This window comes from Diuraphis noxia, unplaced genomic scaffold (genome assembly GCF_037042655.1).
Source record: "Diuraphis noxia isolate RWA-SAM2 unplaced genomic scaffold, SU_Dnox_SAM2 contig0001, whole genome shotgun sequence".
Lineage (NCBI taxonomy): Eukaryota > Metazoa > Arthropoda > Insecta > Hemiptera > Aphididae > Diuraphis > Diuraphis noxia.
The window spans coordinates 7,029,021-7,085,293 of NW_028301711.1; the positions used below are offsets into that span (position 1 = coordinate 7,029,021).

Genomic DNA, 56,273 nt, shown 5'->3' on the forward strand with positions numbered 1-56,273 from the left:
CGCACCTTACCGCGGTCGGTGCGCGTGTTATGCACGTCACCGTGCTATACAACGTTAAGTTATACCGGGTGACCGGTAGCGCGGCGGGTTACCGCGGTTTGCAGGACACAAACCCCTCGGCTCGTTACGGCCAATTTTCGCGTACTTACATATACGCAATAATGTTAGCTGAACTTATGTGTGTGGATATTAATATATTACGCAAAGTTACGAGAGTTACCGGAGACGGCATTTTACTGTGACAAGTTGAATCAATTCGATTAAAGCTTTCAGTAAAAAAGATAAAAGTTAACAGAGAAAAAATTTAACTTGATGAATAAATTTTTTGTCGAGCCGTAATACTTTTAAAGTCATAATAAAGTGCCCTATAGTATTTTGATTTCCACAGACATTTACGATTTACATCAGTTTATTATTACTAAGGAATGATATATTACTATAGAAAATAAATGACCGAAATCGAAAAAGAGTCAACGAATCGGTATTGTTAGTTTGTTCCATTATGGAGCGAAACGAAAATTAATTTAATTGCACGATAATAATAGTTGACTACAATGTCAACAACAACCTAATCAGGTTACCACCATAAAAATTTTAAGTAAATAAATTTAAAAAAATATTAAACTAGTTATTTTAAATTAACACATATTATAGTTATACGCACGTACACCATACGGTTTTTAAAAAACAGCAATTTATATTTTGTATTATTGATGGGTTATTTAAAGGTAAATAGGTACTTGGTAGGTAATTATTTGATCCGGCGCAGTTAAAACGTTTTTAATTAAAAAAAAAAGTTTTGTAGTTGTCATGATGAAAACGGTTTTAAACCGTTTTGAAATCATTAGACCGTTATTGAACATTAAACTTTCGTACTAGCTGGTGGTGTAAGATTACAAACATTTTAAGTTGTTTGGAAACGATTTCAAATTGTGGTGATTATAATAATATAATAATAAATATTTTGTTGCTATATTTAATTGCACTGTTAAATTATAATATAATATATATATATATATATGCTTTTTCTAGGACATTAGCGATATCAAAATTCTCGTTTAAACTGTAAAATTAAGTATGCAGTCCGAAATTTTACAAATAATATGCAGAACTGGTTGAAACACTCTCCTTGGCCGTATATTTTATGTAACTAATATTGTACTTATGAATCAGATTTTTAAGAAATATGTCGTCATAATACGTACAAGTTTTATTTCATATTTGATATTATTAGAATGAAGATTGATGACTAAAATAGAGAGTGTGTGCCCTACAAGTTATATTTAAATACAAAAATAAAATGCCCCACCAAACCAATTCCTGGCTACGTGCCCGCACACACCATTTATGACACGCTACTGATTATACGAATTATAAAATGTCTACATCTATAGTTATCTAAATCATATTGAAGAACGTCGTAAATGGTTTAATTAGGAAACGGTCTGCAACGGTCGTTGGAATTTTTCGAATAGTGGTGGGTATAATTTTTTCGAAAAACTTCAAATCATATTCAGTAGAATACAACTCATATTCCATACTCTGTTATTATCTCAATTTTGCTTAATATTTATTATTACGATGAAATCTCTGTAGGTACCATGCAAAATAATTCCCCTCCCCCAAAGTCAAGGACTTTTGGAATTGTACACATACGGTGGCGTTAACGGGGGTTGTTTTAGGTATTGAAACCTTGTCAAAAAACATATACTTACATTTTATAAATTTTTCATATTTCTACAGATCATGTGCGTTATCGTATGGTTTATAGGTTCTATTGAAAATTTAATATTATTGGTATAATGATCGATGACAACACTCCCCTAATAAAAAAAAAATTAAACTTTCCGCTAAGCAATACCTGTTAACACGACTGTAGCACACATTAAGAGACGCCACTGATTATACTTTAAGGTTTATTACACACATATATTTTATTATATAGTTTGAAAATGTATGGAAAAACTACGGAAACGGAGTAATTAGGAGACGGAATCAGTCGTTGGAACTTTTCAGATAGTGTGACGAGAGGATTTATTTTTTTGTTGGTAAAAAAAACTTCGACTTATCGAATATCGTTACTTTTCTCCGTTTTCCAAAATATTATCTCGAAATGATTATGCGTGAAATTCCGATCACCCTGTGCACAATACCGAAATATCATGTTTTACGTATTATGTGCACGGACATTTTACCGCACGTCGTCGAATGCGCAAGTCTGCGCAATGCTCGCGCTGTGGCGTTTATGTATATGCATGTGCGAACCACCTGCCGCCGTCGTACACCCCGAAAAGGTTCACGAGCTGCCGCCGCCGTCAACGATTTATGGCAACAATAATAATAATATGCATCTGCATAGGCGGCGGCTGCGTAATACCGCGACACTGTATTACGCCGTTAGTCAATATTATATAATAACAGTAATAACAATATATTTTTGTTTTTTATTTACATTTTTATTGGATTGCACACAATCTGTAATAGTAGTTTTGAACAATAGGTAAGCATGTAATAATATGTGCTAAAAAAAAAAATACATTGGACGTCGCTTATATGACTCACTTTGGGACCAGCACAAAGTGAGTCTTATAACTGAATGAATCTAATATAGGAGAAGTGTAAAAAAAACACCAAATACTTACGAATTTTATTTTATTATATATTTAGCTTTTATTTTAATCACTCTAACCCTATATAGGTACATATTATTACATATTACCTACTTATTACAATAGTGTATAAGTATTACCTAGTGAACAAAAGAAAAAAATATGATTAAAAGTTGTACATGCACATATTATCAATAGTGTTTGAAAACTTTTTGAAATTTTAAATTGTGAAACATTTGATGAAATATTTCGTATAATTTTAATTTTTTTTTTAAAATAATTTTAATTTTTATGTGTAATTATTGTTATAACTTACCTCCACATTTTTATAATAGGTATTAGGGAAAACAATCACTAACTAGTCATTAGTGATGGTTTCCTTTGGTAAGATTATTGATAAATAATCATCTTTAATAATATATTTGTATTATAAAATTTTTAACTAGGTTTCACATTTTTGTGAAATATTTCATATTTCAATGGCTAATTATAAAGCATAATAATAATTAATAATCAACAAAAATATGTTATTTTTAAAACAAATTTATTTATAAATTTTAACCAAAAATGTTTATTTTTTACCATCTTTTTTTTATAAAATTTAATTTTTATAAATGAAATGTTGAGTCATTTAACCGAGTATTTTAAAATGTACTTATAATAAAATATTTCCGGACCGTTCCAGACGATTTTAAGTCTATTAAGGTTAGTTTCTTTAATAATTAAGAAAAAACTCATATTTATCCATACTCCCAACTGTAAGCTAATTATTTTTAGGAATTAAGTGTAAAAAAATAAATCATGAATTGAAATAATTTAAAAATCATTCATTAACATTTTATTTATTTGGATAATAAATTTAGAAACATAGGTACCTATCTATTGGGGAATCACATTATTCATGCTTGGTGCAATGAATAGTTTAACTACAGTGTCTAACCTAACTTTTATACGGAATTGAGAAATAAACATTTATAATTAAAGCAATGGACAAATAAGACTTATTTTTGGTGTCTTAGAGTTGAGTGTGGTTTCAATGATGACTAAAACTGAGATTAATAATATTGATTAGTAGGGCTCAGATCTTAAAGCATAATAAACAACAACAAAAGCACAAAACTGTTTTAAAGAAGCAAAAATGAAGCATATTTTTTTAAGCAAAATTAGCATGACCAAAAATTAACACGAATCAATTATAAAAAAAATAAAAAAAATAATTCACTACCATACTATATTCGGTAAGATATTAAGTAAAGAAACTGATTCTACGACAGAAAGTTTTTATTCATAGAAAATTAACGCTCTACATCCACTGTAGTACTGACTACAATAAACATATTATACAAATCCCACGGCTGGAATACTTGAATAAAGCAATAAAAAGCAAAAAAAAGCATTTACTGTAAAAAAATCTAAAAAAAAGCAAAAATAAATTGGTTTACTTGGAATCAGGATGAAGTGAATCGAATTTATGTATAAAAATCAGATTTCTATCTCATACATAAAAATAGAAATATTATTTGTCTTAAAATCTGAGCTCTATTGCTTAGGCATATTATAATAATGATATAAAAAATGAAAGCTATATAGTCTTAATTTTATTGAGATATGCTAAAATATAATATAATATAAGATAGTTATACGAGTTAGAGAAACATATTATGGGTAATATTTTATAAGTTGATTGAATAAAGTTACTGTTTATGTGAGCTAAATTATTTTTGCTACCCCACTTCTTTTAAATAAATCCACATCATTTTTAATACATTTTTAAATTAATTTTGGTCAAAAACAAAATCACTGGTTTATGAAATTGAAATTATGAGTGAAATATTATGACGTAGCCTTTTAACCGTCTCATTTCGTTTAAATTCATCACCAAAAAAATTAATTTCCTTTTTTATATATCTTAAAACTTTATCGTATGGACTATGATATGCATAAAACTTTAATAATTATCCAAAAAATCTCTGATTGATATCATGAAGTGAATTGCAGAAATAACAAACCGACATTTTAAAAGGACGATTCAAAAAAAAAAATCATAGCAATTTATATAAAAAGTAGCCCAATGATAACTATTACCTATGTATTACATGCAGAGAAAATTGAAAAACAGATATAATGGCTGAAATTAAAAAAAACATCAAATGACACGTGGCTTGAATTCGTTGACATGTACCCACTAGGCTACACATTTGTAACGGATATTTAACTTTAAAATTATACAATTTAAATCGTATAGAAATCTCAAATCAATAAACATTTCTAATCATCTATAACCAGATATAGTTAATAGGAAAAAAATATTTTTCATGATTTCATTGAAATATTTCAAGTGCAGAACGATAGATACAATTATATATACATATATATATACTATATATACTATATATACTATATATATAAATATATAATTGTTATACAGTTAAATATAATGGCGCCAACTCTTATTTTCCTCTCTCTACTTTCGCTCTCGCCCACCATTTTTTGTTATTGTTAAGATATTTAGTTGGTGGTATCCGAAACTTCCATGGTATTTACCTAATCATCATATATTATAAGTAAGAGCGAGCTTAAATTTTTCACATGGTGGAAAAAGCGAGATACAAATTCAATTTAATTAGACGTTTTTCATTGAATATTTTTCCAATTTTTTGTCGTTCAATTAATTATAACTAATAACTATTTTCTCAATAATTTTAATTTTTGTTTTTAAAATATTTTTGTTGTATATTCGAGGAAACTTTGACAGCTTTGAGCGATTTAACGTTAAAAAATACTTCATCAAATACCATAATATGTTATTATTATAGAATAAAAAGACAATTTTTCATAAATTTTTCCGAAAAATATTTAATATTTATTTTCTCTCGCCAAAGCTTATCCATTTAATATACAATATTATTATTTTTCTTGAACTCTTTATTAAATTATGTAGATTACGTATGTTATACTTTGGTACATAGTATGATGTCGGTACCCTTCAAACCATAAATATAATACTCTGATTTTATTTTTTTCATTAAGTTTTTACTTTTTGTATAATATTTTCCTTCTATCGAGGTCATTCAATATGATATCACATCGACTTGAAAGTTGAAAAATTTAAAAAAGTCATTAGTTTTAATAGGTATAGGAATTATTCAAATTGCAGTCGTGTATTTCGACTATAAGAACATTGACTGTGCCATACGCAGTCAGTTCTCTTATGACCTTTTTAATTTTTAAGGAAGTCAATTCTTTTTGTATACAATAATATATAAGCTACTTCGTAATGAAATAATATAAAACCGACGAGAATGTACAGAAGACGTTTACTTGTTTATTAAAATATACGAAACGGTTAGTCTTGTTACTATTGTTGTAGGCGTATAACCTATCATTTCTAACGACTTGTAACATAATAACTTAATAACGGACAACATAATTGTTCTTGATTTTGAAGCACACCTACAGGTTCCCACAAATGCAGAAGAAGAAAACAGCAATAGACTCTTACTAAATAAGGACATTTTGAAAGCTCTTGGTGTCATCGAGGATATTAGCTCCGCATTGTGCAGATGAAAAAGGAGTTTTTCAATATCACTCGGAAAATATTTTTATTAGAAAATATATTTTAGTAGAAGCACTTTGGATTTCATGCATCAAGAGAATTTTTTGTTGAAACGAATTATATAGATAAGATTTCAGGACGAACGGTATAACCACTAATATTCAATTGTTGGAATGGCGAATGGAATAATTAATGCTTTTGTGTTATACCTATGAGTGGAGATAAATGAAGAAAATTAAAAAAATTTTGGTATGACGCGTGAATGGGTCTAAGCATCCAGAGAATGCAAAATTTAAATGAGATATAGAGAAAAAATATTTTACACAGATTCGTTAGCTTCCTTTTGCTTGAATATATTATTAATCCAAATCAAGAGAAAATATTCAAGGTCATACTCTACGTTCACTCAGATATAAATATGAAATCATGGTGGAGCTGAATTTTTTTTATAATAAATACAATTATAATTTTAGCTCATACAAATTATAGGTTAGGTTAAAGAGATAAAAAATATTAAATTTGGTGACAATATAGTTACAATTTACTTTGTATTTTAAATTTATGGGATTTTAGACGTTTCAATTTTATATCATATATTTATATATTATTATAAAATAATATATACAATATACTTTTTCCCTAAGACCTTAGCCCCTTAACCCCCCTAGATATAGTAGATACATGCCTGATGGTTACACTTAAAATGTTTTAATAATATAGAGACACCTCCGCTGTGGATCTTAATAATTTATTCCGGTTTCGGATATCTGTTGATACCAGGAAAGTATACAGGTGGTTTTGGGGGTTCAACCCCCTCCCTCCACGGAAATAATTTAATTGGAAATTAAGAAAAATTATACACCGATTATAATAAAATATTTTATTACTAGCTTATAGCTGTACAATAATTTGTATTGCTATATTTTGTACCCCTTCCGGCCCCTCCCCCCCCCCAAATTGTATTCTGTGTACGTTTCAGGTTGCTACAGGATTTCTTCATGAGTATTGAAATATCAAAATTCAAAGATAGCTTAATCCACTTTGCCCCTCTTGTATTTTTCTTGCACTAATTATTCGGACATGCGAAATATAATTCCGGTTGCACGCTGGTATTTGGGATTATATGAATTTTTTTTCGGATTTTTAGGGTTGTTACGCGTTTCAATGTCAAGAGATTGACGCAGCTAAATTAGTTCCGATGAACATACAATTACTTCGATTAAAAATAATACCTATATTATAATAAAATATGTTTAATTCACGTCACTTGGTTGTAAGACTCGACAAACGACTGCTATTATAATTTATACATTTTATATTCATCACGCGATGACTTATACGTAAATCCTTTAAACAATGAAACTTTTAGATATCAAACACTTTCTCGGTCACCCGCTGAAACTACCGTCCGCTATTTGGAGGTGTCCGTTCAGATGGATTGAGGGGGGTGGGCTCAATTCGTTGTAATTATTATCAATATATACGTGTCGTGACGTATTATTATACCCACCCGGATAAGGGACGCAATATGAGTGGGACTTCGTGTGCACAATATTATTTTGTGGTGTCGATAAGATACGTACGCGCTTTTAAAACGGCAGTGCCTACGTATTATTATATACGTCTCGTTTGTTTATATTATTATTTTGCGGTTAAAAAGAAAAAGAAAATACGTTATCGAGGGGACAACTTGCAGCGGGTGTAGAGAATATAATATTATAGTACCTACGTAGTGCCCCTCTCAGCATCGGCTCCTGCGACTGCAGCTGTGGACCACGTGATCGCCGCCGTCGCACGACTCCCGAGACGCAGTTATAATAATAATTTCTGTGTCTGCGTACAATATGATAATTTTTTTAACGACAATATATTATATTATGCTGCCTATATAGCCGTAGTATTACCCCCGGAGCCGCTCGAGGATAAAACGCAAAGCAGGGATGGGGCATCCACCTGCGGCGGCGGTGGCATTGCTATAACTATATATGGTAAGTAATTTTTTTTCTAAGCAACCAATTGCAGCAAGCAGAAATAATAACGATATGCACGGTTATGATTTGAATATTAGCTATACCGTGGCTAACCCACCTTAAAATAACTGGTTCAATCTACTATGCAGGGTGATGATTCATCCTGTACACTATGCATCCGCTCTTTTTCCTGGCTGGCTGTTATACGATTTCGCTGGTTGCATCTTTTTACCTGCATAACAATCATCACTTTACCTATACTATATTATACTACTACTTATATTATATTTAAAAAATATAGAACATCAAAAAATAAATAATAATAACAATGATAATATATCTAAAATTAAAACACAACTTGGAAAAAAAATTTGTTTGTTATAATACGCTCAATATAATATCATCAGCAAAATATTTAACAAAAATTTAAAATTTAAATGATATTAAGTAAGAATAAAATAAAATTTGGGTGATTTCCTCGTTCAAATATATGTTTTAGTTCTAGTTTATATTACTATAAATTATTAGACCAATGATGTGTGTACAAAATATAGGTAACTATAGTTGATGGCTTAGATAAAACTACTGTGTATGTAGCTAAAGTAGATGATCTATAGTTTATGGTATCATATCGTTGTAATATTATACTTTGTTATTGAAGATTACGTATCATAAATATCGGATTTTATTATTTTTAGGTTGGAATGACTCAAAATATTTCACTTGTCACTTCATTAATTTAACTTAACAATAACTTCATGTCATATAACAACATAAAAAATAAATTTTTCGACGTATTATAAATAGGTTAATATAAATTATATAGATACCTAACTATTTTTGATATTGTACTTCAATATTTTTATTATTACTACAAATATTTTTATTGATTGATTTATTATTATTTACTATTCCAACGTTCAATTGGAAGTAATAACAGTCTCAAAATCGAACGACTCATTAAAAAACTAAATTAAAAACGCATATCGACCGTTTTAAAATTAATAAATTTACAAAATACAAATACCATCACGTGTATATACGATGCGGCTCGATTTCAAGTCGTCTTCTTATATTCTTCTTTATATTATTACCCTCAGCTTTCTACTTTATTGACGTAACGATAAAATATTATACTCTATAAGAGTCTTATAAGTTATAAGTGCCATTTTGACATCCCACCACTTGAACCTAAGTCTTGTACACAATGTTCTTACAGTTTTCCACTCATCCCAACATACTTGCCAATCTTTTCCTATTCCGTCCAATCGCCCACACCGCTTTGAGTGTCTGCAACGCGAGCTTTTCCCCTCCACCATCCCACACACAACGAGTAGTGTCCCCTGAAAGCCTACTCTCAAAGTTTCTCCAAAATCATCTCTTCTCGAATTTTGTAACACACACTGTAGTCGTTGAGTTTTTTGACCCTCGACATATACCGATGCCATTGGACATTGTTATGACTTGTCCACACATTATTATCGTCATAAAGCTCCTGCGTACCAAAATATATAACTGAGATATTGTGATGTGCTTAAATTTTTCGTTTTTGTTTGCGAAAGAAAACGGCAGTATATTATTAATGCTACAATTATTATAGTACGCTGCCGATGCATGGTCTCTGCAACTATGTTTTATAGGTTTAGTCACTGTTATTACATTTCGATTGTTTGAATATTCTCAAAAACTGAGAATATTTAGTAATTTTCAATTTTCTAAAAAATTTTACGCTAGAAGCTTAAGGGCAAAATGGTTAAGCATTAAACGTTGCATGTATAATATATTGTCCTCTCAAAAGTGCAATGCACGCATTAAAATCATATTATAATTAAGTCATAAGCAAATGCACTCATAACGCATAAACATCGTAACTCGTTTTGAGTTCTAAACCTAGATTAATATAATTTTTTGCTACCTACGTTCTTTTGAGAACACTCTCCTCTCTGATCACTGTGAGTATTTAAATAGGTGTATGCACATTATTATAACAGGTAACGTTATGATGATATTACATAGTGTTTGAAGTATGAAACATGTCTTGTGAAATATTTTACAAAAAACGTGAAACCTTGAATTTTTTTATTACAAACACCGATGATGATTGTTTTTCAATAACCAAACCAAAGAAACTATCAATATAATTGGTAGTTATGGACTGTTTTCCCTAATATTATACAATTTTTAAGGTAAGTTATTATGACAGCCATACTGAAATGTTTCATGAAATGTTTCAAGATTTTAAATTTCATGAAATTTTCAAACAGTATTGTAGCATAAAATATTATATTATGTACATATTACAACGAACGATGCAGCCTGGCAGCGGTGTTGTTAATTTTGGTGGTGGAATTTAACTTGGGGGAATCCTGCTGCAACCGCTACGGGTAGTTATGTCGTATGCTCGCGGAGGGGAACAAGCGCACACGCGCAGAACATGATATATAATATTATTATTATACATTATACATATAGGTACTGTACAATGAATATCAGCTTACATTTTATTGTAAATCGCACCCTAAACTCTCCTCATACCCGCCAATTTATATACATACACATATACACGTCATACACTCGGCTAATGCGTGCCGTATGCGTGTGTCGTACACCACACACACGTATATATAATATATGTATATACATAAAGTGTATACAAACAGCTGCTTCACCGAGCGTAAAAATGATCACCTTTCATTTTCATTCGCGTACCTACGTGATTTATTTCGTTCGGATACGTTTTTAAACTTGTGCCACATAGATAATATAATAATATCATGATACCGCATACACGCCATATCATTAAAACTCTTCCTAATAAGTGTATATCCACACAAGTGCAGCGATTGTAATATAGATACTACACTCAATAACGGGTGGGCATCAAAGTCCGGTGGGACATTTTTGTGGAAAAATTAAAATCTGACAACTCTACCTAAGCGTTTTTCTTGTGAAGTAATTTATTGTTGATATAACACACGCCGCATCAGTTCACACCCCGAATAAGTACCTAGGTATGTACCAATACTAAAATTAAAAATAGTAATAATACTACACAAATTTCTGTTGTTTTTTGTTAAAATAATCTAGACAGATAGACAAAAAATACTCTTTATTGGCGATCATCCAGAAAATTACTACTCAAAAGAGAAGGGATTGAACCCGCTGTTGGATATCGATTTTAAAAATCGGTTAAAACCGTTAAATGCCGAAATTGGTAATGACACTTGGAAAAAACAAAAACCGATATTCAAAATAAAAAAAAAAATCGGAAAAAATTAATATTGATATCTGAAACCTAAATCGAAATCAGAAAAAATATTTTCAGTTTCAAGTCCTGCAGTTAAGAGAATAAGTAGATTAACTTGAGTTTATTTAAATTGAGTTAAACGAGAGTTTTTCCATTTATAGGTATTAACTTTTATTACTGGTCAATTGTCTAATTTAAAATTTAACTTTAATTGAATTAATTATTTTCATTGAATTGCTCACCGTTGTATTAAATTATCACAGGGCCAGATATCAATTAACTGGAGATGACTGAAATGGTAATAGGATTCGAATGTCGTTGCGTATTTTGCATGTTTTTTTGTAACTTGTAAGATTTATCACTATAAATAAATTAGTTTCAACACCTACTAAATACTAAAAGCTTATAATGCATATTTTGTGGTATTTTAGCTTTAAAGGCATATTCTTAGTTTTACAACTTTTTAAAGCACATTCGATGATTAATGATATTATGATAAAATTTAAAAATACCTGATACATATATACATACATTTTGAGAGATCTCAGTTTTCACTTTAATATATTGTGTCTATATAGTATTTTTTAAATACCTATAGTTGGTTATGAAATAAACCAAATTAATATTTATTATTCGTTATTTACAAGTTATGACCAATCTCAATCTCCAATTATTTATAGTAGAGTAGTAGAGATGAGAAGAACTTTACTATAATATAGGCGTTTTTAAATCTATCTATTTGTTATTAATGTTATTTTAGAAATTATGATGTTTTAAAAATGTACAAAATATATAACAACTAGATACTTATTTATTTTATCATATTATATGCATATGAAATTAAAATTTTTTTTTTTATATGCATATTATATTATAATCCGTGTACTTATAAATCAAAAATCTAACGAGTATATTTACCTAGTTTCTGTGTTGTAAGTTGTTTAGCTTTATGTAGTACAAGGATAATAATCCACGATAAATGGACTACCTATATGAACTCGACTTATTGACTCTTCCTCTTCCATCCTCCCTTAACTCTGATGTTCGACATTATAATAAGATGTATTATAATGTAAAAGCGTTGGTTTTCTTGGTCGAACGAGTTCTCAAACGCAAAAAATAGTTGTAATTGTCTATTATATTCAACAGCGTCGCTAATGCTGTTATAAAACAAAATGTTAAACTTGCGGTTTTTCGTATCAATAGTCTCTCGCGGAAAGAGACTTGAACGGAATCTTAGCTTTAATCACTATTATACATATTATACAGTTAGGGGGAAAGCGGCTTAGTCCCTCCACCAGTTCTATCCATAGCCCTCCAGTTTTTCAATCATGTTTTAGTTTAAATATTAATTATCATGGTTTGTACTGATCATATCTGCTGCTGATTATTATATTTTAGATCCCTAAGAAAAATTTCCTAAGTTTCACCTAACCATCAATATGTCAAGACAGCAACAATAGTAAACAGGAAGGTTCCAAACGTTACGATGACGAGTTTTCTTAGCGAATTAATGCGATTAATATGTTGAATCAAACTTTGAATAAATCAAACTCGGGTGTTAATACTGTATTATGATAATTTTATCAAAATAACACAGGTAACACATATATTATTAAATACAATTTAATACAACAGGCTAAAAAATAAAATACAGTCACATCCAAGCGCATTCATTTCAAATGTCTCAATAATAAAACATTATAATAAGTAACTTAATCTGACTTTTAAGAAGACATTGATGATTTATTAAAAATTAACCAAATAATTAAATACCGTATGTTCCTTTTTGTTGATTTAAAAATTCAATTAATTGCATTATATAGATTAATAATAATTGTGGTTTTATCTGCCGATAATTAGATAATAACATTTTTAATTTATTTCACTGGATTTTTTGGTTTTCCTTTGATTTTTAGGCCTTGGCAGCAAAAGCTATTGGCTGACAATATCAACATTTTTTTTTTTTTTTTTACATAATTATAATTTTTACATGTATTTTAATTGTCTATAGTAAATTATCTATTTCTATTTCTTTTATAAAGCTTATCATTTGTTTAATTATTGACAAGTTCAAACCTAAGGATTGATATATATTTTTTAAATTTATAATTTATGTTACCATTTTAAAATCAAAAGTTGATAGTGGTTTCACCAATAAATATAAGTGTGTAAAAAAATAAAATATTATACGGTTTCAGAAAAACATAAACCTAAAAGTTTAAGAAAAAAAGTTAATACTTTTACCCATTTAAATGGATCACCCTGTATTTTGGTAATTTTAATCATATAAAATATCCAATGGTTGACACCATTCATCCTCAAACTTCAGTCCACGCTCCACGCCTGTAATCTTGTAGGGTAAGTGGGTGCATAATATCATGATATGAGGGGTGCAAGGAATAGCAGGCCGCGATCGTCGGAAAGCTGCGCATAAAATCACCGGGAAAATAATGATTTTATGGAAGCTCGTGGAGCGCGCACTTGCACACGTGTGGCGATGCGTATTCGAGCTTTGCGTGAAAACTGACTTTTTATGTGTTTTGTTGTTACTCGATATAATAGCGATAAAACCCTCAGTGGCGGATTAATCGGATCATCGAGTCGCTTAATGATATTATAATATAATGTGTTTAGAGCTAATACAATACGAATGCATAGAATATTATAATAATATGTGGTCACAATACAGAACGTGTTATTGTCATTTTTTTTTTTTAAGAAGGCCACTTAAATGTTTCATTTCGTTAGTGTAGTTATGATAACCTATGATAGATTACCTACTATAGGTAGATACTAAAATATTTTACAAAAATTGAAAACTTTCATTTTTTTAACATTGACCCAACTTCAATCGTATTTGACATCATATTTTGAGCAATTTGATGAAGTTTTTTGTATTATTTTAATAGACACCAATAATGTAATGTATTATATTACAATATGTAGTATATACATTATACATATTTTCAGTAGGTACAACGTTATCACTGCAGTCATCATCAATAACATAATATTTATATTATAAAACCAATATTAAAAATAAACATGTAGGTACTTAACTATACACAATATTAATACACATCATCAGATTAAACTTGAAACCAAGAATCACCCTCAATGTTCTAAATGTTAAAATCAAAAATACCCTAAAAAAAAAAAAAACATTTTCACTTCTCCAAAACATAGTGTTTGAAGTATGAGAAATATTTCATTAAGTTGTAAAATATTTCAATGGTTTGTGAAATATTGGATTTTATTAATTATTTCACTATTTGACCCTACTGCATTATCAATTTTATCTTCCCGCCAATTTAGGAGATAACTAGATTACAGTAATTATAATCTTTATTATTTCAAGTTCATTAGCAAAAAAATTACCTATGATCTTTATAATATATACTAATATAACTATAAGTACTGGTTTCCTAAAAATCAGGGCTTTAATGTTTCTTTTTAATATTTATTAATTATTATATTTAATATTTTTATTATGTTTTTGTTATATTTAATTATATAATAACATGTTGATTATTAGTAAGAAAACTATGATCTTTATAATATATACCTAAGTACTGGTTTCCTATACAAATAAATGTCATAAAGATTCATGATCAAGAGAACTCTGATCTGATTTTTAACATACATATAAGTATAGGTATAAGTATATAAGTAACCACGTTCATGGTACATTGGTACATATACAATATACGATACCTATCTATTCCTTATTTATTTTACATTTTTACATCAAATAATAAGTACAGTGAAAAAATACAACATATTATTATTATACATCGCAACTGAGAAAAAAATGTGTGTCAATGACTAATGAGGTATTTAATTTATTTAGATTAATTATTTAATATTTTACAAGACAAAACTACAAAAATAATGATAATTAAAATATTTCATGAAATATTTAATTTTTTAAATTTTATGACATTTTCAAACACTACCAAAAGCCAAAAGGGGAACGAACAGACAACAATAACAACAATAACAAAACTTTTATAAAAAAATACACGCATCACTGTTGAATCAATATATTATATAATATATATATATATATATATATATTTAAAATATAAAAATTCAAGAAGTTCTGAACCCTAGACTTATGAGTATTATTATTTTTATTTTATTGCTCATAATGGTAACGGCGGATGCGTTCCAGTTCGATAATGGTTAATCAATGTAAGTTGTACATGGACATAGGTATCTACTTATCAGGGTCTAAAATAAATGAAACTTCATACTATAGGTACACTATTTTATAATTTAATTTAATTTAATATTAGTTCTCCATCTATAAAAATAAAATATGAGTTTAAAAAAATTTTTTATTAGAAAATCCGACATAATTGCATACCTGTTCAATTGTCACGTCTGGATAAAATAATTAAATGTAGGTAGGTATAATATAAAATTATATTTTAATATAAATTATTATTATTTATATTAATATAATTTATATTTAAAACTGTATTTTTTCAAGTTCAATAGGTATTTGTTAAATCGTATTTTTCTTTAACTTCATCATCAATGAAATCAATGATTGAAATACAAGTTCAAGGCATATAAAGGCATTATCATATAGTCGGAACACAACAATAAAATAATCCACACACTTTTTTTGTTTTTCATTTTGTTTTTGTTTTATACCGATTTCGTGCTGCACTAACGGTGTCGTCGTAGGTTTGGCACACTAGGTACTTTAGGCCTTGCTATCTATATAATACATATACACGATACACGTTCATATACGTATTAAAATATTATTCGATAATAATATGCATCATAACGACCGTTTCGGCGACCTTTGCGTCGTAATCGTCGACGAATTATAATTGTTAGCATAATATATTTAGCGGTGCGGACGCTGCGGAAATCGAGGTCCCGATCGAGTGCACGATCGTTACGACGACGACAAAGTATCCTGTCCCGGCTGCACGAGTATTATGAATTATAATATAATATTTTAAGATCTGTACGTAAATAGTAACGCTACAACCAGTGAACGTACTTGAACCTGAAATTTGAGGAAGGTTACAATATAGTTTAGTTTTCCGTAATAATTTAAAAAAACAATACGTTTCGTAAGAAATTAATTCTTCTTAAAAATGTCTGGTAAGGAATAAGTGGTATTCCTCCGCACCATCGTTAGTACGCAACTGCCTGCATCCATCACAAGCTAACAAGGTTTTCATATAATCCAATATTATTTATCATCGAACAAATCCCCGTTATCCATATACGATGTAAAATCGAAATTACGTGTGATGACGAAAAATTAAATGAAATAATTTGTTTCCTCAGATTAAGTCACGTTGAAACCGTTTTGGGATTGTTAAGTCTTACAAAACTCTTTTAAAATTTAATAAAAAATATTTTTCGGTTCAAATATTGTTCAGGATTAATTAGTGTATTTTATTGGTTTATTATTTTGAATTTTTGAAATATAAAAGGTTTTCTATAAGGTTTTACATTCTCAAACCTGATTATAATTATTCTCGTAATTCATGGGCTGAGGGTGTGGGTGTTCAAATTTGCCAAACTAAGAGTGAAAAGACTAAGGGGATAAGGGGACATTAGAATTACGGAGGATCATACATTTTTAAGGGTTAACAAATCGAAACATAAGTTTTTATTTAAATTCTGAATAAATCAATAAATGTATTGATTTTACAACGACGTACACGTTTTTTTACTTCTATTTTTGAGAAAATATTATGTCTGTGTCATCGCTTTTGGAGTGACACCTAATATAGTTCTTAGATTTTGGACCTTGAGGGTAGTTTAAGTTTAACAAATGAATAACTATAAGAACTTGAAAATTTCACAGAATATTCATATTAGCGTTCACCTACACTAAACTTGAAATAATTTTTTAAAAGTAATTTAAATCTTTTTGTGTTATTCGAGGGTACTTTTTTCAATCATTTTATGTACAACACAACTTTTGTTGTTGTTCTGGGTTATTGTTGGGGGGGGGGGGGAGAGAGTAAAAAAGCTAGAACATTAAATACAATAGATAAGTGTTTCATAGACATTCACAATATGATATAAAAATGTTTGATTTTTTCATAGAACCCGACGAGAACTAAAATACTCGTCAACTGTCAGTAGTAGATAGGTAGGTAGCTATAAAATTATCGATGCACAGCATGAGCAACAGTTAACTACATCTTCGTCGTCATGCTTAGAGATAAACGCATAAAATATGATTACAGATATCAATATCATGATACAGTGAAAGCTCTGAATACCGGACATTCTGCTTGGTCGTCAAAGTTAGGTGTCAGCCAGTAGAGGTTTCATGGTAGGTATATCAAAAAATAATACATCATTTGCTTACCACATAGCTTATGCTAATTGCAGATAAATGATCTTATTCAAATCAAAATGATTTTAGCTAACTATAATGACATTAAGGTGCAAGCCAAACGAATAAAAATGTACTTAGGGTTATTACCCTAATAATAAATATAGTGATTTTGGAAATTCAAACTAATATAGGCTATATTGGTTTGAATTTCCATGATTATTTTGTGTCTACCTACATATAAATAGTTTATTTTTAAATTTCAAATTGTGTAAAAAAAATGTGTTAGTAAAACCATCACAATATTGAAAATAATTTAAGCACTATGCACTTAAAACATTAAATCATACCTATGTTTTTATTATTTATTGTTTGTTTAATGTGTATGCATAACGTACCAAATACATAGCGTACTAAATAGTTATTTCTCAAATAAATTTGCTTTTGATTGTTGTTAACAATAACAATTTTAAATCATGAAAATCTCAGGCTTTCAGGGATGTGAATTTCTATAGTTATAAGTGTTATTGAAATTTTATATTGTTTTTGAAATAATAAAGGCTTTATATCTAATACCTAGCTATATATTTGCGGACGCGAAAAAATTATATTACATTATATTACACTTTGTAGTATCTCCACCACATCTTCTACGCTCTGTTATGTCTATCTATTTGTTTTATTTTTATTCTTCTTACTATCTATTACCTCAGATTTCTTATTGTTCTTTTATGAAACAGATTGAATATAAACATTGTGAAAAAAATTTACTTTTTTGACGCAAACATTTTTTATTTAAATTTTCTAAATAGAGGCAAGTGTATTACAGAAAGCTTGATGTACTTAAATGCCGCAATGAGACTTCTATTATTCTAATAACTTTTAATAATTTAATATTATATAAAATTGACTAAAATCGATGGAACAGCTCAATCTATATTTCAGCAACAATGTCGGCACAGTAGAGTCAATTTTGACCACCAGAGAGCGGGACGACGCGGTTTAATATTTCACGATGAACAATATTAGGTAATATTTTGATATTTTCTATTTTCTTGATATATTTTGAATGTTATAGTTTTCAACCGCAAGAATTCAATAATCGACATTATACATAAAAACAAGATTTCTAATATGGTAAACATATGCCGGTTATCTTTGTAACACTTAATATGATAATTTTACTAATTACCTATATAAAACAGTTAGATAGGAATATTATGTAATCAGTGATCGCTGATCATTGTAAATCATTCCGAGTTTCCGAAGAATCGGGTAGGTATAAGTTTTGCAAACCAGCAAACAAGCGACTCACATACCTACCTACCTATCAACCTATCAGTATGTATAATCGAATCACAACAAATACCATCCAGTATCCACACCCAAAAAATACCAAAGCTGAACATTAACTGATTAATATTTATTTTCTAATAAATAGTTTAATTGACGGTTGAAATAACTTGGTTTTTCTCAGTTGATTTGAAAATAATCTATCAAGTTTTTGAAATTTTTCGTTACCTAAATATTAATATAAAATAAAAATAATCCAATATACTATAACAATACAAACATTTCTGTTCTTTTCCTTGATACAATAGGTAATTGTATATATTCATACATTTTATTAGATTATAATAATAAGACACTGTCACTTTTTATGAGATTTACATACAAGGTAATTAAAATAAAATAAAAACTTTTTTTAAATTTAATTGAGTTAAAATAATATTTTTTTCTACATCAATTTTTAACTTATCGAGTTAAATTTATAATTTTATTAACTTTTAACTTACGATCTTGTGTCTTCACTTTATCATCCTATTCACTTTCCCAATGGAAAAGGTACTAAAGTTTAAATTTGAAGCACTAATCGATACTAATCGTAAAAAACACACATCATTGTAAAATCAATACATATCCATCGCTGCGCTCAGAATCTAAAAGTCAATTGATTTCAACATTACCAAAATTGATCCAGTTAATTTGTTGAGTTAAGGTAAATTGATTATTAACTTTTTAATTAGTTAATATTTAAATTTCACATTTGCTAATACCTAATAATGATCGAATATAATTTTAAGCTTGAAATTGCATACCTATTAAAAGTTCTAATTTAGTTTTTGTAATCACTGGATATGCAACAGTATGCCAATATGTAACATTATTCCTGTTTTTTTTCGTTTTATTTAAATAAAAAATTTTGAAATATGGTAGGTAAGTACTTTATAAATAATATTTCATTAGATGGATGTGTAATATTATTATTGTGATACGCTTAACTATTCGTCACGTCACAAAAATTATACGTTTTAGTTGGTAAAATTTCAGTCGTACCTAGGTAGGTAACAGGTAGGTTTTATCAATATATACAGAGAACAGCAACGACTCATTTTTTTTAAACGTTATATCCAAAGAAACATTTATTTTATTTCAATTTTAAATACAAGTCTGAAAATACTTAATTAAGAATTAAAGATAAGTAAAAACAATAAATTGTTAAGTAACATTTTAGTTGCAACTTATAACTTATGTATCAACAATTTTAATGTAAGTAACATGCAACATCAATAGAATATAGTTTTTTTTTTTTTTATTATTAGGAAACTTAATTCTGAATAAAATTAACACAATTTTGAAAACTTAAATCTAATTATTAATGAATAATAATAATAAAATGCTTAAAATAAATTTCTTAAAATTCTACGTTCAACGTCGAAACATTCTAAATTTGTGTGACGATCAATTATTCAATTAAAATAATTGAATCATTTGTATAGGTACCTACTTAAATGTTAAAGGTAAACCGTAAACGTGGGTTACTTGGGGTAGTTTCGAACTTTTATGTTATATATGTCAGTAAATAACTATTGCATCGGACCAATATTTATTCATAAATTTGTCTTCTGATAGTCTATACTCGAATATGTATTTGAATTTAAACTGGTATATCATATTTTATATATTTGCTTTAGTGGCTATTTCACGTGTCTAGGGACAACTTTTTAATTTTGCTAAAAAACTCAAATCTTGAATCAACACAAATGAAGAAAAATGTGCTTCTAACAATATTTTACATAGGAATGTCCGAATTTATTGTTGAAATAGCATATCAGTTACAATTAGGTAAATATAGAAATATAAATGCAACCTTCTGAATTGTTATTTTAAATATCGTTAATTCTATGTCTTATGAATTACCGTTATAAGATAAATAAGATGTAAGTAACTATTAAGTCAAATAATAAAAAAAATTACTTTCTTTCTATTTCCTTATGATAAAAAACGAAATCGTATTGAATAAAGTAATTGAAAATACAGGGCCCTAAGTTACTTATGTCTAAAACAAATTAGCGTTAAAAACTGTTGAAATATTAACTCAGGCAATAAATTATGTGTTTATGTTAACAAAATGTAATTCAATTCAGTTATTACGCTAGTAAATCGTAATTAATTTGATATTTTTTAAGTTGTAAGTTAAGTCCTATAAATTAAGATATAACCAACCATTCAATTACACATCTAACTACTTCTATGGTTAAGAAGGACTATATTCCGCTCAACGAAAACAGCCAGAGACCCCTGTCACCCAACCACCATATCCGATGGTTAGCCATAGGTTCTCAAGTTAAACCGCATCGTTGCGGTGTTTTATAAAAAATAAATGTATTGAAATAATTTTTTATATTGATATTTTTTTAAACCATATTGCTCTTATGAATTGTATAGTAATTAATTAATAATATATCAATTAAATTAATTAGTTAAAAAAACCGCGGAAATTGGTTTTACATGCATGAGAACCACTGATAGGAAATGATCGCTATAGAGTCACGTCGATCACCAGCCAGTTTCGCTGCGTGGATTATAGCAGAACTATTTTCTTGATTAAAACAATATCTGTAAGTTTCAAATATTATGAAAATAAAAATGGCCAAAACGACATTATTGCCCAAAGTTAAGCACATTTACGGTATGTACATTTTATGTTAAAAGAACTCAAATTAAATGATAATTGTATCTTTGAAAACTTATATCTAAATATTAATAAATATAATAATAAGAATACAACGTCAAAAGGTATATTATCTGAAATCCAGCTACATTTAACGCTTTTGATTTCTTTCAAACACACTTTATTTGTGTAACGATCTAATAAAATAACGAAAAACATAAAATATAAGTACTTAAATATTAAAGGAATGCATTTTAAATCAAGAAAAATCCATTTTAATGATTAATAGATTTTTAAAAACTTACATCTATATATCAATAAGTATTGCGATTAGAAAAAAAGTTTACATTCTCTGAAATTATAGACTCGACGCCTTTGAATCGTTTCAATTGTACAATTCATAGGCGTGCACGGGTAGGAGGAGGGGGTAAAGAATTTACGAATTCATCAATTTAATCACTATTAATAGTTGTCTGTCATTATAAATTTTTATACTAAATAATAATAATTATTATTATTTTGTCCATCGTATATTAATATAAAATACGCGTTATATACTTTAGAAAAAAATTCTCATGACATAAATTAGGTGCGAGGTTAGGTTAGGTAATAATACCTTATATTACTATTATTACGATTTCCCAAAAGTCTGTAGAAACTATCTGAAATAAAAGTCTCGCACGCCTACGAATTAGTATTAAATTTCTCAACGCTCTCTTAAAGTTATAAATAAATACCTTATACGCTAAACTACGCTAAAAATACAGTTTGTATTAAGAAGATGCTTACAACAACTTTTAAGGAGTATCAGTTTTAATAATGTGTTTTGTAAAACATTTGTTGATGGGTTCTTATTGACTATTATAATTCAATACATTTAAGTGATATGCAAATACATTTTTTTTTTTATAATATATATTAACTTATTAAACAGAAGAATCACTATTATTTGTTAATCAATTAATACATTTTTGAAAACTTAATTAAATATTAATGAATACAGATTAATAACACCTTAAACAAATTAATAGGTGTAAAAGAAATATTTTATAATATACTAAGCTACTTAGCTAAGACTAGGTTGAACATTCTTACATATTACATTTTTAAGGTATATCGAATATTTTAAGTTTCATTTATAATATAGATACGATTCCATACATTAGATTATTTATTATTTATTTACACATACACTGATACACTGAGAAGACTCGTGTGAGGACCCAGGACTAATTTGCAAGTAGTAGCGCACAGGAATCTTTCAGAGGGTGAGAGGGTTATGTCAATAATAATTGATTTAACCATTTTGAGAACGTAAGACCTGGTTAAAATAATTTTCATTATGAATGACATCTCTAGTTGAACCCTTCTACCCCCTCCCCCAAACACGTGAGCTTCATCGTGCCACATCAATAACTCATTTTTGAATAAGTAAACCAAATATCGAGAACATCATTTTCAAACGATTAATACATTTTTGGAAAGTATCTTAAATTTTACGCTTTTGATTTCTTTAAATTCATTGTAGTGCATTAATCGATGCTCTTTTAAATTTTAAATTAAAAATCGTGTCTGTCAAAAATCATTACAACGATAAATAAATATAATAGATTGTGAGAGGATGCGGACGTCACATGACTGCTTTTAAATGGATATGGTTTAGGCGATTTCAGCGATATTTTGAGTATTATTTAAATAATAGGTATAGGTACATACTAATTTGAATTGACTTACTAGTGGTCCCCAAATAATTGTGATGTATAGAAGATAACCAAGAAACAATACGGCTGCATGTACAGTTAAAAAAAGGCTTATATTTTTTTCGTAGTAACACTAGTTTTTCGACTATATGACGTCATTTTTGTGTTTTAATTTGAATAATACAAACACAGAGGAATTTCATAAGAATAATGCTTCATACGCATTATTTTGTGAAGGTGAAAAAATCAGAACTATTCTGAGCTGCACAGTCAAGATCCAAAATCATTTTTCTACGTTGACAATTTGGTTTCTTTCTCCTTTCTATCTTTTAGGAATATTAGGAATTGCTCAACTAAATGATTCATATGTGCGCTAAATGGACTCAATAAAAAAAAATCATGCCCTGTCATAGTTTTATAAATTCGAATTTAATCTAACCTAAAGTTAGATAGGAGACAATACTTTTTTATCACTGCTAGTATATTGTGGTAAAATTTACTGTTAATTGCTCCGCGTGTGTAATTATTTGGCCTTTAGCATTCTCCTTATTGTATACCAACGATTATTTGAATACAATGCAACAACAATATATAAAATAATTATTTTCTTAAATATTAAAATACTTAGTATATCACTTATAAATTATCAAAACCATTTGAGAAAATGTAACATATATCAGAATAACATCAAAATAATTGAACTGGTTCTCCAAGGCAAAATTACATTTTGATTCCTATCTTTTCGTTTAAATTTATGTCAAAAACTAGGCATACTATCCAATTGGTTTTTTTAGTGGGGTCATTGTATTAATTGATTTGTCTTTGTTCTGTTTTTATGAGCGTTAAGCAAGTCTAAGCTTGTTTGGTTTTAAATTAATTGTAAATTGTGCATATATTTACCAATATAAACACCTATGTGGCTATGTATTATGTATTTATTATAGATACATTAACGTTATTCATTTATTTTATGTTATAACATCGAGTAAATTTAAAAAATTTAAAAATATAATTACATATTATTAACATAATTATTATCTGACAAGGCAGAGAATACATTTAAAACTAAAACAAAAATATTAAAATTAGTAGATACTAAAAATTTTTAAATGACTATGATAATTTAACACAGTACTATTTTTTTACTTGACAAATTAAAAAAAAAAATGCACTTGATTTTTGTTAGAGAGCCATTCAATTAATAATTATTTATATCTAATAAACTAACAATAATAGGAAGAACTTAGTGACTAGAATTTATATGCAAATATGCAATATTAAATAAAAACATAGTATTGATTTATTTTAACAATAATATGTAGGTGATTCATTACAATCCGAAAAGATTTAACACTGCTATGATTTATATGTATTTTATAATGTATATAAATGTTTATGAGTTTGAGAAATTAATTGTCATTATTTTCATGATATTAAATATTAACAGTAATTTTAGATGTATTTAAATGTAATGACGGTAAGTTGAGTCAAAGTTCTCAAATTATCAATACACAACTAGAAGCCAGTTAAAAATTTAACAGAAAAACATAATAAAATAAATTATGCATTTATTACCTTAGAATATAAAATCAAAACTATTCACCAAGTGGAGTTGGATAAAAGAAATAATAACAACAGAAATATTTATATTTACACTCACTATAGAATCATTACAAACGAAAATATTGTAGGTACATAGATGCTGCAATAGAATAAAAACATAGCCCTAAAACCACTTAATACACGATTATAAAGTTAATTAATTCAACAGTTATCAAACGATATACCTATGTACCTTCTTTAGGATAATACAATTATTATACATTCACTTCTAAAACAGCAAGATAGTCTCACAGCCATATAGTAAATAATCTTTGTGAGTTGTGTAAATAAATAATGATGGCATTCATTGTACACCTGTAAAAATAAAATAAAAATATTTTTTTAAGAACGATATTCAAAAGTATTCAGAATAAATAGATAGGACAGGTTAGTACTTATTCGAGAAAGCTTTCTTTCATTTTCGATTTTTACCATGCCTAAAAATTGCTTATCACTCAGATGGGTTTCAGAAGTTTCAAATATGGAAAATAAGTAAATAAATAAAATCATACAAAATTAGAAAAGATTATAACGTTGTAATTTATAAAATGTCAATTTTAACTTTAAATATCCAGTATTGGTTTTGTGGCCAGTTTAAAAAATATAAATTAATAAATATAATAAATAATTGTTGATTCCTTTTTTTGATTTTACTGTGATTTTTATCTTTTACATATCATCAAGAATATGAATAAAATGTGAACCTATGATAGTGGGTTTACAGTTATATTTTCAAACACCAACGCCTAAAAAGTCATTTTAGTTCAATGTAGGGAAAGTGAATTTTCATTTAGCAATATATAATAATATGATTCATGGGGAATAGATAAAAATGAAACTTATATTTTGCATTTTTAATGTTTTCGATTTGATGAGTTTTTTTAATTTTTTTTCTCTAGATTTATGGAAAAATTAGTAATTTAAGAAAAAAAAATAAAAATTTAACAGGTCTAAAATAATTGAACTCAGAATATATTAATTATAATTTAGCACAGTCTCAGTTTTGTTGTGTATCTCTAATTTTTAATCTTTGAATTTATCGTATTGTTTATTATATTTTCTTTGTAAGTATTAAATTAAATTGTTCGGATTAAAATAAATAAACATTTTTATTACGTTTAAAGACCATTTATTTATTTATTTCATAATATAGATTTATACGTCAACTAACTGTACTAAAAAAATTGAATAAAATAACATGATATAATACACAAATTGTTTGAATTAAATAGAATTACAAATATTCAATAAAAAAAAATCATTAATATAGGAGGAAATGTTAGAAAAATATTACTTGTTATAGCTGCATGTCGAGGTCCAATTTACTGGAGCCACTTAATGTAATATCTCAAAACCTTAGGCTGAACTTTCCTTTTTGGCATTCTTTTAAAATATTTTTACTATATGTTTCAAATTCTTTGAGCTGGGTTATCTTGAATCTCCTATCAATATAAAAAAGCCTCTACGCATCGACCTTGGTCTGTTAGGAAAGGTGCTTCTAGGAAGATTTGTGCTTATGGCTCTATGTTAATCTTCTGATTTACGGTTGCTGTTTTCAAATAACTTAGAACACGCCTAAACCGAAGTGATATTTTAATGTTTCCTAAAGCGTCACTAAGGATGATTTTCGCCACAATTTGAATTGCTCTGAATAATTGATTAAAAGATTTAGGTGAGATTCAAAAAATTATGTGATCAAACTTGTTCGCATAATTATCTCGAGTGGGTACTTTATCAAAAATGGCATCGAGGTTTAAGGATGGACAGAATGAATGGTATTTGATATTGCTTAGTTCAAAACAATGGGATGGTTTTGGCTATCTGAGAATTTTCCTAAGAAGTGCTGTATGAGCATTGAATTAAATTTTATAGCTTCTTTTATGCACTATTTTTTATATATATGTATAATTTTATATATTCATTTTTTCACTAATCCCCCCTCCCGCTTGTAAAGACCAAATAAAAATATGTATGATGTATTATCAAAAAATCACAACCAACATGAATTTATGATTTTATCATAATAATTTTTCAAATCAAATCTAACAAAATATATAAATAACAATATAACGTGCTGTTATTACTTACCAATAATTATAGAATTTGAAAGTTCGAATGACGATTTCATCTTTGAAAATATGTGAAAAGCTTGAGTGTTTAATAGATAGATACATCTATTTCTATTGAACGTTGCCATGCTTAAAAAAAATCAATTTAATTTAATTTGGTTTTCTAGAAAACTATGTCGTAATATTATGATATTATAAATGGAAATCTGGCATTAAAATAATAAGTATTTTTTACTTCGGTTTCGTTTTGGTCATCACAATTGGCATGTTGATAGTTGCTTTTGAGTAGTTCATGAATAAGTATATTTTGAAATTCAATTATTCCATCAAACTTTGAAAAAAAATATAGAATAATAATTCATTATCTTAACTTTTAATGAAAATACATTTCAAGATGTAGCAATAAAAATGATAATATTTACCAAACACTTTTTTTTGGAAATTTTAATTTTCTTAAATTTCTGCTTTAATTGTTTGTATTTTATTACATTAATTTCCATTGTTTCTGCTGAATGAATGAACGAAAAGCATTCTAAGCATTTCCATCTGCGGTAAACAAAAACATTGTTAATTAATAAAAACAATGTTTATAATAGATTAAGGAAACAAATAACAGTTTTCTTACATTGTACAATTCATTTCTTTTAATAATTCACGGGAAGGTCTTTTTTTCTTTTCTGCGAACGTGTTACATACGGGACATTCACATTTTATCATTGAACAAATAAATTTTAAATCGACCAGTTTGCCAGAAAGTTTGTCAAATATTTTCCTTTGATATCCTGATATATCGAGCGATTTTATTGGAGTTTCTTGTAGTGTGTGTAATGCAGGCGTTGGTTCAGTGACGCCGTCAAAAGCTTCCAGTACATTTAGTAAATGATTCTCATTACTCGAAGCATGCTCTTCGACATTTGTTTGCAGTTTTACACCAACTGGACTAATCTAAAAATATGTTTTTTTTCGAAAAAAGATGGCAAATTATTTTCTAAGACAAGTAAGTACTTGAATGTAGTAATCTTTTTAATATAGTATCTATGCAATATTTATCATGCAGCTATAAGTACTTACTCTATCAAAATGTTCGTTCAAATACTTTACTTCCATAGACGGATGTCTCAACTTGAAATGTTGTTCTAACGCTTCATAATTGCTGTGATTATTTTTACAAATAAGGCATTTAAACATGTTTGATATTTTATGAACTATTGATAGGTGTGCAAAAATTTGGGTTGTTGAATACTTGATACCAGACATACATGCATTGCATTTCCATTCACCTGTTGGCTGATCTATTACAAGTATTGTGAAATAAGTAATAAATATTGTTATAATTTTACGTAAATTTACATACAGAGTACTTATGAGCTATTTATACAAATTGACTATACATGACATATACACGAACCTAGATTTTGACTTCTAATTGTGACTATATTGAATTTATTATCGCTTGTTCTAAGCTGATGTGTTATCTTCTGGTGTGATTCTATATGCAAAGGATTATAATGAATGTAATCACAATACAGACAAATGTATAAATCGATACCATGAAAATGAAAATGTGACTCCAAATCATATAGACTTTTAAACCTTACAATTGATGGCCTACAGTGTGGACATCTATAAAAATGTATAAAAAACATGTTATGATGAATTTGAAACTCGTTCATAAAGTAATATTGTGGTGTTACATGTAGTAACTTAGTCATACTTACATATAAAAATAAAACTTTGGATGATCATATGTATGGCGTATATGGCGCTCCAGAATTTCCATATTCTCACCAATATAATTACAATCGTATGGACATTTAAAAAGCTTATCTCTTGGAACGAACTGGGGAAAATTATTTCCTGGCTGGCATGATGAAGATTCAGTAGTTGATTTTAATATTAAATCATCTACACTATATTCAACTGTTCTTATCTGAAAATAATGTTTACACTTCTTGTAATATAATACCATGAATTATGCTGGAATTATTATAAAGAAAGTAAATTAAATTGATCTATTCAAATTTTAATCTTTTCAAATAATTATCTAAAATTATGGTTTTCAAGTGGAAATACTACCTTTTCATTTTGTTTTACTTCAAATGAACTGCAGGATGGATTATTCACAAGCTTGGACGCAGTATCTATAGGCATTGGTTTATTCGACAAATCCGACATATATAGTTCTACTGTATGCCAGTTCAAGTGTAACACTAGATTAGATCGCAATTTTGTGTGGAACTCACACAGTAAACATCCTATGGGATTCAAGAAGACTGGTGTTTGTGGAATTTTGTCCATTGCATTAGGAGTAAAATACTTATCCATTTTACTTAGCGGAATAGTATCGTATAACCTATGGCAGCTAGGTTTTTTTTTATAGTCTACGACGGCGACGTTCTATAATTTGTAAGAATAATAATAAAAAAACAAAAATTACTTTATTATATTATAATTGTAATTGGAGGATTCGGGTTGCCTAAAACGAGGCTGAGCGTTAAATAAATCAGATAATTTAATATAAAGATGTAATATTATAATAAGAAACGGTAAACTTAATTCAGCTACACATTAAATTTTTAATATACCTAGATACTAATAAGACCTATTATCTATTTTTATACTAGGCGACACTGGAAGAAAGTTATTGTAATATATATATGAGTCAAATTTAAATTCCTAGTATTTTATTCTACTATAAAAACTTATAACTTATTGAAGTTATTATAATGATATATGAATGCAGTAGGTTTAACTAGTGGCTTCTTTCATATTTTACTAGTGAGTGGTAAACTTTTTGCTTTCTATTTTAAAAATAATGGGTTCTTTCTCCCACAGTTTTTAATTTTTTCAATTTAATGAATTCTTTAGAGTATTTCTGTGTTGTTGAACTTGATTGGAACAGGTAGTTATCATTTTATCTAAGTATTTCTTTCCAGTATTAGGTATTAAAATATTTAGTGATATTTTAAAATTAATAAAATTATAAGTCTGTAAAAATCTTTAGTGTCGCATCAAGTATATTTTCAGCATATTTTGGTGTACACCAAGGTGGATTCTTATTTATATTACTGATTTTGTTCTCATTTGTTGTCAATAGTGTATGTAATATCTTGATTGCTTATACATTACTTTTATGTCACTTTTAATACTAATAAAAATATTTGTTTGTCATCAAATCTCTACAATTATTCATTTTTGAATGATAATTATAAACTAATACGGATGTTTATTTGAATAGCAAAGGGCATTTAATTTTGACTTTTTAAAGTATAGATTAGATTAATTTGTTAAATCTGCAACAATTTGGAGCAGTAATTTTATCACACGATAATTGAGCGGTGACATTTCAACTTTCAACCAATGATAATAGAACACTACACTAAGAAAATATTTAGTCCACATCGCATTTGATCCCAATACAAGTTTACGCACATCATGTTTATTAAAATAGATTCAAATATTAAACCTCATTAAAATACACCCTTATAATGTACCTATTATGTATCAAATTTAAAACGTGTCAAAACATCCCCAAACATGTAACATTTTTTTTTTGTATCTTTATTTGTACCTACTTAGAATTTCTTGGTGATATATCATATATGTCCAGCAGTTAAGATTTTCATCTTAAGACGAAATATAAAATCACTTAAATATTAAATTGATATAATCTATGCCATAAATTATAGCTTGACTTAAGTGGAAATTAAAACTTGATTCTTTTTTTGGTCATTCTAGTTTGATAAAATGCATTAATACTTCTTCAAAGACAATAAAAAATTAATCTGGATTTAAATTTAGTTTTATTAATTTTAAATCACAATGTAGTTTATTGAGTGCTTTCTTTTTTGTCCAGTTACAAATTATTTATCAAAAGTATAATATTATAATTTTATATTATATTGTACATAAATATAATTAACAAAATGTGTTGGAACATGATGAAAATGTATATTCAACTAACTAATGTTTCGAGTATACCAAAATTAGCACTGCAAAAAAGAAATTCCTTTTCAATGTCTTCTTGGATAAATTGACACCAATCAGAATTTTTTAATGATTGCAACTAGACGAGTACTGAAATAACTACGGGAAATTGATGGTAGGTAGGTACGCTTCAATTTTTGTCAAAGTTAAACATTTTAGTATTTTTAGTTATCTTAAGGTTGGTGTCAAACATATAATAAATAATAAAATATAATTTTAACTAATACATTTATCTACTAGCTCAGAACTGTATACATATGAGAAACCTTGTACAATTTGATTAGAAATAACAATAAAATTAAGCAAAAGGAAAGAAATATTCTTAAAGTTATATTTGTCTATAAAATGTCATTTTTTGATGAAAATTCGCTATCATAACTCGTATCTAAGATTTAAAAAAATAAATGGTTTATTCTATCGTTTATTTTTGTATAGATTTTGCCGTTTCCGTTATTTTTTGTTTGATTTTCCGCATTATTTAACCTATTTAAATTCTTATTTTGACCGATTTTAAGCCATATAAAAATGTATAGATTTATATAGAAACTACCTTTAACGCTGAAGATAAGAACACATTTTCTCATCCAAAAAACTCTTAGTTCCAAAAATGATATACTAACATTTATGCTCTCGTTGGAATGTTTTCTTTTTGTGGTTTTCTGTTGTTGTTCTGATGCATCCGGCTCACATTTAATCTCCTGTTTTAAGGTATTCTTAATAATCTCAGTTGTAGTTGATTGAGAATCATCATGTGTATTAATAACTTTAGAGCGTTTCATACTGGTGAGATTCATATTATTAAGGACTTTAGAGTAAAATTTGTTATCGTTTGCTCGTTTTTGTCGTTTCAAAACCTTATCCTCGCAAACCAGAAAACGGTCTTTCTTAATATCAGTCGCATTAATATCTACAGGCACGAACTCGATGTTGGAAATATTATGAACTTCTTTTACGTGGCTCTTGGCAATAACACTAGATGGTAAATCCAAGTTGCAAAAAGTGCATGTAAAACAGTTCGAAATGATGAGTTTTGGAAGTTCAACAACATCAAATGTCGACTCCGACTGTGCTAAGCAGAAAGTACACTCTATGGGAGTTTCTGTAGGGCAATTATTCAAGTGATCTTGATACGTAATACCTACTGGGATGATTTTATCTGAAATGAATGCAGTTAAACAATTTTAAAAGTTAATGTTAAACTTAATCAAGTCGAATTCAAAGGCGTAATTACGATGTTGTGCCATCGGGATTAAAACTGAAGCATTTTTTGATAGAAAACAGATGATATATTTTTTATAGATTTATATTTACTATAATAACTAAACTATTAAATGGATTCCCCAATTAGGTAATGACATTAAGGTGACTTTGCAAAAGTTATTTAAGACTTTGAATTATAATTGCATATCAATTACATATTTTATATTTTTCCATATTAACTATTAAATAAATCCCAACCATACACTAAATCACTCTTACGATAATGTTAACCTAATATAACAAATATTAGGTTAATATAAAGAAGAAAGATAATCATTCACATAAAATGTATTATAGTTGATTGATAAAATAATTACTCTAATACGATTATGTATTTTATTTATAGAATAAGAACTTCTTTCATGCGATTTAGTCCGTACACGCTTCACCTTATTTGCGCCTTTGAATTCTATAAAAAACGAAACGTACTACTATTTTTATTAGAATTAAACTTGCACTGATCCATTGATTCGTCGGATGAAAACCTTAAGTTTGTAATATCATAATTTAAGAGTTGGGATGAATGTTCTTTGTTTTTTCCAATTGAAGACCAAACTTTGGAAATTCGTTGTGGAACGTTTTTTTTTGTTACGTCAGATATAACCATATTTTTTTTGTTATCAATAGCCGGTTTAAGTGTGTTTTTTGATGAGCAAACAGCTGTGTTAGTACTTTTTCTTGAGAGCTGGGTAGTATTTTCAACCTTGAATATTTTTGTATTTGTACAAGTGTCAATGAGATCTGCTTGACATTTTTCGTTAATTTGATTTACTTCTGTATTAAGATCTATTTGTGATTTAGAATTCACAATTTTGATTATACCAGCAGGTATACATTTCTTTATATTTAAAATTTTAAGATTTTCAATTTTTTTGCCGTCCTGCAATATAGAATCGTAAAACATATCGATAATTATTATTATTTTATACTGTTATTTATTGCACATTTTTAATAATGTACTAACACAAAAATCGTTTATCGGACGTCGCTCCAAGCATAAAGGTTCATATTCAAAATGCTCCATTGCTAAGTGAATAATCATCAGATTGATAAATTCAGCACCAAACAAGCAGAAAATACATTGATATGTGTTAATACTGTGCAAATTGAAATGCTGAAAAATATAAATCATAATTTATTAGAAATAATTATCTAAATTGATTGTAACCAGTACATTATTATTGTAATTGTGCTGAGCATCATCGAGTTAATTAGTAAAATATTGAATTAATTTTAATTTATAAACTTAACTCGATAGTTCGATGTTTTAGTTAATAACTTAAACATAACTCATTTATTTTTACTTTAACTTTATTTAAAATAATAGTTTATTAACTGTCCCACTTGAGTTTATTTTGAATTTGTAGAGTATCTAAAAAATATTTTTGTTTGCTAACGTTTATAATAATTATAAGCTTGTTGAATACAAGGAATATAATACGAAAAATGTTTATTTGTAATTTATAACTATTCATGAGGATTTATTATTTTTATTTATTTTTTTATTGATCATAAGCCCAACAACTGTTTGTAAATGGAGGGGGAGGGGGTGGTTTGGAATACGTAATGTATGGGCGGCAAGGATTTGTTACTAAAAACCTAAGCGTTCACACATCCGGCAGCTAGCAACACCGGTCAAGTACGTACTGTAGGTACACTGAGAGCATTTCCGCAGTTAAGCGTACGACCACGCCACACTAAATCACAATTTCTTATTTATATTTATATATAAATACAATTTATCATATTAATTATTAATCGACATTAATAATAAGGAGGAGGAAATTAGTTGCCCATATAAAGACATTAATAGTCATGATAGTATTTTAGTCCACGAATTATATTCTTAATACTTATTAATATGACTTTTATGGATTGTATATTAATTTAATTTAGTCATATTAACGAGTTAAAAAAATCAATAACATGTCTAGCCTTGATTATTATACATAATTTACTTTTTTTAGAGATACTTGAAAATTTAAACATTTGTCTCAGATTGTTAATATAAATTTAAACATTGATTAAACTTGAGTAAAATTAAATAATTTTAAGATAAATTATATATAATGTTACATAAAATGAAAACAATTATTGATTAAATCAGAAATATAATAAATTACAGAGTTCCTGTATTCTATTTATAAATAATATTATATTAGAATGTGTTAGTCAGAGTTCGATCAATGGATGAATTCTCCACACTCATATTCATGTATGTAGGTATGTTCTAATTTATTTATTTATGTAACAATAATTACACAGAGTTGTGCCGTGGGAGGCCTTGGCATACACCCCGGGCACATGGTTTAAAGGGGCTCCAACAATTTTTTTTTATAATATTTTAAACTTAAAGACAGTGAATATTTTTAATTTTTCCCTGTGTGCCAAATCTTAACGGTGCCGGCTCTGTAAGTAACAACTGTATACAATTTGTTGGCGCCTTATAAACTATTCAAACTGCCCGTGAAAAGCGACAATTATACTGTTGGATAACCCTGGTTGTTGTATATCAAAACAGTTTACTGAAATCTCATTGAAAACTTCAAGTGTAATTAAGAGGACGCCACACCCGCATGTGTTGTCTTCGTCTTTCAAGTGCGTAACATGTCAAATTTTATGCTCAGCAGTTCCAATTTAGCTCCGTTAGTTTACAACTTAGAGTAAATTGACCTCTTATAAGAAATAAAGGTAACATTATTATCTAGGTTTTCACCGAGGCTTTTTATTATACTTCAATTTTGAAGCAACTTATGAGTATTTATAAAACTGTAAATTGCTTGTATATCTTAAAATACTCATAACTCACTTCAAAATTGAAATATAATAAAAAGCCTCTGTGAAAACCTAGATAATAATGTTACCTTTAATTCTTATAAGAGGTCAATTTACTCTAAGTTGTAAACTAACGGAGCTAAATTGGAACTGCTGAGCATACAATTTGCCATGTTACGCACTTGAAAGACGAAGACAACACATGCGGGTGTGGCGTCCTCTTAACGATTTTTTCATAAACCTTTTGACTGTTTTATTTTTATTTTCGTTCTCGTTCGGCTCCGTGGTTACAGCAACATGTTACGTGTTTCTTGGTCATCTCATGTTTTCAAACGTAAACGTTCATAATATATTCATTGTTGTCTTCAACACAATTTTGGTTTTCTTCATATAATATTGTCGCGCGCACTAATCATTTAACCTCTGACAGTCTGACCATAGGTAGGTACTATATTATTCAACTATGGTAAATATCGTTCGTATTAATTATCTATTCACTCATTTATATGAATTTTCAATTGTCGTTTCGACGTGGTAATCCGTCGTATTTGTATGCTGTCAAAGGTACCTATCATTATTATTTATTATACTTAAAAAGTTAAAAGTAAACATACAATTCACCTTTTACCATTCTATTTTTTTTTTTTTATATATATCAAAAAACCATATAAATTAGACAAGCTTGCTATATTTAAAAGTCTTTGAGGTCATAACACAGTTATATACTTTTAATATAAACTAAATCGGTAATATAAATAAATTATATGCTTACTTTAATGAATGATGTCGGATTGAGCGACACAAATCCACTTCTATCGCGTTTATCACAAATGTCACAGTAAAATTGGTCACAATTTTCATGATCCTGGTTCAAATGGTATAAGAAATCACTATTCGTATAAGAATAAAATGCACAGTTTCCTAAATAAGCCAACATCAAATTTAGTCTTCATCAGTGAGAAAATATAAATTTTTGACAAGAGTAGCATTTTAATAATTTTAAACCATTTGTTCTTTTATGACACACTACTCATGATTTCAAATTAATGCTGAATTTTTTAAAAATATTTCTTATACAATATGGTTTCATGTCGTACACCACAACATTTATTTTAATTTTTTTTTTTTATCCTTATAATAATACTTTTCTGAATGATAACATACAATTATAATTTCATATTCTAAAGCAGAATATTTTTCTGAGTATTTAGGGACATAAAAATTAAATTTCAGAAGTGCGTATAGTGTTTATGATTATAACTTCATCAGTATTTAAAGTATATAGATGAGCGTAACGTCGGGTTGAGATTTTTTGGGCCACCAAGATTTTAAATTTCTATCGGCCCTAGACAAAAAATGTAGTACCTTATTTTTTATTTTATTTACAACATTCAGTCAAAAAATTCAAAAAGATATATTGATTTTATAAATATTTTACAAACTGTGCATACATTTTTGATTACTTAATTTGCAAATTATGTTAAGTTTGACGTCTATTAAACATTTTTATTATATATATATTTAAGATTTGAATATTATAAGTTATGAATAAGTTAAAAATATATGATCTTGACATTGACTATTCATCGTTAAATTTTCGAATTCTTATCAGTTTTTTTTTTTTGCTATTCAAAAACTAATAAATTATTGTCACAAACACTACAAATTTGCTACAAATATTTATTTTTGAATTTTCTATTCCCGGTACAATTTTATCATATTAAATAATATAATATAGTATAATTGTCGTATTGATAATATTATTAGTTAGCAGACCTGCGCGACACCAAGTGTAGGTACATTAGTGCGGTATCCACTTGTACAATTTTAAATATTCACTTTTACGAGGAAATTTTTACTTATATTTTTTCTGAAATGGAATACCCAGTACATTAATTTTCAGCACAGATATATTTAATTAATTTAATCTATAGTACAATTGACGCATTTATTGTTATTAACTATCAATTTTGATTTATATATTATACCATTCAATATTATTTCACTAACCAGAAAGAGTAGATTATTTTCTTAAAAATGAAAATGGCCCCTTTTTTTGGCTACCAGCACAATTTTTACGTAGCCCAACGAAATTTTTTTCGGAAGCTCGACATTTCAATTCGGGGCTGTATGAGTATGAGCAGAGTGTAGTAATACGTGGTTATCCCACAAAATGTTGGTCTCTAACTTAAATCATCAAAACTATAAATACTAATTTCTCATAAGCTACTCGACCTAAGGTTTAATTTCAGTAACAAAATGGTTATTAAATCTTATACAGAAAGTTTCTTAGGTACTAAGTTCAAAACTTGGTGTATTTGTGAAATGTAGTTCTTGATAATACTTTTTTCAGATTTTAATAATAGAATCAAATTCCTAAAGTTCAGTTAAAATAAAATAAAAAGATAAACAGCATTTTATTTTATTTAAAAATATTGTTTATCTTTTGTATGCTTTCAATTTCAATATGAAATATTTTTTTTTTGTCAATATGTTTTTAGAATTTTTTTTCATTACGGCCATATAATAACTACAAAAAGTCTACGTGGAAACTTATTTTGTCGAATACGAGAAGAAAATTAGTCAAAACGAATCTAAAATAATTTAAATAGATTAACTATGTATAAAACACTTCCGAATCCAAATAATAGTTATAAAAATGGTTTTAAGGACTTTAATTTTAATTATTCAAGGATGATATCATGATATAATATGTATGTTAAATTAGAGGTGGGTCAAACTCAAAAATATGATCTGAGCTGAACTCAATATCGACTTCAAAGTTTAATACTACCTATACTAAACACAACACGAGCTTTTGAATTAAATTACGAACCAATCTTTTTAATTTAATGTCAAACCAAAGTATAACATTTTCTTTTTGTTTGGATTCTTTTGACGTGTTCGACATTTCAAACTTTTTGTTCGAGTTCGATTCGATTCGGGATTTTTAAAAACTATAGGTTTGGCATTCGAACTTAAACCGAATACCTAAAGTTCAGTTCGATTTTTCAAACTTCAACTCGTCCTAAGTAATTAAAGTTCATAAACTATTTAAAATTAATTGCCGACACTCACCGATGTTACAAACATAACGCAACACGAATTTGTTAAAGTCCACCACCTTTACAATTTCTTTTATGGTGCCATAAACTGCCAGATCCTGGAGTTCTAATATCGAAGGTTTCTGTTTGTTGTGAATCATATACTGAAAAAGAACAAAAAAATTAAAGAATAAAGTGCCATGCTATTCAATATTTTTCCTCTGCAAGGAAAATTGAGGAATAATAGAAATAAGATATGTTTTTGGATATTGTTATAGTGCAGTATGATTGTTAATAAAAATTATAAAAAAAATTTGATTTCGTGGAATCATTCAGAAAAATGGTATCCAGCCCAAAAATATACTTATGTCAAAAATATTGGTATAACAGTATTATGGATCGAAATACTATTTCCAAAAAAAAATCTACAGAAAAAAATTAATATTTTTTTTTAACTTCATAACTATTCATTAGCTGTTTAATGAATTTAATGCAAATATCGTTTTGCAAAACATAGAACATACATTTTGGTATCAAAAATATACTTTCTGATAAAAATGATAAACCAAAAATAATTATTATCTCGATAATTGAAAATTAATCTTGATAGATTTCTAAGGAAAAATCTTGTTACTATCATTTTTTATCTCCATCCGATTTAATCTCGTTATTAAAGGATTAAATAATTTTTTGAATGAATTCTAAAATTTGTATCGATTTAAATACAATTTTTAAAGTATTTCATACGAGACTATTAAGTTATTAATTTCTATTTCAAGTTAAAGGTACAAGACTAATTGAAATTCCTCAATGGCGCGGGATTTAATGCTAAGGACCAATTAAATGTTGTTCTGCTTTCTGCTGCCACCCTGTTGCAATGTAGGTAAAAATATTTTTTTACAGAATAGTATTTTTAGATCATAGATATTATGGAAGCATTAATTTTATACTTACATAGGTACATTTTAACATTTTAACCGAATATACTTTGAGTACTTTGACTACATACCTGGTGAATTAGAACATGAGACGCCGTGTAGGCACGGTACAAACAGTACTGACAGAAGTATTTTGAAAAACTATGATCGTCAAAGATGTGTTTAGTCAATTCGTTTACGTTATTCACACCAAACGACTTGAAGCAATACATGCATGTCATAAACTGGCGTGTTTCTTCCTGGCTTTCTAAAATGATAAAATATGGTTCTAAAAATGTTTAGCTTTCGTGTTAATTCAATTTGTGTGATTATTATTATTGGTCAATAACCATTAAAAACAGCCAGTATCGTCTTAAAAACAATTATGACACAAGTACAAAAAATGTGAGCAACTGTGTAGGTACCTACAGATTTGCTATAACTCAGGTGTCTATAATGGTAACGTTAGATTTGAATTAAATAAAATCATCGTATACGAAAAACGATACTTATCGTCTACCAGCCTATTATTAATATAAATTATTATGTTATTATTATTATTATTATTATTATTATTATTATAAATACATTTCATAATAATGTTGGATTTAAGGTGATTTACTTTAGGTTTATCAATACAATAATAATTTTAATTATTTTATATGATAATATACTTTAAAAGACTTAAATATCCACCAAAAATATTTTTAAATTGCAGCAAAATAATTAAAATCATTATTTTTTGTATAAATATCTAATTTCGTAATTTGGATTTTAAATGCTTGTAAAAAAAAAATCGGTCATATGGATTTTTAGTAATTCTCAACTGCTATTAATACAGCTCATAAAAAAATTTTTAAACGTAGATTTTAATAAGTTATATATTAATAATTACAACAAAAGTAGAAAACTGTTATACTAAATTTTGTTAATTTATTGGTGAATATCCAATGTTTAATTTCAAACGCTCGTAGAAAATATATTTGTCTCACTGCAATCTCTTATTTGTTAAATGCAGGAAAATCTATGGTGAATTTTTTATTAAATTTCAAATTTTAGATATACAAGTACATAGATGAATTTCAAAAATATTAATGAATTTTTAAATCAAAATAATCTGTTAATTTTTCTGATTATGAAGAATTGTTGTCAAAGTTCTAACTTTAGGCAATCACAAATAAGTATTGTAGAATAATACTTAATTTTTTTTTATATCCATTCACAACTCATATGGAACCTTGTGTTGAATGTTCAAGTTTTTTCGAAAATAATCAAAAAAAAAATTTTTTTTTAATATTTTATTTGTTTTCTTTAAGTTTGCGTTTTAAGTAAAACTACTGGACATTTTTTACTTTTGGACCCCAAGGTTTCAACTAGATTCACTCTTCTACTAAAAAAGGATGTCGAGGTAGAAAATTGAAGAATTTTTGCCACCATTTTAAGCTATTTTTCCACGATTATTGATCAAAATGTTTTGTTCTGTCAAAAAGCTTAAAAATGAAATAAAAATAAAATTGTTTACATTGGACTAAAAAAAAAAATTACAGTAATTTCGCAAATATTTTACATTTATTTACACTTATATTTTTTTTTAAGTTAAAAAACAAAAAGTTAAACTCTTTCAGTTCCAAAGTCACCTATAATAATAATATTGTAAAAACAGTGTCTCATAGAATAATATAGTATTTTTAAGTTAGTAAATTACGGCAATCATGTAAGTCTTACTTGCATCCTTTCTTGCAATATGACAGTGGACGTTTATGTGGTACAAGAAGAATTTCCATTGACTGAAAACTGCATTGCATTTTTTCCCCGAGCATTTATAAAGGCCGACTTGATCAGCAATGGTCGTCATTTTGTCACTTAGCCATTTAGTCTGTTCATGGTCCGCAATCATGCCTTTTAGGTTTCGGAAATATTCTTTACTGTAACTTGTGTCAACCAACTTATAGGATATACCATCATCGTCGGTACATTCGCCATTGTTGATGATCTGTTTTCCCGGTCCGAGGTGTCCATCGGGTTTCAACTGCACGATATCGCATTGTATTTTAATATCCTCCCACTTACTAAAGAATTCATTTTCTGTGCTTGGGTTACACGTACTAAGGTTATTGGTTTCATTATCCTCAACGTCTGACTAAATCCGTGAGCAAAAAAACACCAACATTTAAAATGCATGTTTTCAAAATATAAGTTTCTGATCTGCATCAGCTCAATAATATTATTTACCTCTGATGAATTTGAAGTATCGACAGCCGATGGACTTAAATTTGGGCTATTTCCAATTTGGTAAGCTTGAAATATCTTTGCTGGTTCTGTTGAGTAATTTTACACTTATATAGATGAGCTTTAGAAGGTTAATGTTCTAAAAATGGCGCTAACATAAAAGTGGATATTTTACATCTAAAAATATTGCTATTCTAATATCAATTCAAAAATCAATATAATAATCAAATAATTATTATAAATGTGAAATTTACAAACTATGTAAATAAAAAACTAAAATTAAATACCAAGTTAAAGTATTGTGTGTTATCTAAAAGTTTTTTCTAATTTAATATTAAAATATAAAATACTAGTAAACCTACAAAAATTGTAATATTATCCACCAGTGGCGTGACGAAAAGGTAATCGAGAGGTTTTAAATGACATTTAGTGTTATGTTAATTAATCTTATAATATGGTTCTAAAATTGCCTAAGAGAGGAAATTTTCCCATGTAATGATTTTTTATAAGACACTGTTAAGAGACTGAGTCACTCGTAGGTGGATGGGTAGTCATAAAAATATATATTTGCCTCTGAAAATTCTTTAGTTCACCATACCACTGTATGTTGCCCACAATACGTGTACAATTAAACTTACCAAATCCATTATCAAGCGTAATTTTTATGTTATTGTCTGTTATGGATTTCAACAAGGGTAGATCTGTGACTTTAGAAACTAAATGGTTATGTTTGTTTTTAAATCTCACAACTGCTGGTAAACCATTCTAAAAAAACGTAATATACGAAAATCATTTAGTTAAAGTAAACATGATTAACGTTTTCAAGAGAGTTAATAAAATAAAACAAATATATTCACTTTCAAAAAAGAATCGCATTTTTTTCCTCTTATAGTCGAGCATTTGATTTTTATGTCAATCTCTGATTGACACCCAAATTTGTTTATTTTAAAATTTTTATCTTGTTTTTTTAAAAGTTTAAACAAACCATTATGAAGACATCCAAAGATCTTGCTATAGTAATTGCGTTTGAAATAGAATATGCATATTATTATAATTGTTAATAAAATGTCACTATTTTCTAATTATTTCACTAAACAATTATTGACGTTCAGATTCATTTTTACACTGCGAAAATATGTATTAACAATTAATGCGATACTTACCAAACGTCATATTTTCTGGATTTAAAGGATTTTAAAACGCGCCAACTTGTTTGTGTTCGTTGTGAATATAATTGGATGAAGTTGAAAATATCATCTTCAGTGTGTAGATTAACACGAAATACACTGTGTTTAATTTTGATTATATTATAAAAATAATCCATCTCAAAATGTTCACCTTAGGAAAATAATATAAATTCCATATTATGTAATTATCTAGTCACAATTCATATTAATTATAGTTATCTGTGACATGTATACAATTTTTTTTAATATTATGGCATATAATTGCAGCATTCAAATAAAAATAAGTAACATTATTAAAATGTTCAAGGAATTATATTAGTATTACCTGATTATAAGAAATTTCCACTCATTTTAAATTATTAAATATTATACCAGATAATTTATCTGAATTTAATACAACACCTGCGCACATATTATTATGTAGATTTTCTGTCACTACTTATAATAATTGATACCTAGATTTAACTATGAAATAAACAATAATATAAGAGGGGTTTATCAATGAAACATCGTATTTAAAAAAAAATGGTACATTTGCCTAATTATAATAATAATAATCAATAAACAGGTATTGATTTGGGTGTGCAGGATTGTGGCCATAATCGAAATTTTTTTAAATACGATGATTGAGCCACTAAAATTTTAAATTTTTTTACAAAAGGTGCACCACTCACTGCGGTGATTGCAGGGTCACTATCTTAAACGATTTTTATTATTTAATCTGATAAGCAGAAGTTTAGGTTAAAATTAGATACGTAGGAATATTAAAAACCAGGAAACTAACTTCAATAAAAAATAGAAAAACGAAAAAATGAGGGAAACCCAGGTTTTTGATTTCTGAATATCTGTATCTCACTATATTAATATCAAATTAATTAAGGATAACTATACTAATATTATGCTACTAGGGAAGGAACTTTTCGCAAAAATTATATTTTTTTGGTCATTTATTGATTAAGCATAATATACTTAAATTATATGTATATCGTGGTAACAAAAAATCGTTAAAACGCTCAATGAAGATCATTTCAATGTTCGTTTTTATATTTTATTTTTATTTTCAACTCACCGACATTTTGCACGTCAGTGGGTGGTTTGTCAGCGGACAAAATGTCGTCATCGGTCAAACACTCAACATTCGGCAATTGGCCGTCATCGTCAATAAATTCGCTTATTTTAGTGTCCTGATTTTCTACAGAATGGACATTTTTGTCGTTGTTTAAACCTTCGAAATATTTTTAAAACAATAAAGTATGTATGATTGGTTAATTTTTAAATAACTAAACACCATAACATGTTGGATACCTTTATTCAATTCACTTGCGTTACATGTTTCAGAATCTTCATTCAAAATGTAGTTCATAAATAAAGTATCCACAGATTCTTCTGTGTCCGTTCCATTATTTGAAAAAACAAAGCCATTATATTTTAATGAATACTATTAAGAAACTAGTTCATTATAAGGTGATCATAGTATTTTTTTTTAAATAAATGTTAAGATAATTTCCATATAATTTCTAAATTAATATTTACTACACTCAGTTATTTACATAAATTTTTTATTGTTGTAAAACCTATACACAGCAGATATTATAAATAAATAATAAAAAAAAAGAACATAAAGCAACACGGAGCTTTATATTATATTGTATGTACTTAGTAGATTCCACCCATAGATTAAAGATCTTATTAAATAATCGTTTTGATTTATATTTTATTTATTTATTGCTGTTGTTGTCATGTATAAGAAATAATTGGATAAGAAAAATTACGAAATTCTATTAAAATAAAATAAAATAAAAATCATGTCAATAAGTATATTTTTTTACATTGACAACACTGCATGAGCTTGCACATTTATTTTTAATTAACTCAGAGACAATCATTATTCCGTAAAAGACTCTAGTGGTTTTAATATCACGAGACTATTGGACCATAAAACTCAATGGAAAGTTCTGCTATGGATCAAAAAAAAAAAATAATTATAATTATAACCATCTAGTTTATGCATTGGAGTTACTTAATATGAATCAATAAAAATATATAAATAATTCTATTATATAATTAAACATAGAAATGCATAAAACGAACATATCACGCTGATGAAATAGATATAGCCTCATAGGTAGGTAATTCTAATAATTGTATAGGTACTTAAAAATTATAGGAAAAGTGTTGGTCGAGTAAAACAAAAATAACTATTCAAGGAAAAAGCATTAGTTGATTTATTCATTACAGTATGAATAAGCAACTTATATTTTTTTACATGTAAGCTTCTTAACTCACCGTCTGATTTCCTGTCACCAATAAAGGAATCTCTCGGGGATTGGCTATCATCCTCAAATGGTGCATTTAATATTGTTTCATCTGAGCCAATGTCAATAATTAAACGATGTTTGTCATCTAGATCTTCGAATTGTTCTAAAATATTTAATCACGATTAGTTAAATAATTGTTATTGACGATATGATATTTTAGTATTACACACCCATTTTTGGTAAGCTCAAATTGTAATTGAATTCACTTGCATCACTTGATCTAGAATATTCATTTACAACTTCTTCTGAAAATTTAATAAATGATACTTCTTTTTTTACATCCAATATGGAGTTATATCCACGACCCAATAAAAAAATTCATATTTAAATGAATACGTATTTAATTGTTCATCAATATCACTAATATTTTTGAATTTTCAATGTCAATACTCTTTTAAAATATTATGCAATTAACATTCAAAATAATTTATTATCTAACAAACAACATTATTAAATTATAAATGATCCCGTCTAGGTATCAACAATTTCAGCTTAGATTTATCTAGATAAATAATACTTATGGATTACGTTACCTAGATAATGATTATACAAATATAAGTTAATAAAAAATAGCTACATTTCATTTTATTTTCAAAAAGCAAAAATGTTAAGTACCTAAAGCATACAACTATAAACCTCAAAATAGGTATGCATAATGTTATACGTATTAAACAATCAATAGTTATTTAAAATCTAACTTAGTACAATACTAATAGCCTACCAACTGAATATCAATTTTAATAAGTCTATTCTATAAATAATTATTTACTAATTCATTTTAAATAATATAATAATTGTATAAACGTATTTACGCTATTTGTGTTTAATAACTCTAAGTGTAATAAAGTTGCATTCATTTGTTTTAAACATGCGTAATTATTTCACCTTAATTAATAATTATACTTACTCAGTTGTATTAGTTAATTTTAACTAACCAAAGCTAGTGTTATCAATTTATTGTGGTAAGGGCCTAATGGATTATTATAGACAATCATAAGAGTATTATAATGAAGTGGTAGCGATCCGATTGTCAGAGGAAGCGGATCCCTCTTCTGTAATTAATGTCTAATTTAAAATAAAAAGAAGTATTTAATTATAGTTCCAAATTTCTTCTATAACAATACGTATACAATTCTATAACCTACATTCTAACCTACGTATACGATTTTGAAAAAATGAATACACTATAATGGTATACCTAACGTCACGAGATTATAATTTTATAACTAAAAAGAATTTAAATAAAAATAAAACAATCGATGTTGTAATATAAACTAATAGATAAAAGTTACAAATAATAATAGAAGTCATAAAGATATGATAAAATTTAAAGACGATTATTCTGGTGTATGAATTATAAAATATGAAAGTTTAATTAAGACTATTGAAATTAAAGTAAAGAGTAAGACTGTTATTTATAGAATTAAATTGAGTTTATGTTGGAAGGCCGACGATTGAACTAATATTCTGTATGATTCAGAATGCGGAGAATTACACTTTATAGTATTAGTAGATTTTGAGAAAGCGTTTGATAGAATTATGAGAACAGTATTATAGTTGGTGTTAACGTTAAGTATATTTAGAAGAAGCAAAATTTAGAATAGTTGTAGATTTTCGAGCACTAAATAAAATAACAATAAACGAGTATAACCCACTAGGTACCTAACATAACCGAAATATTAGACCATTTAGGACAATGTAATTAATTTAGCATACTAGATCTTGCATCCGGGTTCTATCAAATAAAACTCGATGAAACAAGTAAGGAGTATACTGCCTTTTCGACAAATCAAAGTCATTATAAATTCAAAAAGATGGCTATGGGTTTAAAAACATCGCCTTCTAAATTTCAACGACTAATGAATAACGTAATGGCTGGAATCATAGGTATTAAATATTTAGTTTATTTAGACGATATAATAATATACGGGAAAAATTTAGTTGACCATAATAGTAAGTTACGTGACGTATTTGAACGATTACGAAAACTTAAAAATACAACCGGACAAATGTGAATTTCTAAAACAAGAATGCTTATACATAGGACACATCATTAATGAAAACGGTATAAAACCCGATCCAAATAAAATTAAATCAGTACGAGAATTCCCAATACCAACGAATGTAAAAGAAGATCATTTCTGAGATTTTCCGGATACTACAGAAAATTTATAAAATCTTATAGTTTAATAGCAAAGCCAATAACAAATTTATTAAAAAAGGGAGTTCAATTCACCTGGGAACCAAAATGTCAGGAAGCTTTCGATAAATTAAAAGATATTCTTTGTTCTGAACCAATATTACAATATCCAGATTTTACTAAACCATTTATAGTCACTACTGACGCAAGTGGAAAAGCTTTAGGTGCAATACTATCACAAGGGGAAGTGCCACAAGATTTGCCTACTGCATATGCATCTAGAACTTTAAATAAAAGTGAACATAATTATAGCACAACCAAACTTGAGTGTTTAGCTATTATATTTGCAGTAAAAATATTTAGACCATATTTATACGGTAGGAAATTCATTATATTAAGCGATCATCGCGCACTTTCATGGCTATTTAACTTAAAATACCCACTATCAAAGCTCGCACGATGGCGAATACGATTACGAAATTAAATATAAACCCGGAGTTCAAAATGCAAACGTAGATGCGTTATCGAGAATGTATACTATTGATGAAATAAAAAGCGAAAGTTATCCAGTATTTTTAAATAAATTCGAGACACAGCTAATAACAAATAAAAATATACAGGAAGTACAAGGTAGTCTAATAGAAGTACCTGCTGAATATCATAAAATAGATATTCGAAGTACCTATTCATTAAGTAAACATATTTTTCAAAGCAAGAAAAGACTTAGTTGAAATACATATAATTTTTTGTGATAAAAAAAGAATATAATATAATAGATACTCGTATAACTTTTCAAATAATATATAATATAATGTATGTTAATGAAAAATATTTAAAAAACTGTTAATATACATTGGTATCTTCATGGAAGAATACTTAATCTATTTAAATAACATAAGATATATAATTAACAATTAAGGTTCTCCGATTAGCGTCACCCTATTCCTAACTGCTATTAATGACGTTACCAAAATAATAAAACTACCCACACACATAAACATATTTGCCGATGACAATAATATGCACCGCAAAGGGAATAATAAATCCATTCTAGAAAACATTCAAACGAGCTTAGATATCATAAACGATTGGGGCAAAACTAATGATTTTAACTTTGCTCCCAGTTAATCAAAATGTATAGTTTTTCAAAGAAAACCAAAAAAGCTCCCAAACTTGAAATAAAACTTCACAATATAATCATGCCCATAATCAAGAATGTCAAAATCTTTGGAATGACCTTTGATAAAAACCTGAACAGGAAAAAACATATTTTCATGCTTAAGACCAATGCTTGACAACTAACATCATTAAAATATTAGCAAACAACAAATGGGGAGCATAAAAAGAAATATTTCTTAATGTATATAAAGCACTCATTAGATCTAAAGTAGATTACGGTTCCATCATGTACGGCAATGCCAAAATTTCTATGTTGGCCAAACTTGAAACAATCTAAAACACAAACCTACGACTAATACCAGGTGCATTTAAATAATATTCTTTTAATTAGTGATTGATTTTTAAGCGTCTTTACTATTCTTCATGATTTAATGTTTTAAATGTAATGTGTCTTTGTTTAATTATATTTTTATTTGTTTATCCGAAACTTGGTTAAGTAACAGTTTTTTCGATAATGAATTAGGTTTAATTAATTATACTGTATTCAGATGTAATCGTAATAGTGATACTAGCAATTGTTATAGAGGTGGCGGTGCTCTCATTGCCATTCGTAACGATGTTCTTTGTGAGTTATTACCTACCACAGTCTATAATGTTGAGCATTTATTTGTAAGATTCTATGTATAAAATGTCACCTTTGTTGTCTGTTCCATCTATATCCCTCTTAATAGCCCGGTTCTCGTCTATGAGCCATTTATGTCAGCTGTCCAAGCTACTATCTCTCTCAATCCAGGTTGTGTATTCATAATCTGTGGTGACTTCAACCTTCCAGATACCTCATGGTCAAACGATTATGGTATAATCTATTGTTCATCTTCAGGCCCTAGAGAGCAATGTGTTCGCGAAATATTTGCTTTCAATAATTTTTTCCAGCTCAATGGGGTTTCGAATCATTTTGGGGGAATCCTTGATCTGGTGTTTTCCAACAACTGCAGTGTTTTAGTAGAAAATTCAGAAGTTGTATCTGTTCCTTGTGATCCATATCACCCTGCGCTAGTAATCAATCAAATTTCCCTTTGGCCGGGACCATCCACTTCTTGACAACTCCCATAAATACTTTAATTTCCGTCGTGCATGCTATCCGGACATATGTTCTTTCCTTTTGTCCTTCAACTGGCTTGTAACTATTGTGTCTCTAGATGTGAATCAAGCAACCAATGCATTGTATGATCCTCTGCATTTTTGCGTTTTGAATTTTGTTCCTGAGGTCAGTTATAGTCCTTCTAAATTTCCAATGTGGTTTTCTAAAGACCTCAAATCTATAGTCATTTCTAAAAACCGGGCGCAAGCCAAGTATAAAGTTTCCCGTTGTCCCAGAGATTATAACGAGTTTTCTAATCTCCGGGCACGCTATAAATATGAATACAAAAGGTGCTATAAATCGTTCATAACTCAAACTGAGTGTAAGCTAAAAACCAATCCTCGGTCTTTTTGGGACTTTGTCCGGAAAAATAAATCCAGTGATGGGATTCCATATACAGTTCATTTTGACAAAAAGATTGGTTCTGGCCCTGAATCAGTTTCTAGCCTCTTCTCATCTTATTTTAGCACCGTTTATGCCACTCCCTCTTCCAGCCAAACTCCTGTTATTTCCTTTTCTCATTTTAACCTACCAAGTAATTGTTTCTTTACCACTAATGATGTCGAACTGAGTTTGTATATGCTAAAACTTCTAAGTCGGGTCGTCCTGATGGTCTGCCTGGGACGTTTCTATATAACATAAGATCCGTTCTCTGCTTTCCTTTATAGTTGAAATTTCGTCGCTCCCTTGGCACGGGAACCTTCCCATCTATGTTCAAGATTAGCTCAGTCACGCCTGTATTTAAGACTGGTGATAAAACTGATGTTAACAATTATAGGCCTATTACTATCCAAAATCATATTGCCAAAATCTTTGAACTGCTTGTTCTGAGTATACAGCCTTAAGTGAATTCTATCTTAGTTGATGAACAATACGGTTTTAGACCTAGCCGTTCTGCTATTACGAATCTAATAGTTTTTCATAATTTTATATTGGAGGCCGTTGAAAACCGAACTCAGGTGGACGTTATTTTTACAGACTTCTCCAAAGCGTTCGATCGTGTAGACCATAAAATACTAATTAAAGTTCTATATAAAGCTGGATTTGGGGAGCCCATTCTTTCTTGGTTCAAATCTTATTTATCTGATAGGGTCCAATATGTAAAAGTCTTAGGTTGTAAATCTGTAGCAGTGTACTTTCAGGTGTACCTCAAGGGGGGCACTTATCCCACTTGTTGTCTTCTCTATTGGTTAATGGTCTAAAACAGGTTATCCCTGATTCTATGTTCCTTATGTTTGCTGACGATTTGAAAATCTTCCGGATAATTGAGTCAGTAACTGATTGTGTAACCATCCAGAAAGAGCTAGATGCTTTTGTTTTGTGGTTCAATTCTATGGGGATAAGCTTCAATGTAGGTAAATGCCAATCTATGTCTTTTGCCCGTAGTAGGAATATTATTCACTACACGTACTTAATAAACGGGTCAAGCATTAATATTGTAACTATGAAGAAAGACTTGGGTATTTATTTATGTCCAAATCTCGATTTTCATTACCATATTGAGGCTGTTTGCTGTCGTGCATTAAAGATGCTCGGCTTTGTCATGCGCACTTCTATAGAATTTAGGCTCTCTAGTTCTCTCAAAGCTTTATATTGCTCCCTTGTAAGGCCTCTTTTAGAATATTCTTTCATTTTGTGGGACCCTTTTACGGCAGCAGACTCTTCTTGTATTGAGAGGGTCCAGAGGCGTTTTTGTTCTTCGGCGTCATTTATTTTACGAATTCCACATCCACATGATTATTGGCCAGTGATGAATAAACTTGGACTCTTGTCCCTGGCAGACAGAAGAGTTAATGCTAACTTGGTATTTTTGCGTAAGCTGATCTCCTTTCTCTAATTAATTTTAAAGTTCCCTCTCGCTTAATAAGGTCTAATTCTCTCATTGTTGTTCCATTCCACAGCACCAACTATGGTAGAAATAATCCAATCCATCGTATGATGCGCATTTGTAATGAGCACCTATGCTTCTCTTAGGAAGTTCTATTTTGTTGTTGATTTTAATTTTGATACTTAATCTATTATTACTTATTACTGTTTTTACCTTTGTTTGATTATTGTCTTATTTTATTTGTATAATCGCTAAGTATTGTTTGGCGTTTATCTATTTATAGTTATAATATTCATTTTCATTACTACAAATTGTATTGTACTATTGGGCTGTTAACCCGTTCATTCATAAATAAATAAATAATTGTAAAGCCATTACTTTTGTCACTTCGTACAGAATAAAACATTGAGACAAATCGGTTTCTAATAAATTTAAATCTAATTTCAAACATTTTATGACTTCGATCATGTGGTCGTTATGGTGTATTAAAAGTCATATCGTATATTTTGGTATAACTGATTTGCATACCCTTAATTAAATATTACATTTGTTTATATTTAACTCACCAAAAACTGTCTGTGATTGTGTGGCGTCATTGGAGGATTTATATGTAACTATTTGTTCGTCATCAACATTTTTGAAACACGCTAAAAAACAATTTTTTTATTATTAATAGATTTAAATTTGACAATATCGATAATATAAGAGCTAAATGCAAAAGACACGCTAAATCTGATCATAAAAATTATATCAATAAAGTTCAGTCCTGTATTAGAAATAATCCAAAATATTTCTGGAAATGTATTAATAATTTCACCGACAATGAAGCTCTACCCCGTTCATTTTCCTTAGACGCAACTGTTGCCGGTAACGGAACTGATATAGTTGAGCTCTTCGGTAAATACTTCTCTGATGCCTATATTAATCCTTCTCAACCATTTAATTGCCCTCTTTAATTTTAGATGACTCTAACTTTAATTCTACTATAAATTTAAATAGTTTTACTCTTACCGAACTTGATGTTTTAAATACGATTTCCAACTTAAAATTAAGTTCAACTACAGGCCCAGATGGCATACCTACTATTTTTTCTCTATAACTGTAGATTTATCCTAACACCAGTATTAACCAATTTATTTAATTTGTCTCTTAGTAAAGGTATATCCATCTCTTTGGAAAACGTCATTTATTTCCCCTATTTTAAAAAAAGGTAATTCTTCACTGATTTCAAATTATCGCCCAATCTCTAAATTATCGTAAATCCCAAAATTATTTTCCCATTTAATTTCATAAAAACTGAACAATTTTTGCTCTCCATTCCTCGTAAATAATCAATTTGGTTTTATGGCTAAATGTTCTGCTTGCAATAACTTGGCCATAACAAAAAACATAATACTTCACTCTTTTGAATCCAACGCACTGTTACGTACCCCAATTAATATTAAAGACATAGTGTACGTTTCAACTATGAGTGGTGATATAACTAAGTAGGCAATTAATATAAAATAACATGCTGAGGTCATTGTAAAAAGCGTAGTGAACACCAGACTAGATAATTAAACTATTAAGGCATTGTCACACGTCTTTTCTCGGAAAAAGTCACTGTTACTAGGAAAGGATGTGAATCGACAGAATTACCAATTACGCCAGGAGACTCAAACTCTGCCTTGTGCCAGATTTCACCACCATGTACTACCACCTACTCCTACGGATACGAGCATATATAAGGGAGACCACGACAAAAGCTCGTCAGAGGTTTTTAAAATGTGAGCCAGACGATTTTTTCTAAAATGTGAGCCCAACGGTTCTTAAATTTGAACCAGACGGTTAGGGACATTTAAGACACTTAGAGGCAGGTCGTAAAACCACTCATTGTCGTTTAAAACAATATTTCAGAGTAAGGTCGTAACACCGCTCAACAACACCTTTATAGCATATAAACTGTATTTTTGTATCTAGTCTTAATAAATTGTGAAAATAAAGACATTATTACATTGTATACATCAGTATTTCATCTCTACATTGATGTATGAATCGACGTTCAGTTGGGATGTAACAGCACAAACTGATATAATCTACACTGATTTTTCCAAAGCCTTTGATCAAGTTAATCATTTAATTCTTATTAAAAAACTACAATCATTTGGTTTTTCTGGATCTCTTCATAATTGGTTTCAATCTTTCCTTTCAGACAGATTTCAAATTGTTGAACACCTTAATTTTAAATCTACGCGTTTCCCAGTACCTTCTGGCGTTCCTCAATGTGACCACTTATCTACAATTCTTTTTAATATTTTTATTAATGACCTCCCTAATGTCATAACCAATACTAATATCCTAATGTTTACTGACGATGCTAAATTAATTAAAATAATTAAAATTGAACAAGATGCGATTGATTTATAATCTGACATCAATAACTAACTTTCATGGTGTAATAGGAATCACTTATCTTTGAACGTTGATAAATGTAAATTTATGCACTTTTATTTAATACAGAATCCAATTAACTTTAATTATTCTATTTCCGCTTTAAATATTGAGCTTGTATCTTAATTTAAGGATTTAGGCATTATTTTTGACTCTAAATTAAATTTTCCTCACACACTGAAATGATAAAGAATAAGGCTATGCGTAACTTGGGCTTTATTAAGCGCAAATGTGGCTCATTCATAGATCCTATTCACTTGAAAATTCTATATTGCTCCCTTGTTCCCTCCCATCTAGAATACTGCCCTCTTATTTGGATAAATAATACCTCAAAACAAAATTCTTCCCTAGAATCTGTTCAAAATAATTTTCTACGTTTCATTTCCTTTAAATTTAATATATACAGGCCTCCCTACGGTTCTTATAATAACGTATTGCATTTTTTATATCTTTTACCACTTAATGAACGTCGAATACTTCTACTTTCCAAATTTCTTAATAAATTATTATTAGGCGTTATTGATTGTCCGGAATTGTTATCATTGATTAATTTAAAAATAAACAACCTTAATACCAGAGATCCGAAACCATTTTACCCTCAATTTTCAAATAAAAATTATATTTTTAATTTCCCCGCTAATCTCCTCATGGTAGCTGGTAACACTTACCCCTTTGATTTTATATAACTTATTGTCCATTATCTTTATTATATACCTTATCGCACTTTATAGTTTTCTTATTATATTCATTTAAAAGCTATTAGTTTTATGTATAATTTTTGTTATAATGTTTTTTTCTTGTTTACTAATTTGTTAATATCTTATATTCTTATGTACACATATTCAAAATTGTAATAGGACTTACGTCCGTATATTTGAATAAATATGTAAATAATGCTTAAAGTCCGCATTTTTATGAAATTTACATCTAGGTAATTCGGAACATCATATGATGATGTTTAGATGTTTTTCTTAAGCCCTCAAGCACTAACGCAGGGCGGTGATGGTAAACTCTCCCGGATTAACATAATGTTTAGATAATTATATACCTTGCATATTTATAATAAGTAAATCAATTACATGATACAAGACATAATATTATAACTTAAAAGTAAGCAAGTCTATATGTTAAATATTCAACTAGACAAGACAGTAGTACAAACATTTTTTGTTAAGGAAATTTTATGGTGGGGTAAATCAACAGACTACGCTGAACTCTAGTGGTGAATGCCATGAATTACTATCGTAGGGCTGTCGTGCTGTGGTCCATAGACAATAGGCATTTAATACTTACCTACTTATTATAATTTATTTTATAATGTTCCAAATATATTTATATCGTGCATAAGCACTAGGGCTGACGGTATTTTCGGTATACCGGTATTTCGGTATACCAGTCTTTTGAAATTATTTCCTAAACGGTATACCGTAAAAAAACCGAATAAATGATATAGGTACCATAAAAACCGTGTAGTTGTGTTGGTAATGCAATAACTGATCACCGATCCTCATTATGTCCAGAACATGCTGAAAAGTTAATTGTTCTATCTATGAATGCCAAGTTTATATTTCTTAATGACTTATTCACTGTAGCATAATATAGTGTACCTAGTACCTACCCAAATTACTGTTACGTTTTTTAATTATTATTCTTTTGCAAGACGCGACATTATTATATTAATTTCTTTTTCTTTTTTTATTTAATTTCTGAATAAAATACAAGTTTATGATTATAATAAATATATAAATACCTATAAATATTTCTTAAAGTTATCTTATTAACATGATTTACCGTGAACTTTTTACATACCTACACTTTAAACAGTACACATTTTTTTTATGTTCTGTACGTTAGTATTTTTTGAATTATGAAACTACATGAAATAATTATTAGACATTAGTACAAGTTCTAGTGCTTGCTGTTTTCTAGTATCAATGGTAATAGTGTAGGTTATATAGTATATAATAAACTATAAAGTAGGTACCTATATACTGTGAAACAATATTAAAGTAAAAAATGTATTATTTCGGTATACTGTAGTACTGTACCATATCGGTATTTCGGTGTACCGTTTCAAACCGGTATTGTAATCAATACCGTAATACCGAAAATTATTTTCAATACCGTCAGCCCTAAATTAAGCACATATTATTATTAATATAATTAATTTAACTGAAATACATATTATGCATCACTGTATTTATAATTATTTCTATATAAATATTTTATAAAATATATGTAAATACCTATTTAGCAAAATTTGAGTTTTTTATATCTATATTTTAATTTTCAACATTGTAATATACAAAAATATTGATATTTTATAAAATTATAAAAAAAATTCTATAAATACTTAAATAATCTAAAATAAAATAACATATTAATGTCACGCTAAGTTAAATTAAAAGATAATTTTAAATTTTTATGGCATGAAATATTGTGCATAAGTTTATTGTGTTCAAGGAGTATAATAATGATGATAATAATATATTTAGTATAATAATATTGATTTAACTTGCAACAACAATCAATATTGACAATATTGTATCTTGGTTCGTAGTATTATTTATGGATTACTTATATTACACCATCGAAAAAGATCATACACTAACAGTTTATGATATTCACCACCAGGGTACCGTTACGTTCCCCCACCAAAAAATGTTCATAAAAAAACTGGCTGCTTTTTAGACTTTCGTTTTCAGTCCATAACATTTTAGTTCGTGGTTCATACAAAACTTACTGTGAACAATAAATAACAAGTTATATAACAACGATTATGATAACATGCGACGGACTGAATTATTTTAGTGTTATCAACTGACAACTGCGTAATACAAATAATGCCTCATGTTCACTTAGTTT

The 56,273-nt window shown here is 28.1% G+C and overlaps 1 protein-coding gene across 1 annotated transcript; it reads right to left on the bottom strand.

Moving 5' to 3' along the window:
* Positions 1-27,144: 27,144 nt before the first annotated feature.
* Positions 27,145-44,924, bottom strand: LOC107165330 (uncharacterized). Its single transcript, XM_089223942.1, has 20 exons — positions 44,921-44,924; positions 44,719-44,853; positions 43,502-43,657; positions 42,103-42,164; positions 41,884-42,010; positions 41,249-41,334; positions 40,742-41,156; positions 39,109-39,284; positions 38,134-38,263; positions 35,828-35,976; positions 33,245-33,394; positions 32,710-33,160; positions 31,641-32,176; positions 28,752-28,963; positions 28,430-28,656; positions 28,105-28,313; positions 27,659-27,978; positions 27,456-27,579; positions 27,269-27,364; positions 27,145-27,162 (listed from the first exon to the last, which is right to left on the bottom strand). Exons 1-20 carry the CDS (start codon positions 44,922-44,924, stop codon positions 27,145-27,147), a joined length of 3,783 nt encoding a protein of 1,260 aa, XP_089080068.1.
* Between the last annotated feature and the right edge of the window lie 11,349 nt (positions 44,925-56,273).

Bases quoted from the DNA above. Each gene is read 5' to 3' on its own strand.
- LOC107165330 (XM_089223942.1), bottom strand. The intron at 42,011-42,102 runs GTGAATATATTT...ACGTTTTTTTAG, and splicing joins AATGCGATTCTTTTTTGAAA to AATGGTTTACCAGCAGTTGT. The intron at 27,365-27,455 runs GTAAATATTATC...TTTTTTTCAAAG, and splicing joins TTTCCAAAAAAAAGTGTTTG to TTTGATGGAATAATTGAATT.